The 72089-nt window shown below is 31.9% G+C and overlaps 5 protein-coding genes and 1 long non-coding RNA gene across 13 annotated transcripts in view; 2 read left to right on the plus strand and 4 right to left on the minus strand.

The window, feature by feature from the left end:
• The window catches only part of LOC111676607 (malate dehydrogenase, cytoplasmic), a 3743-nt gene extending 3449 nt beyond the window's left edge, over positions 1–294 (minus strand). The window contains exon 1 of the mRNA XM_023437568.2: positions 140–294. Within this exon, the coding sequence (XP_023293336.2) occupies positions 140–142 (3 nt within the window). The 5' untranslated portion in view covers positions 143–294. The remainder of the gene's footprint in view (positions 1–139) is intronic.
• Positions 295–7594: 7300 nt separating this feature from the next.
• LOC111675156 (E3 ubiquitin-protein ligase Ufd4) lies at positions 7595–32335 on the minus strand. Of its 4 annotated transcripts, XM_046945015.1 has the most exons (11): positions 31942–32335; positions 24982–25054; positions 21596–21735; positions 19804–21538; positions 19471–19596; positions 18178–18448; positions 16049–16267; positions 15317–15352; positions 10010–14742; positions 8943–9943; positions 7595–8532 (listed from the first exon to the last, which is right to left on the minus strand). In XM_046945015.1, exons 3-11 carry the CDS (start codon positions 21733–21735, stop codon positions 8250–8252), a joined length of 8544 nt encoding a protein of 2847 aa, XP_046800971.1. In that variant the 5' UTR covers positions 24982–25054; positions 31942–32335; the 3' UTR covers positions 7595–8249. The 4 variants fall into 4 exon arrangements, with proteins under 4 accessions (XP_046800971.1, XP_046800973.1, XP_046800972.1 ...); XM_046945017.1 differs by lacking the exon at positions 19471–19596; XM_046945016.1 differs by lacking the exon at positions 15317–15352.
• Positions 32336–35281: 2946 nt separating this feature from the next.
• Positions 35282–37922, plus strand: LOC111675146. Its single transcript, XM_023435890.2, has one exon. It carries the CDS (start codon positions 35687–35689, stop codon positions 36737–36739), a length of 1053 nt encoding a protein of 350 aa, XP_023291658.2. The 5' UTR covers positions 35282–35686; the 3' UTR covers positions 36740–37922.
• An 8840-nt stretch (positions 37923–46762) lies between these two features.
• LOC111675135 (mitogen-activated protein kinase ERK-A) lies at positions 46763–53710 on the minus strand. Of its 2 annotated transcripts, none has more exons than XM_023435869.2 (8): positions 53574–53710; positions 51211–52497; positions 48549–48675; positions 48367–48477; positions 48152–48286; positions 47801–48085; positions 47539–47727; positions 46763–47467 (listed from the first exon to the last, which is right to left on the minus strand). In XM_023435869.2, exons 2-8 carry the CDS (start codon positions 51414–51416, stop codon positions 47339–47341), a joined length of 1182 nt encoding a protein of 393 aa, XP_023291637.1. In that variant the 5' UTR covers positions 51417–52497; positions 53574–53710; the 3' UTR covers positions 46763–47338. The 2 variants fall into 2 exon arrangements, with proteins under 2 accessions (XP_023291637.1, XP_046806388.1); XM_046950432.1 differs by lacking the exon at positions 53574–53710 and adding an exon at positions 52648–53215.
• A 5794-nt stretch (positions 53711–59504) lies between these two features.
• On the plus strand, positions 59505–67360 carry LOC111675145 (ubiquitin carboxyl-terminal hydrolase CYLD). Of its 4 annotated transcripts, none has more exons than XM_046950827.1 (10): positions 59505–60023; positions 60583–61480; positions 63411–63783; positions 63847–64061; positions 65691–65845; positions 65926–66144; positions 66202–66436; positions 66497–66638; positions 66704–66909; positions 66970–67360. In XM_046950827.1, exons 1-10 carry the CDS (start codon positions 59505–59507, stop codon positions 67161–67163), a joined length of 3156 nt encoding a protein of 1051 aa, XP_046806783.1. In that variant the 3' UTR covers positions 67164–67360. The 4 variants fall into 4 exon arrangements, with proteins under 4 accessions (XP_046806783.1, XP_046806786.1, XP_046806789.1 ...); XM_046950830.1 differs by having other exon boundaries at positions 63513–63783; XM_046950833.1 differs by having other exon boundaries at positions 60583–61345.
• LOC124419892 lies at positions 59897–62355 on the minus strand. The gene is made up of 3 exons (XR_006940883.1): positions 62016–62355; positions 60605–60819; positions 59897–60034 (listed from the first exon to the last, which is right to left on the minus strand). It is a non-coding gene; the product is annotated as an uncharacterized LOC124419892 (long non-coding RNA).
• Positions 67361–72089: the final 4729 nt, after the last annotated feature.

Raw genomic sequence — 72089 nt, forward strand, 5'->3', positions numbered from 1 at the left:
AATGAAAGTTATTTCTCCAGAGGAATTTTTTATAAATAATATTATACAATAATTCCATTATCGTTATTGAATTATTAATATACAGCAAAACGAAATAAAAACACTTTATAATTAATATCAAGTTTGTTCTTGTACTCACCATTGTTTTCTTATTTAGTTGAAATTCCCGTTAAACAGATTTTAGAAAATAATCAAAATTTTATGTTGCACTGCCTCAGCGGTTAAAGATGTGATGATGATGATCCAAACACTTTTTATAAAATTATTAACTTTTTGGAGCCGGCCAATGTTAATAACTTAGCGATTTTCAGTAAATTTTCGGCGTGAAAAAATATTTGGGGAAAATATAGCGATATTTAAGTGTTGCATAGGGATCTATAGTTGAAACGAAAAGTCGACTTTTTGCATTTAGTTAAATGTCAACTTTTTGTATTTTATGAAAAGTCGATTTTTCGACTTTTTTCATTTAATTAAAAGTCGACCTTTAAACTTTTTGACTTTCAAGTATTTTATAAATAGTAGACTTTTTTAGACTATTTTTGTCTTTTTTGAGTTTTTCCGACTATTTTAGAGATTTTTACTTTTTGTTCACATTTTTAAAATTTTCGACTATTTTTGACTTTATTTTACTATTTCCGAGTTTTCGAATTTTTACGACAACATTTTGACTTTTTCCGACTTTTTCAACTTTTTTTAGACTTTCCTAATTTTCGACTTTTAATTACAAAGTCGACTTTTCGACTTTTTTAACAGACGATATTCGAGTTATCGACATTTTTGGAACAATATAGTCGACTGCGATTTATAGAACCCTATATTTAAGTGTTGCATTCAAAGTTGTAGTCATTTTTTGCCTTTTTCGAGTTTTTCCGACTATTTTAGTTTTTTTACATTTTGTCAACATTTTTAAAATTTTCGACTATTTTTGACTTTATTTTACTATTTGCGAGTTTTCGACTTTTTTCGACTTTCCCAATTTTCGACTTTTATTTACAAAGTTGACTTTTCGATTTTTTTCACATACGATATTCGAGTTATCGACTTTATGGGAACAAAGTAGTCTACTTCGACTGTTTTCGACATAAAGTCGATTGTTCGATTATTCGTAATTCGATTTATAGAACCCTATATTTAAGTGTTGCATTCAACGTTGCCAGATTGTACTTATAAAGTGAAGATTTTTGAAGTGAATTTATTTTTGCCGTTATATTTGAAACTAAACAATCCGTAGTAACCATTAAAAAAATTTAATTATAAGTATCAGTAAAAATGACTTACCGGTTACTGAAAAAAATGTCAATATTCATGTACGCAATTTTAACAAAGTTAGTTACCGTTGGTGTCAAAATATTTCGTAATGAAGATGTTTTTCATAATAGATATTTATTTGTTAAAATTACGACAATGAATACTGAAAAATTTTTTCAGTAACCAGTAAAAATTATTTGAACTAAAAATTTTCTGTAACCTACTGCAAAATGCCCATTTATGAAAGGCACAAACATATTTTTTACAAGTTTTCAGAAGAGCATTTTCAAACTTTAATTAAACCCGAATACTAGAGCGTTTATACGACAATTGGATCTACGCTGTGGAACGACTTAATTCTTAATCGCCCAAAGATTGTCAACTTGGTCACAGCTGTATCAAACGCAAGTATTTTCTCCAAAGGTGAGCAAAATACTCTCGCACGAAATTCTATTAATGAAAGCCGGCATTGAACAAAATCCAAGCCTAATGTCAGGATTTGCTCAGTGTGTCGTAGCCGCATCGCTGTGGTTGGTTTAAGGATTGATATATTATATAAATTATAGGTTGGATAATTCTCTCTTCGAACAGGTCTGTGTACAAAGCAGCTTATGCTGGATTCCTGAACCCGATGCTAAGGAATTGTCAGATTAGTATTCAATGTTTGCCTGTTATCAAGGAACTGCCGGTCCACACTAGGAAACTTTTTTAGAAAACTTTTGATTTTGCGTGAAAGAGAAAGAATATCATTCATCTCTCTCGCGGTACGGAGTTTCTCGTATTCGGAAACTTGTTTTGTTATTCTTCTCATTCGTACAACAACAAATCAATGCAATTAATAGGTAGTTTCTGAAACAAAAGTTTCTATGTGTGGACATTAAGGAAACTTCAAAAGAGAATTAAGAAAAAGTTTCTCAACAAAAGTTTCCTTATTAAATCATTATCGACTGTAAAAAGTGGTTTACAACCTAAAGTGTCTATAAATTTCTTCAAGAGTTTTGTCAGATCCAAAATTGAGTATTCGAGAACTACAACGGCTCATTCGCCTACTTCGATTAATCGGAAAATAATTACCTTTCAAAATTCCGTTTTGCGTAGATGTTTGGGGTTGACGAGATCCACTCCAGTTCATACAATATATACTTTACCTGGTGATCTTCCTGTAAAATTTAGAGCGAAATTTCTCACTGCAAGGGAAATCATTAATCAGAAATTTTTTAATTATTCCACATATTGTAATTTGAACACTGATGTTCCGGTGAAATCGAGCTATGGTTATATTTTCAATCAATATGCTTACATTTTTGATCGCATAAACGTTAACTGCTCTTTTGTTAGAAGCGGTCAACTACGGATTCTTACTAACATCTTACCTGATAAGAAATGTAATCTTTCGAGGGAACAAATAATGTCGACTTACATGGAGAAAATATATAATTATAAGCTGAATGTTTTAATATTTATGCTACTGATGCCTCTCTGGCTGAAAATGCTGCTGGCTGTGCTATTATTGATGTCTCCAATGATGCTGAATATTTGTTTAGAATTGCTCATAGAACTTCTAGTATGTTTTCGGAACTGTGTGCTATTAGTAGGGCTATCGATTCTGCTATCTCTGCTGGTGTTGAAAAGTTGGTAATTTTCACAGATAGCCTTTTGTCGTGTCAAGTCTTGAATGTATCCACTACGAAGAACTATTGTGTTGCTTCTATTCACAACAAAATTAGAAACTCTCAAATTAGAGAATTTCATTTGCTTTGGACGCCCAGTCATATGGGTATTGATATCAATGAAAGGGCTGATGCTGCTGCTAAAAATGCTACTTCTATTGGTGCTGAGTTGGTAGTTGACCTCACTGCTGATGAGGCTATTCGTTGTATACGTGATTGTCTATATGAGGATTGGAACTCTGAGCTTTCTTGTGAGAAGGGAAGGTTTTTTGCTAATATATATCCTAATGTACCGAGAAAACCCTGGTTCTATGGAAATCATGGACTGGACATACTTTTGGTAAAATGTATTTGAACAAAATTGGTGTAATTGACTCTTATCTTTGTGATGTGTGCAATGTGAACCAGAGTTCTGATCATATTATTTTCAAATGTACTAAATTTGACAACTTGAGGCGCAAATATGGCTTTTTCGACAAGTACTATGATGTTTCTTCTGTTCTGAAATCGGGTGACTTTAATTTTTTCAAGTTACTTTTTGAATTTCTGAGAGATGCCAAAATAGACCTGTAGTCTGATTATGATGATTCAATGATGTAAGTAACTTTTCTATTTTTGTGGGATAACCTGGCAGTTTGTGAGTTTAATACTCCGCCAACACACCTCAAAGTTAAAAAAAAGTTTCCTAGTGTGGACTAGGTCTAGAGTGATCTTTATGATCATGAGAATGAAAGAAATGGTTGATATTGTTTTCTCTTTCTCTCACACACAAAAAATGAAAAGTTTCCCAAAAAAGTTTCCTAGTGTGAACCAGGTCTCTTTTGTTATATGTTCGTATTTTTGGCAGTTGCTTTATTTTTATTCTGCACTCAAAGCGTGTGCGATCACTCGAATGCATGATTCAGTGTTTCCACTTGCAATATTTTGAATTTTTTATTTACATTACATTTATTCCAAAAATAATAAATATTTGCTAGTTAAATTTATTTTTTATTTTATTATACCCTACACCACTATAGTGGGGAGGGTATTATACGTTTGTGCTGATGTTTGTAACATACAAAAATATTGGTCCAATACCCACCTTAAAGTATACCGATCGATTCAGAATCATTTTTTGAGTCGATTAAAACATGTCCGTCCGTCTGTCCGGCTGGCTGGATGTCCATGTAAACCTTGTGCGCAAGGTACAGGCCGCAATTTTCAAGATAATTTGATGAAATTTGGACCAAGCATGTTTTTTGGCACAAGGACGAAGCCTATTGAAAATGGTTGAAATCGGTCCATTATTTCACCTAGCCCCCATACAACCGTACCTCCCGATTTGAACTTTTTATGCTATAATTACGTCAAATATTCTGCTATCTCTCTAAAAATTGGCACAAAGTTTTATATAAGTATAAATGATACTGCAGATTTTCGTAAGGATCGGCCTATATTTGACCCTAGCCCCCATACAAACCCCCCTTCAAAAAATGACTTAAACGTCTAAAATTGACTTGTAACCATTTGTATCGCAATGAAACTCAACGAAACTGTTATTTAGAAATATATCCTTTTCCCAAATTTACCGAGGATCGGCCCATATTTGACCTATATAAAGCCTCATTTAGAAATTTTAGTTTTTTATCAATAAATGGCTTAAATATTTTGGAATTATGGTAATATTCAACATAAAAGTTTCTTTACAAAAAATAAAAATTTTATAAAAGTAAAAATTGTAAAAATATACTCATGGTGTAGGGTATCATATGGTCGGCCATGCCCGACTATACTTTCCTACTTGTTTTTTTATTTATTCATTTATTTTGTAATATTAAGCCTTCGCGGCCAAAAACAAATAACTATAAAAATAACAATATTTCTTAGCTAAACTCATATTTTAATAATCAATTGGTCGTTATTTCACCAAATTTGTCTAAAAATATTTATACCCTACACAACTTTAGTGGGGAGGGTATATTGGGTTTGTGCTGATGTTTGTAGCATACAAAAATATTCGTCCCAACTTAAAGTATACCCATTTGCTTAGAATCGTTTTCTGAGTCAATTTAGCTATGTCCGTCCGCCTGGCCGGCCGGCTGGCTGTCAATGTAAACCTTGTGCGCAAGGTACAGGTCGCAATTTTTAAGATAATTGGACGAAGCCTATTGAAAATGAATAAAATCGGTCCATTATTTTCGACTCAGTCTTTTTTCAGCAATGCAACAGAAAAAAGCTCTTGATCTTCCGAATGCGTGAAATATAACTACAAAATAAATTTATAATAACTCATATTTCGAAGACCTGGAAGACCTTTTTGTGATTGCTGTACATTTTGTTATAGTTTTTAAAATTAATCAGATTTAAATATTAAGTGGAATTACTTAGACTTAGTTTACGGATTAGTCACCTAACTTTCTTCCGTAGATCATTAAGCATATAAAATTAAAAAAAAAATATTATAATTAAACTTTATAAATATCTCACAAATTCAAATACTTATACAGTTAATTTTATAAACGAAATCAAATTTATATCAACTTATTTTAAGCCACACAAGATTTATTGAAAATTCTTCAAAAAGAGTCATTCCTGAGCCCTTTTTTAATCATTTTCTACTCAGGTTTGAATAGTTTTTGAGTCATATTTATATAAGAAACAATTTTAGATCTTTTAGATCGATTATATAACTTCTTTGTTTTATTCGAACAGTATACCGTAGGAATGTCGTTCTAAGAGGTCGCCCATAGCAGATCCGGAAGAAAACCTGCCGCAGAAAACAAGAGTGGGTTTGGCACGATTAAGATCGGGATGGAGCTCAATGCCTACTTTTCACCCCTGTAGAACCCCCTATTAGATTATTCACCTGTATCCTGCATTCTGATTACGTTTACGCATTCAGTTACGCAATGATCGAAAAAAGGTATTTCAACAAAAAACTGAATGGTAAGAAAAATCCATTTCGTTTCAATGCTTTACGATGTGTGTATTCTATCATGTCTATTATAAATGCAAAACTTCCACTTGGGTCTCCAGCCAAATATGTTGAGCGGATTAATACATCGGCGATCACATTGACCTTTAAAAAAAAAAACTCAGCTATTTCTGAATTGACAATCCTTGTGCAAGTAAGACTCGGATCACTACCAGCCCAGATGTGATGGTTTTATTTGTTGGTTTCAGTAGAAATATTATAATAAATATCATTGATATTCTGCATTTCAATTCTTATCGGAATTTTCTCCATTTGGGAAACTTTGATATTCTGCATTCCTATGTAACGTTTTGCCACTCGAAAAGGTAGCTACGAATGGTCATGCAGAATGCACACAATCTTAAAACATTGAAAAAAAGTTTCTCCTTTTCTTTGAATACCTTTTCGATCGTCGAATCCAGATGAATCATATGTCAGTGTCCGAATACCAAATATATCCCATTTAATAAAAAAAGTATAATTCTAGAGATTTTAATAAGATTTATTTATACGATTCATGTTCATGTAACTCTTAAAAAATACACTTATCAACTAAAATTATTTAAATACGATAACATGGTGAATAATTAAGACAAAAAGCAAAGCTTCATTTATTTGCAAAAATTTAATTTTAAAACTAAATTGAGTTTCCAAAAAATAAACAGTTAAATCGAAGAATTTATTTCAAAATAGGAGTGGATAATTTTAAACGCATATTGTCTAAAACAGGCGATTATAGATTATCAGCAAAATTAAAATGGGAGGAGGGGATGACAGAAAATGTCTGTCCAACCGAAGTTATTATAAAATGGTGGTATGATATTTTTTGTTTAAGGTTTAGTTACACATGATGCTTGCTAAATAAATAAATGTACTATGTTTATGGGGAGTGATAGATAGATAGAGAAAGCTAAAGTGAAGTTTGATTGAAACATATTTTATTTATGAAGTTATGTGTATAAAATGTTTAAAAGGCAATTAACTATTTAATGTAATCAACCTCTACACTCTTTTTCTCTAAGGTCTAAAGAGTTTCAATTAGATTTATATATATTTTTTGTGGTAGTGGTGATTTAGCAAATTCATTCATCATCGTATAATAAAATATAGTTTAAATTTTTAATTTTAATATGATTGCAAAACTATGACTAAAGGTGTAAATGAAATTGTTGTAAATTAACTATATATTGTTTTCATTTCTTTAATTTCTTTTCAATTTGTTTCAAATAAAATAGGGCGGGCGTTTTATTAAAAACTTTATATAATTTAATGTTTTTTTTTTTTTTTTTTTTTAAACTTTTGTGTGTGTATTTTAATCTTTAATATGTTGTATGTATATAAATATAAGCTTGAGATATAAGAATAAATTAAATTTATTTCAAATATTTACATAAAAGTTTGCTTTCTTGTTTTTGTTTTTTTAGTTTGTTTAAAATATATATTATTAAGAAACACTTAAACATTTGTTTTTCTTGCCCTCAAAATTTAATAATATTATTCTATAGTAGTTAGGGATAGTAATAATAATATGTAATAGTAAATAGTATAGTAAATGGTTGTTTGTTTGTGGTTGTATTCTGATATAGTTAACAATATTTTGGTATAATTGTTTTAATTAATAATAGTAATTAGTACTAATTATTTAAAAAAAAATTGTTTATTTTCAGATCGAGCCAAAACAATTCCAGTCTACCCACTAAGTACTTGTTTATTTTTTTGCAAGGGAGTAGCAATAGAAAATAATAGCTTTACAGGAATAATAACTAGTTTCCTTTTCTTACAGCAGTTTGTAAAACTCAGAATAATAGCTATTTTGTTTATAATTTTACACAAAATTAACAATAATATAAAAATAAAAATAAACAAACATCAACCAAATTATTTGGACCTATAGCAAAATAGAAATTATTAGGAAATGTAAATCAATCAAAGAAATTGTTTTAAATTTACAATAACGTTAAAGCAAATATTAGTGGTATTAGAGTGTGTGTTGTGTATGTGTATCTTAGTATTAATCAAAACAATGAAAAGCAACATGTTCCCAATTTCGCAGTAATAGTAGTAGAAGAAGTAGCATTAACTTAAATAACAAATCTTAATTTATTAGTTGTTGTTGTGTAGTTTGTTTTCCTGCTTCTTCAATGTGTCAAAAAATGCCTCATCTCTTTCATTCATATGTTTAATGTTATCTCTATCAAACATCTAATATTTTTCTTATTAATATCATAATAATCAGAATCGCAGGACAAACATAAGACAAACATCATCTTCATTATTACCTCATTATAAGATTAATTAACCAAAAAAAAAAACAAAAAATAATAATAATAAATATTTAAGTGAGAATCAAAAGTAATCGTTTGATTATTCACATTTTAATTTAAATGGAATCCTTTCTCTTTTGTCGCTGTTAGTAAACGTTCTTTCATTATCTCTTCGGTTTGATAATCGGGCAATTTCAAATAGTGTACACAAGTATTGACTGAAGGATAGCTACCGTCACCAGCATCTACTTTGCGTACCACTGTTAGGCGTGGATGTAAGTTAGCCAAACCACCAGGCGGTAAACTGCTGCATCCAGTTGTAAATTGTAGGAATGCTTTACGCTCCGGACCCGTCATACTCATTAAAACATTAACAAAACGTAGAAAACCGGGACTGAAAAATGAAATATATTTTTATTGTTTTTAAAATTTATAAATATTGTAAGATGTTTTCCTATTATGGAAAATAAATTTCTAATTTTTCGTTAAAATGTCTTAGATCTAAAGTTCTGTGTGCTCCTAAAGTTTAAAAAAATTTCACTTTCGACACCATCTATCGACAAATTTGATACTCCTGAAACATATGTTTCATAAGATGCTCTATTTCTGCGTTATATATTACAAACAAATATTACTCTTTTATTTATATAGATTTTAAAACTAACATTATTTGCCCCATAATTTGGAAAAAAATGGCAACCTCAAAACATACTTGTTCTTTAACTTCTAATAAAAACAATTTTTTTAATAAACCTTTCCAAACATTCCAAAATTCAAATTATAAAAGGATAATCTTTAACTTACCTATCTTTAGAATAACCCAATTTAGGTTCAGTATAATTGATGAGATCTTCTCGGGTCCATTGTGGATGCTGTTCACCGCATATCATCATACGTGCTTCGGCTGGACTAAATGCTGCCAATTTTTGTAGAGGGAAAACTTCACAGAAACCACGATGGAATGCATCCAGTTGTTTGGCAATACCATCTTGTAGACAAAAACTTATCAGGGACTCACAATACTCTTCCAAATTATTAATAGTAACATCGATGTCAACACCGTTGGGCACTAATTCGGCATATTCATAGCCATAAACAGATGAACTTGGTAAATAGGTAAAGGTCAAAGCTAAATCTTCTAGATTAACTTCGGCGCCATTTTTACTATGTAGTTTGAGATTAGCAATTGCTGTCTGACGTTGTTCGGTTGTAAGGCTTAGATCTGCTTCAATGGATTGTTTGCGAGCCAAAAGCTCCTGTAGTTCTTTGATGAATTCATAGCGTATGGGATCGATTTCGGCAAGATTTTCATATGATAATATTCCGTCGTACCATCTCGTATCGGAACGGTAATCGGTACCGAGTAATTTTGAACATGTGTCTGCTAATTCGGAATCTTCGGACATTACTGAGGTGGCCATTAAATCTTCCGAAGCAGTATTAGAACTTTTATGCGGAGTAGAACTAGATAAGATTTTGTTATGACATAACAACTGAAGGAAAGAATCAGATAGAGGTAAATCCACCAATCGCATGTCTTGCAAAACTTTTGCTATGAAAACACCCAAAAACCAAAAGTGTTTGGATGCCTTTTCGCACACTTCCGAGTCTTGGGGCAGAGGAGCTGGGAAAAGACCAGTTTCTCGTCGATTTACGTAGTAACCAATAGGTTTATTGGCTTCTTTAAGGTTTCCTGCTGATTTTTCTTTCTCCTGTTCAAATTTCTCTATTAATTCGCTTCTTTGTGATGGATCATCATCACACAACCACATACACAAGTCGGATCTTTGCAATTCAGAAGCCACCTAGAAATTAAAGCATTTTATATTATTATTCTGCTAAATTGGAAAAACTCAAAACATTTAACTTACAAGCGCGAAAAATTCTAAGGTCGGTCCTAGGCCAGTACCTTCTTCGCCCATAAAACCAACTTCCAGAACAGATTTGCGATTACAATGTACTTTCATAACCTGCATGGCCCATTCCAATAAGTTTTCATCACGAGGAACTTTGACTCTTTCATGTTTAAGTCTTCCCACACGGAATTCATGTTGGTCATCTCGACGTGGACTTAAACCTGGCATTCGTTGTCTCTCGAGCGTAGCGTCCCTTTGAGATTGCAGACAAACAATACTTCGAGAAGCACCAAATGCAGTGCAATTGAAGTATAATTGTCGTGTTTCAAATGGAAACAGGAACGGGCATGACTGGTTTAGGTCTTCGCACCAAATTGGCAAAGAATTACTCGATAATACCAAGGGATCTTGAATTTGTTGCTGTAGTTTATTAGTGATTTTCTTACTCATGAAAATCTCCACTGGTAAGATTGTAGTGTTGCTATTTGAAGTGCTTTCGTTCAAATCATTCGCTTCCTTAATGGCTTGATTTAGTGTGTTCAATTGACTCAATAGTTGCAGTACATCTTCTACGGTGCAGTTAACATTTTCCGAAGTGATAAATTCACCCCGTACTGGAGAGTTGGGCGACAATGTGGATGCACCACTTTTTGAGGATACCACGGGTGTGTTGTTTCCTTCATCTGCATCAGCGGCATCTTGGTTGAGGGTGGGTTGCAATTCGCGGTATACAATGGTGTATGTTGGTTCCCAAGTTTTACGGAACTTATCTGCTTTGCTGAGTTGAGAAGCTTGCAGCAGTTCTTGAACAGCACGGAAAATGGTCCAATCATTGTTGGTCAGTTCAATTTCAACATCAGGAACGCCTCCTATGCCTGGTCCACGTAGAGACAAAGCCAATATTGGTTGTTGAATAGGTTCCTGTTCGCTTGTGCGTGCTGCTTCGGCACTAGTTCCGGGAGTAGGAATTTCCAATTCTGATGTCTGATTGACATTTGTACGACCTGGTCTGGGATCAAAAGCTGGTATTAAAGCCGAAAATTGGCGTTTCAAAACAAATTCGTCATCCCATGATTTACGTTTAGTAACACCTGCCAAACGATTTTCAAATGTTTCATCATCCATGAAGGTCAATAGATTTCGCGACACCATTACTTGTAATAAGGTGTTTCCAACCTCTTCATATTCATCCTCATTTTCTTCATCATCGTTATCCTCATCCATATCATCATCATCGTCCATGTCTCCCAACAAAGCAGGAGCACGACAAGTTTCAAGAAAATCTTCCAACGAAACCTGTTCGCTATCACTAGAAGTTGAAGTGAGGCTCATAGTGAGGGCTGGATTTATTGAAGCTTGTCCCTGTTGGCCAGAAGAGGTATTTCCTGTGCCAGAATTAGCATTCGATCCTGCCGTATTAGCTGCATTATTAGAAGACAAACTTGGATAACTCTGAGCAGTACTGAGAAGGCCCGAATGGAAATTTGAAGAAAGCGCTAGTTTTACTAAACTTGTTACTGAATTTGGACCTCTAGGGAAAAACGAATTCGAACCTCCGCCAGAATTCTGGTTATTTCGCTCATTTGAATTTGCATTTGTAGAATTCATAATTTGATTGTTTTGTAAATTGGTTCCTTGTGAAGTACGGCGACGAGCCATAGCAGCAAATGTTTCCAATAAACCAGTGTGAGTAGACGTTTCCGATTGTGATTGAGTTTCTGAGGCCGAAGTGGTAGTCAAATTTGGTACACTGACACTCATTTGATTCGAAACTGATACCGAAACTTCGCTCTCATTATTTTCACTATTCTGTACAGATGCCTGCGAATCATTGCCAGCATCAGTACCACCGACTGATTGTTCATTGTAAACACCGCTTTCAACGTGTGTATCATTACCACAGCTCTTTTCTACAACATCTGTAGTATCATTGTTACCGCTTACGTTTGCCGAACCGGGACAATCGACACTTAAATTACTCATGTTGTCACTTATATCGCCTGTTCTGGGATTATTTGATTTCACGCAAGTAGCAGCAAGTAAATTTGTTCCTGGCAATGACAAAATATCTGATGCCAGTATATTATTAGTGTTGTTTCGTAACATATCAACGCCATCGCGCATTTTATCAATCATTTCGAGAGCCTCGGATGAAAATTGAGAGACACGTTGACTAGCAGACGTACCAGAACGTAAATTAACTAAAAGGCCTTTACCAATACTTCCACTTGCAGCAGAGTTGTTGGCATTCATCTTATTGTTGGCTTCACAAGAGGATGATGATGTTGAGGCTGCAGCTGAACCAGATCCCGACGAACTAACATTACCAAATATAGCAGCCAAAGCATTCTTACTATTTGCATTGGAAGTACCAAAGCCAGTAGCAGCACTGGTAATGGTAGCCAACCCACTGGGTGGAGGATTATCACTCAAAGCCAAATTTTCTGTTATTGTAGCAAGATCAGATGCGACATTGGCATTTATTGCCTGCATTGAATTATTTATAGTTGATAAATCTGTAATGTTGTCGCGTTCTCTAAGCAAAGTTGAAGTATTACCAACGGACACTCCGGCCGCGCCCGATGATGCGCTTTTGCCTTGACTTCCTTGATTTTCGTCGCCTACTACTCCAGCTCCTGAACCACCAGCTAACATTTGAGATTTGGCCGAAGAAAATACGTCTTCAGTTATAGCTTCTACTGTTTGTTTCCAAGCTAAGTTGTCTGCAGAAGCAGCTTGATCTGGTGGACCTTCGGAATTACGATTAATTTCTGTTGCTTCGGGCAGAGAAGGGGTTGAACTTGATTTTCTTGAATTTAAGGAGATTCCTTTCTTACTACTGTTACTAGTTGCACTGGGAGCGATTGCCGATCCACCTTCAAACATGGAAATATTTTCACTATTGGCCAGTTTTAAATCGTACTTTCCTTCGGCACCCATACGGTATGAGTTTCGAACACCATGATCCCATTTTACATCTATCCATCCGTTATGAATTTCACCAGTTACAGTGCCTTCGCAACCACCATCCTGATCATCCCAGCGCCAGTCGACACCTCGTACAACACGCGCTCCAGTGGTTATATGTTTCAATTGAGCACGAATTTGCCGACGTTCCCGACGTATCTTGGCCTCTGCTTCCTTTGAACCTTTGCCGATGTCATCGCATACACTTACAATACGTCCATAAATTTCAAAGCCACTTAAACTCAGATAATGTGTTTGGCCAGAAGCGTTACGACCATTTTGTTGGATGCGTATGTGACGGAAACCTTGGTTCTCGTCAGGTGCACATACTATTGGCCAGGTTGATGTACTACCGGGTTCTACGAGACTTTTGTCGTCAGCATGTGTAACTAATGTGGTCCAGTTAACGCCATCCTTAGATCCTTGCAACATCCAATTACGCAAAGCCGAACGGCCATAACCGCGAGCATGGCGTAGTGTATAAGCATTCGGTATTACGTAAACACCTAAATCAATGGCGAACCAGGCTTTCTTATTATCCTTTGTATGACAGTTTACAGAGATACTATCACGAGAAAGAATATCTTCCAGCTTTCCATATGGCAGAGTTTTACCTTCAGAACTTGTGACCTGAACGAGACCATACTGAGCTGGATTTACCCATTCGCATGTCTTGCCATTCGAACCGATGTAGTATATAAGACCTTCTTCATCAAAATCATAGTGATGCTTAAACACCATGCCTTGTTTATGTTCACGCAATTTTTTCAAATATAAAAATGTGCTACGATCCATATCATACCATTGTTTAGCAACCATTTTAAGCAAGTATTTTGACAGCTGACCAACTGTGGCCAAAGGTTCCATTTTTAGAGTTCTGCCAGTACGATCGAAAAGAGTAGTCTCACAGGCCGCTCGTTCTAAGCGGAAACGTAAACGTTTGGTAAGTATTTGTAAGCCATAACCGGGACCAGGGGCATCGTATAAAAAGACAGGAAGTTTCTCGGTGCTTTCTAAGACAGCAACCAATTTTTGGACTAAAATAGAGGCGGTATTATTAGTCTTAGTATTTAATTCGTTGCGTTCCAGTATACACTGTTTAAATATAGCAACACGTTGTTTTTGTAATTTATTCATTTTGGTACGAGATAAACCATTGTCCCAGTAGTTTTTAGAGAGCACTGCCACCAGAGCTTGTACCAAACCAGATGAGTGCATTTCATAAGCACTAACAACTCCATCTTCTTGCAGAAGTTGCGACAACTCATTCAAAGCTTCACGTAGTTTATCTTGCCAAACGGTCTGACCAGGCAAACGTTGCTCTTCCAGGGCAATTTCAATTCTCTTCACTATACTAGTTAATTTGGCTACAGCTCCACGTGGAACTGCCTGTGCAGCCTTAAAATATTTGTTGTAAATATCACGAGCCATATTTTTAACCTGAGTCTTTTGAACTTCAGTTTTAGTTTTAATCTTCTTTTTCTTATTAGTTGACCAGCCCGTAGCGAAATCTGGTCCCAATGTAGTTTCTGCTGTGAATGTATGCTTTGTGCCACGATTACTTTCAAATATAAAACCGGGCAAATCATCTTGCAATATAGTAACCTGATGACCTTCGGTATTGTGTATTTGTAACTGGCCTTGTTTTTGCGATTGCAAAACCCAATTGCCAACAACTATACGTAATACGCTAACTGTTGGTAGGATGGGTTGCGATGGTGTGCCCGGACGTACTGCAGAACGGGCACGTAATAGTTTTTCCAAAAATTCACCACGATTTTCTAAAATTATTATATGTAGATTTTTCAGTTAAGACGTTCCTAATTTTGATATTTAACTCGTTTTTTATAATAGATCAACATCTTGAAATTAAAGATTTTTTATGATAAGTAATTTTAAAGGTTTATTGAATTAACATTCTTTCCATGAAATATGGGACAAAATAGCATCTGGTCTAAATTCTCAGTTTGGTGAAACAAAGCAAACCCAACAAACCTTAATTCGATCTATTATAAAAAACGTTTATAGGAATATTATGTGGGCTAGCTTCTTTTCGAAAAAAAAGATAATTTAGGTAATGTTAATGAAATAATTTTAACGGTGTTATGTGGCACAAGTTTTCTAAATATTATTATTTTATCAATGCAATGCGAATTTAATAAATTTTGATCTTATATCTATTAGCAATAAACTACATTTAGTGTGTTAATTTAAGCAATTTGATTATTTATAATTATTTTCAAACATAATTGTTACAACATTAAAAACATAAGTCAAATTTGTTAAAAAAATAAAAAAAAAACATAAGATGAAACGATAGGAAAGAAACCAATTTAAACCAAATAAAGATCTCACCTTCACTATTGGAAGAATCCATGCCACGTCCCCTGCCTAAGATATAATAATAAAGATAGGTATTGCACAGTATAAGGTAAAATTAATCATAAAAAAATAATTAGAAAGGAAATTTAATTTAAATAAGTAAAACAAAAACTAAACCAACCAAACCAAATAAATTAAATATAAATAAGTAAAACACTCAGCAGTTTCGTTATGCTTTACACTATATTTGTACGCACAAATTGCAACAAAACTATTCTTATTGTTTTTTATTAATGTTGAAATAAATTGTTATATATTTAATAATTTCAACAAATTGCAGAATATAACGAAACATTGCCGGTATAAAATAAAAATATATACATTGATTTAAGAACACACACACTAATATTTCTTTAAAAAAAACATTATTATGACTTGGAACATTAAAAAAATACAATACACAATCAAAATGTGATTATATACCAATTGATAGTTATATGAATTTGAAGCTAGACTTAAGTTTTGCAAAGGGACAGTAATTGTTTTTTCATAACATTAAATTATGAACAGTTTATAAATAAATTTAATAAAACCATTAAATATAAATTCGCAATATAGTTTAGATATAAAAGTAACATTCTGATTTCACCAGGTATGTTCAAATCCAAACTATATGCTAATAATGTTTCCAAATTTCCAATTTTTTAAAATAATTTATTTACTTGTCCATAATTTATGCGCAAAACATGCATTTATACAACATACCTGAACTGTCATTGCCATTTTCGGGACTTCCGCTTGAATACATAGTGGCCAATTTACCATCGAGTATGAAACGGAACCAGCCATTTGAACCATTCGATAGTTCCAAGGCAGCTGAATCAGACCACACATATAAACAATCACGACCGCGACAAATACTCCACTCGTGCCAATGATATGCTTTACATTGTAGTATTTCCTTTGCATCTTCCATAGCATCATCTGTAATAAGTTTTAATGGAATATTGGTATTTTATTGGTTTTTAGGATTAAAAAGATAATTTAAATGAACGTAGTTTTCCCCGATATCTGGTCTAGGTTCGCTTTTAACGTTATAGATGTAGTTTTAAGAACAGTTTGGGAACAGTGTCGACAAACTAATCGTCAGGACTATTAATAAAATAAGGGACAAGTATTGACATACATAATGGTCACTGTTAAAACTAAGGTCACATGGAAAATGGAGAAAAAGGCGTTGCTCTTTGACAAAGAGATTCCAAAGCATGTCTCCACAGGGGAATCCACATGGAGAGAGAAGTATGTCTCTACAGGGGAATCCAAGGAGGTACCAAGAGAGAAAAAGAGAAGCATGGCTCCACGGCTTTTTCGGCATGTAGCCGTAGATGAAATGCAAATGGCCCTTTCATTAGAATGAAATAAGGGAAGATAAGGAATGAGACGTTCAGTTACTAAATTTTATAAATGATGATGTATATTACATTAAATCCGAAAAAGTACACCTATGTCTCTATCGCGCCTGCTGTGATGAATCTGGCCTTTTAGTCAAACTGACAAAGACATATTCGTAAACGTTTTAGTCAACGGCAGCTTCTTATTTACTCAAAAAAGTAATGGTTCAGCGACAACACCAACCTGTAGTTCTCGTTCCCACCACAATTGAATTTTCGCTCCGAAACAATAGCTGTATCAATCGGAAGTTTTTTCCCCAGGGAAGAACATCTAGTTACAGCCAACCTGTCCAGAACTACAACAACCTGTAGTCCTGGACAGGTTGCTGAGGGTGTTGTCTAACGATTCTATCAATAATGGAAAAGGTTCCGTTAGTAATCATAAACCGATGACTATGAAGGTCACATAGTCTTCCTAAAGGTCTCTTTAAGGAGATAATTAAGAGATTTAAATCTGGGGATGATCAGCATTCTTCATCAATCAGAGTACGCATTTATGATTGTGGCCAGGTATCTGTCAACAATCAGAAAGATCCTTGATGAAATTGCCCTCTTTATTAGCAATACTAGGTAGAGAGCGTGAAGATAGTCAGTTGCAGAAACTACTTGTAGGAATTCATAACATCAGCCATTGGCAACTGATTCAGAATTGCCACAAATGTTAATAAATGACTCCTTACCGAAGCGTTGATATCGTCTCCGATATCCAAAATTTTACAAAATCAAAGATGTAGATGCAGACCCTTTGTTTAACAGCTTTAAGATGCTAACATCTCTGAATGTGGAGTTTTCTGTGAAGGAAATCAGTACCACTCAGGAGTCTCTCCTTAATATGTTATTAAAAAACAGGACGAACGAAGAGGCAGAAGACGAGAAACGGGAGGGAGAAATCTCTTCCCTATATGGATAATGCAGTGACACAAACATTAGGGACAATGCATTAGATTATGGATATTAATGCCCACTCTTTGAGCAAGAAGTCCAGATACTAAAAACTCTGCATTTCGATGGTTTGAAACCGCTACTAAGTGCCCAGAGTTAAATGGTCAAATAAATAACACACCGACAGATTGTAGCAAATTCGAATGTATTGTTTCACAATCTTTTTCTGGAGGGTCTGGAGTGGCTTCAACGTACAAAGCACACAATTCAACAAGGCAATGAGCTATTGGCGTCGAAAGGGCATCCCCAAAATCCACAATAATAAATTCTATGCTAATCAAATTAAACTAAATCTTAGATACAATGGCTGAAGAATTAGATTAATAATATTGACAACATTTGTAATATTCTTTCTCCTTGACTAAAATTTAAGAGCATGGAAAGCCATCTCTAATGGGAAGATCAGTATTGATCTGTTACTTGTTTTTTATAAGCTATCAATATTGAACTATTCGATTATTCGAATCGAATCAAGAGTTTGTGAAAAATATACGAACATACCTGTGGTTAAACTTTGCTGTTGACCAGCTGCTCCACCGCTAGTACTACTACCACCACCTGCTGTCGTCACCGTATCATCAGATGTGACAGTCGTTGAAACAGAAGTTATTGTTGTTGCTTTGACTGTTTCGCTTTCATTTTCTGGCTCAATAAGAGCTTGTACTTTGGAAAATACTCCCAAACGTGCAAAATGATCCAAGAACTCATCTTGAGTTTTACTCATAAGTTCTTCAATTATTGTAAGTACAACTAGGTGTCCATCGTCGTCGTCCTGTGAAGCAGACACAATAATATACAAAAATTTAAGGAATATATTAAAATATTATTCTTTTTACAAAGGAAAATCAAAAATTAATATAATATTAATTAATTTATTTTCTTTTACATTAAACACGAAAGGAGGAGAAAAAAGCAAATCAAGCAGAAAAAAACTATAAAAAAAACATATTTCAAAAAAATCACATTCATACAAGAGAAAATAAAAATAAAGAAACTCAAAAGATTATTAAAATTATGATGACGTTAATTAAAATATGCTTGTTGCATATTAAATAATTTGTATTCAAATGGTACGATCACATTGCACAAACTCTTTGTTGGAAGACCTTTTAATTTTAACTACAGATTTATAATCTCATAATTTCATTAAATATGTTCATCAATGTGAATGCACCCTTTTCTTTGTAAAAAAAATAACAAATATAATGATATAGCGCTACGTGTAAATTTTTTTAGGAGTCATAATTTTTTAACGAAAATACTTCCATAACGTATGATATAAAAGTGTCTGTACTTACGTTGAACAATTAATTAGTGAAATTTATTTCCATAAATATTTAATTAGCTTCTAAAGTAGTTATATTGCAAAGATTTTCAATTGGAAATTCTAGTTTTAAATTTACAGAATACATTTAAGATGATCAATTTTTATTCTTAAATCAGTGTTAGGATACGGAGAAATAATACGAGTACATATACAAATGTATGTTTGTATGTAGTAGATTGTAGTATGTATAGGAGGTATCGAGAAAGACAGGCATAATACAAGCAAAATTTTATTTTTAATTGGCCATTAAAACAACAAGTGAATCTATTAATGCAATGCATTTTTTGTTATTAAAACTTTCATTGCAAATTACTTTTCAACAATAGTTCATCAAATGAATTTTCAACAACAACAAAGATGTCTTTGGGTAAAGTATTAATTAATAGTAAATGCAACCATGATTGTTTTTTTTTTTTTTTTTTGGTTTTGGTTTTTGTAACCCTAAACACACAGAAATCGTTCGTTACCCTATAATCAGTTTTTGGTTCCAAGGGCACAATAAAGCGTGGATCCGCTGGCCCTGTTGTAGTACGAGCTGGTTTTAACATGCCGTTGCATAAAGACGGTCTTTGCGTTGGCCAACTGTAGCTTATCTATATATTAAGTAGTATAGTAATATAATTATGTTTGATTTTTATATAAATTGTATAAAATAAAATAAAACTAAAAAGAATCTATATGAAATGAATGAGAGCATGTGTGTATAGTTTTTGATTTTCCTTTTCTTTAATCGTTTTCTTTTTATCATTAAGTAAATGAACCGAATATTAAATAGTGTGTTTTGGACTCATTTCACTTACCTCATTATCTAAAACACTGGCTACAACTTCCACCAATAGGGTACCTAAATTACCGCTACTGCTAATAGAGACCACAACTGGTAATTCAGCATTACTAGAATCCTGTTGAGTTTCGCAGAGTCCTTTAAGGACATTTGGTTGTGCATATTGAACCATTTTTTTGATAAGACCCAAACTGGCGCGACGAACACTGCTAAGCATGGTGCCTTGAAATGTGCGACAAAACATGGGCAAAAATAATTTTAAATATACTGGTGCCATTTCGGGGTCACCACGTGGCTCAATAGTTGAATTATCCTCACTGCCATCCTTGTTGACAAGACTATGTCCAGCTGCCATCCATTCGCCAGGCGATTGTAGTATAGCAGCTACCTCACGATGACCATCGTCATTGCGTTCGCGGGCCTTATCCAATGGAGTTTTGCCATCTTCATCGCGCAAGTCGGGATAAGCTCCATATTTAAGGAGAACCTTTGCTATGCCAGGTCTTCCAAAACAAGCAGCATAGTGAAGAGATGAGCTGCGCTGTCCCTTATTGACATCTGCACCTTTTTCGCAAAGGTATTCAACCATTTCTAGGGTGCCAAATGCAGAGGCCCAATTTAAAAGTGTTTGACCCACATCATCCATGCAGTTGACGTCGATTCCACCAGATTCGATGGCTTCTTGTAGGGCTTCAGTATCTTTAGAGCGTATACAATCAATAAGTTGACGATGTGTTCTTTCTACAGTGGAATCATTGCGACGGGCGCGTGAGGCCAATTGACCTTGACCACCGGCCGCCCCCACTCTATTCAAGGCCTGACGACCTTCAAAAAGCAGTAAAAGCAGCAGATCTGCTAATCTCATACAATCTAGTACGCAACGCTCATCACCTTTAAGAGCCCTCTCAATGGCATCTGGTAGCTGAGAACGTAATAAGTCATGTGTTATTGAAGATGAACCACGGCAGAGGGTGGACAATAGTGAAATTGTAGTAGATATCGATTGAGATGAACGACTGGAATCAGTAGTTTGAGCTTTTTGAATGGGAGCAGGCACAGGGGCAGCCAAAGTTTCACCCTGAGTACTGGATGATGAAGGAGCACCGGCTGTTGGAGTTGTTCCACCGGTAGCTGTTAGTGCAGAACTTCCAACAGGTCCTGCAGCATTACTTAAACGTTTAAGCAATTCATTTACTAGGCCATATTCCGCAAGGGGAGCTGGGTCAACCCATTTACGTGTAAAACGATCAGCAACAGAGGCAAAACATTTCAAAGCTCCATCAGACACCATAGGATCTTCATGTTGTAGCAAAGTACTAAGACTCTCGACACAATTCTGTATACAGGGAGTATTTGGTTCAACTTTAGTGCAGAGACGTGACACCACCGCCATAGCAGAATGCAAAGTATCCTTGTGCACCTGTGAACCACAATCTCGTATAAAGGAGAGTACACAGTTAAGGCCGCCACCATCGAATACAGCACCAGCCTCACGGGTACAAATCAATTCCAATACTTTAATGCATTGTTCAGCTAAATCGCGTGATGTACGTGATGATAAATCTGCCACTACTAAACGATTGCAAATTGCTTTAATGGCGCCATCAATGGCAACAATACGACGAGTACACTCAGCAGATACATCCAAATAATATGTAATGGCACGAGCAGTAACTTCTAGTACATTTTCTGGTGCCAATTCATCAAGAAAGATTTTGCAGAGTGCTGGTAGAAAAGTACGTGGTGGACAACTACAAAAAAATTAATTAATTTAATTTTGAATACATTAATTCTTTTGCTCAGCTTACCTTTCAAAACACCTGTCCACATTATCTGACATTAACAGAAGCATACAAAGCTGCTCGAGAGCAATCAATTGCATGTCACGCTCATCCCCCTGGCCCATTGAGAGCCATTCCAAAAGTGTTTCTGGATCAACATCTCCCATCTGCAATTGATAACCAAGACAATATATTAGTTGAAAATAACAAATATAACACAATAAGTAAAATATATTAACAATTTTGTTGATTTTTTTAAATTTTTAATTGTCAATAAGAGTAACAAGAATATTGTGTAAAAAATTAGGGGAAACACTGAAAAATTATAAAATGATCTAAACAATTTTTTTAGAATAAACAACAAATTTTATGTGGCCTAATTAGTTGAATTTGTGTGATTTTTATAAAGCCAATTTTCTGTCAAGGAAATTTTTTGTTTTATGATCTTCTACGGAAGATAGTTTTTTCATTTGGACCAGCACTCAGGATGACTCCTACTTATGCGAAGCATTGTGTTGGAACTAGGAAAATAGGTTGTGAGAAGGAGGAAAAAGTGAGTAGTGTTTGTGGACATTTGATTTAAATCTTCTTATATCCAAAGTGGCAGGGAATACCTCTGCAGAAAGTTTATTCCCTGTAATGTGTTGTGCGGTCTACTGGCCAAACTAGCACAAATGGGTGTGTTCTTGAGAAAAGACGTGTGTTACGCAAGAATATACGGGTATCAGGAACAAGTGCCCTAATTTCAAAGTAACACATTCCATTGTAGTATCGATTGAACAGTGAAATACACCCCACGTTGCAACGGTACTCCAGTGAATAATAGAGTTGGATACCCTACTGTCGCCGATAAGTACCTTCGCCCTCTCCTGTACGCGGTCGAGTAGCTCCAAAATAGACATTGAAGCTCCGGCCCATACGTGAGAGTTGGATTCCATTTTCGGTCGGATATAAGTGATGTAAATAGTAACAAGATCAGATGGAGTTTCTTACACCGTTTCAAAAAAGCGAGACACTTGAATGCTTCGCTCTTGAAAAATGTAAACATCGCACTGAATTTTCATGCCTAAACATCAAGAGTTTCTGATTCCTTAATATTTACTCCACCCAAATATATAGATGGAACAATAGTATCTATCAAGCGTTTATGTGTTAAAAAAAACAACATTGAGTCTTACGGGCGTTAAAATCGATTCTGTTAACACGACCCCATTCGGAGATTATTATCAAGTCGTGATTAAGCGATTCATTCATATTGCACCTCATTGAATCTCTAGAGGGCTTGGACTATGATTGAATGAATAAGAATGGCAGATACTGCTGTCATCCGCAAAAGGAAGATAAAGTTGGAAGTTTGACATAGAAGGTCATTTATACAGATAAGAAATAGGATAGGGAAAAGAACGTAGCCTTGCGGTACCCCTGAATTAATCCTGAACTCATTTGAAGGGATAGTTGGGGGTCTAATCGCTAAACTAAGTATAAATAATGCCAATTAATGTTTAAATCTGATTTATTAAAAAAAAAACAATAACAAAATGTACAGCAATCACAAATAGGTCTTCCAAGTGTTCGAAATATGATATATGTATGTAAATGATTATAATATGATTCGAAAATATCTAATTACAAAACGGCCAGTAATACGGCTCATAAATGACTCAAAAAGGATTTAAGAACTCCTTAAAGACTCGTTTAGAACTGTGTCGGCTAGGACACCATTTTCTCCGGACGAATGTATCATTTATCATCAGAAAATGAGCGCATATATGATCATTAGGGTGTCCCTTGGAACACTTTTTAGGAGAAATGCATATAAAACGATGCGACACGAGAAAATTAAAAAACATAATTATTTTAATCGTGCAGAAGAGTCATAAATAACTCGAATGTTATCAAAAATTTCATAAAATGCTATCTGGGAAGTTTAATTAACATTAACTACACTGTCATTGTTGTTTTTCAGTGGTGGTATTTTGTATTTTGAATCATATTCATCATCGTTCATAATGAAATAGTATTCTTGGTTTTATAGCTGTAATTTTTTTATAATTTGCTTTTATGTTGTTTTCTCAATTTAAACGCATTACACATTTCTTTAACACTTTGAAGAATTTATATAAATATAAACTTGGCTTTGGGTAGAACTACGAAAATCCTATGGGGTTACCCCGATGAGAGCAAAACGAAAAATCTTCTCAAAATGAGCAAGTCTTAAGTTATTATGATAGTACGTATCCTGGGCGGTCACACAAAATTACATTCATACAAATAATTAAGTAATTAACACGTTTCAGAAGAATTTAAGAATTTTGGCATCGATTTCTTAGAGCATATTTCTTGTAGCATTGTTAAGGCATATTTTTGAGTTTTTAGAGCATATTGTACTCTTTTATTGCATATTTCGATGTTTTTCGTTCTTGTTTTTCATATTTGTATATTTAAAAGGTTGAGAGTGTAGCGGCTAGGAACATTTTCAGACTGTTTGAATCAGCTCTAGTAAGACCAAAGCGGGTAGGCCACACTAGAATACTATACGAGGTAGGTCTAACAGGAATTGAGGGAAGTACAGAGGGTATTTCTGATCATTTGGTTACGACCCTAGACATTAGAGTAATACCCTCAATAGTAATTCCTAATAGGGATGAGTGGGAAGGATCTAAAATACTGTTTGAGGGGTGTACAGTTTTCACTGACGGATCCAAGATGGAGACTGGCACAGGTGCGGGGTTTATTTGGTAGATGAATTGGCCCGACAGGGCTCGGATTTGGAGCTCGATAGAAGGGTCGGTTCGGAAAAACCCCTCATTTTTCATTACTATAGACGAATATTTCAGAAACTCCACCAACCAATACTGGTACAGTAGGCTGGATTGTAGGGTTTCTAGGACACTATAGCCGAAGTTAAATATTTGAAAGTATTCGCGACATCAATAACCAGTCCTGGTATAGTAAATCGGATTACAAAATATCAAAGGCCCTGTGGCCAAAACTTGAACGTCAGGCAGAAATGGCTAGGCAATAGGTTCCATCGCAGTCTACTAGGTTTTTTCTAGGGAATTAGTAGCTTCTTTGAGTGGGTTTTGTAGAGGAATATGGATTTCCTTTCTTATATATAAAGGAATTATATATTATACATAATTATCTGAATTTTCATTTCTGTGCTGTGGTAGTGTTTTGGATTCTCTGTTTTTTTTTTTTTTTTTTGAATCTACACTTTATTGAAGGGAATCACAACGAACAATCCGAACGGACATAAATTGTTTTCTACGGTGTATAACCCTTCTTAAACTAACCTAAATATTTGTAATAAAAATTTAGGTTTTGTTTCACTTAACGATTAGGGGAAGCACCCAGTGTATGCTAGTATACAATAGAGAAATATAAACTTTATTTAATAAAAAAATACTTACTGTGTTTTTTGTGTTTATGCCGGTATGCAGTAAGCCTGTTGACTTTCAAATCGATTCGAGTTTTACAGTTGACCTGGAAAAATAAATAATTAATAAAATATAAAGTTTTTTAAACATATGTAATGAATAATTCTAAAAATTCAATAAATATTAATATTCAATAAGAAAATGTGAAAATAATTGATGACCTTTATTAGGTATTATTTAAGCTTTGGTAAATTGAAATATACAAAGAGGTTCTCATCGAGGTTCTAATTAAGTGACCAAAAGTAGCCGTTAGTACGGTGTAGTATTTATTTTTAAACTTAAAATCTACTAAAATTAAAGAGCGCCTTTAATCTCTCTTCCAATTTTAGTACCCAAACTCGTAGAATATTCTGTTAAAAATCCATGCAAAATTGGTTGTAAATAGTTGTAGAAAATCGATTTACCGCGGAAGGTTTTTGCACCAAAATGAACCAAGAAATTGGTGTTTGTTATTAAAACACTACAGACTGGCTATAGAGGGCCGTCATATGTGTCAAGTTTGTAGGCAAAGGGATTTGTTGTTGTAGCAGCGACACGTGTAATGTCGCTGTGGCTGGGTTGACAATCCTTGGTCGTTGGTTGTTGAACTCCGAGTCGTTGCGGTGCGAAGAACCGATTGTCGTGGGAACGGGCAAAGGGAGTGAAAAATTTTGTTTTTTAAAAGTAAATAAAGAAGAAGACATGACGTGATCATTTGTTCTATCGTCTTTTTTCTGATATGATGTTAAAGATCTGATGGAGCTAAAATATTGTATAAATGAATCTTATTTAAAGATGGGATTCTAACTGCATTTAAAAATCCATAAATCTTTTACTCATATCCATAGGTCTGTCTTCCCAAGCATCTGAATCTAAAGCCATAGTTGTGTACAAAAGAATGTCGATTCATATAATGTCAAGAAATGTATGCGATCGAAAAGTTTGTACAAAATCAAATGTTTTAAGAAAATAGATAAATTCAGGAATTTTGTATAATCCCAAGAATTATGGAGACACCACATAAATGATAGGATCAACAAGCACATCAGTGCTGGGCAACTACAGGCAAGAAATGGGGTATTAGTCCTACTAAGACAAAACGACTTTGTAAACATGTCATTAGACTAATTGAAGCCTTTGCATCATTAATCTGGTGATCTTTTTTATGAAAAAGAGCGCAAAACAGGCCCTTCATTGGCCTTGGTGTATTTCTTCGGATTTGATTATCGTCCTATCAACCTAACTTATACTAAGTTTTGAAAAGAAATTTGAAAGTGTACATTTTCTTTTGTATTATCCTAAGTTCTTATTGTAATAATAAAATTTACCTAATTTATTCCACATAGAGGGTAAAATGACTTTTTAAATTTATCACAAAATCAGATGAACAAACTCATTTCAAACATTTACTTGCATATATGTATGTATGTTGGAATGACTTTAAATATAATTGTCGTTTACATTTACGAGAAAACTATCTTTGAGTTTCACATTTACTTAAACACTAATTATGTTAACTACTGCACCGATTTCACTAGGTTTTTACAAAAAGTTATTATTGTTTTTTTTAGACTAGTTTAGACAAATTAAAATTAATTTTTTTTATGAAATATGTATGTTTAATGAAAATGGTGCAAACAAATTGGTGTGAATATTTGTGTACTACATTTGGAGACATACATACAGACATAAATGTTTTTAAAAACGTCTAACAACATTAAAAATAACAACACTCAAAATCCCAATTATTGACTTTCGAATCAACAAACGTCCGTATATTAAAACATATATATTTATAAGTACATACATAGTATATACCTAAACAAAAAATCATAACGACAATATACTTACATATATACTTATACAGTGAATAGAAAAACATTATTCACATAAGACAATTGTACATCTAAAAATGTTTAAACCCACAAACATTTGTCTTAAAACACACGATAACATATGTTTGGCATTCTTTTTCAAATAATATAGTATACATATGAGAATATACATATCAAATCGAAAAAATGTATCTGACATATACATCAAATCTGAGGAAATACACCTAGGTCTTTACCGGGCCTTGTTGTGAGCTCCATAAAGAGTGACTGAGATGGAAATTGAACCCAAAATCTCCAGTTAACTATACCCGAATTCTAATCACAAACCTAGTTAATGGTAGGTACTCTCAAATCTCTAACAACCTCAACTAGCAGCGATGGTGTCAACACACAATTGTTAAGGCTGTTGACTTATGTAAAGCTTTTAATACGGACGATCTCCTTAATTACGGTTCCCCATTATGTACCCCTTATCTCAGTGACACATAATGGCGAGTATTGCAAACATTCCAAAATAATGCATTACGAATCACAACCGCATGTGTCAAGATGACAAAATATCGTATGCGCCATCATAAGCACACGCACTATTATTCTTTTGTTTTTTAACAGGTTGGCTGTAACTAGATGTTCTTCCCTGGGGAAAAAAACTTCCGTTTGATACAGCTGTTGCTGAGTAGACAATATTTGGCCGATTGAGAATCGGGTCGTTTCAGAGCAGTGATCCAATTGCTATCTGTCAAACAACATAATGTGTTGCTGGCTAGACAATTCCTGGTAACATGTCATCAGCCATTCCATACCATCAAACTTTGATGGAAATAATATATATCTTTAGTCCCGTATTCATTTTATTTTATTCGTTTATTAAATTACAGAAAAAATAGTCTATAAAAAATCATCAATAACTATACTAAGCGTTCGTGAATACGGGATTATATTCCCAAAAAAAAAAAACTTAAGATTTTGTTCTCCACTGTAAATGAAAATATAAAAACATATAAAAATTTAGCGTTGACGTGTACGCAGTAATTAACGAAAATCATGATGCGAACAATTTTGAAGAGAAAAAATATACAAATAAAAAAAATACACTATATACTGTGGGTATGTACAGGTTTTACACAATAACGACAAAAGAAACAAACAAAAACAAAGTTTTAAATACAGTAACAAAAACGAAGAAGCATCATAACCAAAACTCATTCATTGACAGAAGAAAAATATCACCCATAGTAAAGTAAAACTTAGTTTATCATTTTGCATTAGAAATTAATAAATTAGATATTCATAATTCTTTATAGATGCACTGAACTGTTTTCTTATTTAAAATTTAAATTGCGCAATGATTGCATTCATCTGCATGTACATAACACCCTACAGTTAGCACAGTGTATTGATATTTTTATTTAACTATCGGTCAGCCAGTCATAAATAAAAACAAATAGACAATCAGTCATTTTATATTTGACAACCATACATACATTTATATGTATATACATATGTAAGATGTACATACATATGTATGTATACCCAACCCTAATTCCGTTCAATACTCCGTGAAAACAAGTGCAGAATAACACATGACTCGTCTAATTGCCAATGTTGTTATTATGATTTATTTGTATTGAAAACATGTTAGAAAATTATCCTTTATCTGTTGATTTCTTAAGATTATTTTGAATTTGTAGTTTTGTTGACAAACAAAATAAAAGAAATAAAAGATTTAAAAGAACCTTATCATAATAGCGAAAAACATAATAATAAAAAAATAAAAGGGGAACACATACAATATGAACACACAACTTAAATAGTGGATTATTTTGTTTGATCGAACAACATAAGTTTCGTTAATACGAAGAACTAAATGGGGAATTTAATACACTTGACACCCACTAATTCTTGTAAAAATAATATTTTCAAAAATATTGTTGTCATCAAAAATATGGAGTAATAATACTCCCGCATCGGATTTTTGCCTGTAGTGCTCACTCTGGTTTATTATTTAGTGAATTTATGTCAAACCAAGATTTTAGTAATTTTAGAAATTGATATATTTTTTAAAATATTACTATACTGCTTCGTTGTTGTTGTCATAGCAGCAACACGTGTAAAGTCAGTGTGGCTGAGTTGACAATCCTTGGTCGTTGTTCGTTTAACTCCGAGTCGTTCTTGTGCGATGAACCGAGAAGGTCTACCACGCGCCCCTGAAACATTTTATAAAGAACTCAGGTAACAATTTTTACACATCCCGTTGCGGAATGACATGCAGTATAGGCTCAAGCCCAATACACACCCCGACAAGGAAAAAGCAATCAATGGTTCAAAGTCAATAAAGGTGAAATCATGATGCCATAAAAATTGCATTATTTAAAATGCAATCCCCATCATCTAATAACCCATTCCAGTGCATTCCTTAACCTCTTTAAACCCGCGCAACCACAATACTGAGATGTCCCTGTAGTTTCGGCAACAGCACATAGACCCATATTTGGTATTCCAAAATACCCAACAAAATTAATCAAAGGATGTAGGAATTTTCAAAATCAACTGAACCCAATAAGTTGACTTTGGAAAGTAGCCAAAAATGACAGGTAACCATTGAACGTTAACCTGACAATCCCCAGCATATACCGGCGTCCCACTATAATATCAGTGGGATTTCCACTTACAATCGGAATGGTTTTCTGCGACAGCTCGCAATCACTAAACTAAATATTATAATGACAATTATGTACCAAAACCTTACAATCCTAAAGTTGTTGCGTATGTGGCTTCAAATTTTGTGACAAGTTTAGTGGTGAATATCACAGTTGTTTTTCACTCTAGGCAAAAATATTATACAGCTAACTGCATAATTAAACAGGATTGTTTTCAGACTATATATATGACTAATGATTATCACTGGTCACTGTAAATTTGGTAACCATGCTGGACGCATTGGTCTCCCGTTCAAAATGAGGATGAAGAAGAGACTATTATTATTGTCCTGCTCTGGCGGAGGCCTGATTTCGTACGCTTGGATCGGCCTATTTTGGCGATCTATCCGAATTGTCAAATATTCAACTAGAACGTCTTCTGGCGTTCATAAATTTGTTAGAATGGGTGTGAACTTGTTACTGACTATTTATCCATGTCAGTTAATCTGGTCTTCTCTTTCTCAGCAATTTTCCTCTCATCCTGTTCATCTCTTTGCTACGTCTATGTTTTTATACTCTTTCCTATCTCTAAAATATTTATTTTAAACATGTCTAAAGGAGCTATAAAAAGATGATCCATTAATCAAAATCTTGAAAATAATAGAAGACACATGAAGAAGAAGTAGGAATGGAATATCTAAAGAGATAAAACTCGAATTATTATTGAGCCTTCTTAAATTGAAATCAGGAAGAGCTATTCGCCATATTTCTTCACATATCGGAAAGGCTACAGGGAAGCGGTTAGCTCGGGATTTATCTTTAGTATTTGACATGATTTATTACAGCATGTTGATTAATTAAACACACGGATGTTTACTTCACGAATCATATTCAATATTTATCTTGCAGTTTCCAGCAAAAAGATCTTTAACGTAATTTTCGGTATACATACTACTTCAAATGTTTTTCATCATTGCAGGTTATGCGAAGATGAAGTGAAAGTAGATACGATCGAGCATAAAAAATTGCCGCTGTCTTAGGAAACATAATCTCAGACAGAAATAGCCAGGAAATAGATTCCAAGGCGAACTGGTGAAATTGCCGCACTTAACCCTCGCAGTCTTCTAAATTTTGTTAAGGAAATTTGTCAATTCTTTGACATCAATTTTCTCCCTCACCTATATCGCTATTTCTTTATTAGCGAGGAAACCCTAAACAAACCAAATTATACTTTTATAAAGGATTATGCTTTGATGAATCCCAATTTCGCCATCAAATTTCGAGATATTGTGTCCTTAGTATTGAATGCAATTTTTTGCCATCTTTGATACGTTCTATATCTTTATATGGGTTTGAATTGTTTAAATATCTTTTGTCATTGCCTAGATATCACCAGCTAAAATTCTTGTCATAATTCAAATTAAAAATTTTTTGTATTTATAGTTGTTTGAAACTCTGATTGAAGACACTGAAGAAGGGAGAATATCTATGACAGATATTAAAGCTTTATTTTTAAAGTCGACATTTATAAAGTCGAATTTTATTAACATGGGCAAAATGTTTTAGCTATGGTTAAAAATATGGGACGATAACAGTCTATGATTGCCATGATAGCAGGTGTTGATATATCATGCACTTATCTTCAGGCATCAGTCTCACTTGATACGACTTTTCTCAGTTATATATATATGGTCGTGCGGCATTTGTCGGTCATTATCGGATACGACCAGTCTGACTAAGGTACTTACTAAAGCAGAGTCTTTTTGTATTAATATACCTTAAGTATGTAGGTATTAACCCATATACCGTATTCAAAAAGTGGAAGTAGCCATCATTGCAGGATTTTTTATTAATTTTTAAGAAAACTAATAAACATCTTATAGGTATTTTTATTTTCTCGATGTCATCTTGGTGCATGTTACGTTATACTTCGAATATATTGTATGTACTTATTTATGTACACACATATATACATGTCTCTGCATATATTTACGTTGCATGGGTGGAAAGTTAAATAAATTTAGATATTCAAACATTTCAACAAAGGTTCAAGTTGCTGTAGTCAAGTTGAAAAACCAATAACAGGAGAAAATAAGTTTCTAATTTAACTTCATTAAGTACATTTTATAAGGCACGAAATATTATTCTATATGAAAAAATAAAAACAATTTAGCGTGTTTATTTGAATTAAATATAAATATACAATTATCGATAAAACAAACAGTAGTGTTTACAAATAAAATGCATTTGCTTTTAAGGGATCAAGTCTCTTAATACTCCCTAAAAGTGAAAAAAATAACTGAGACTTATTATTTTTTCTGCCACATAGCAAAGGGGTACAGGGGTGTAAAACTGTGGCAGCAGTGAAAAAAAAGAAATAATTAAGGTCTCATATTATTTATCTAGCTCAAATTTTTTTATGAACATTTAAAATATTTAACTTATTTTCTGAACAATTTGTCACCTTTAATATTACTCACCAATTTTTATTGTTTTCCTAACATTTTCTTTGTTAATTTTTCGATTTCTTTCGAATTTTTTATATGTGTTACAAATTGAACGCAGAAAGAAAATGTATAATAGGGTTTCTTTTCTTTTTCGATTTTTTTTATTTTACTTTTCCTTATGTGGACTTTTATCAGACCATTGATTTGGGAGCTTTTTAGAGAAAATCTTTTTTCCTACGTTGCAATTAAATTGCGTATTTAATTTTTATTTAACAATGATTATTGATTTTTCTGGAATTCGCATATATAACACACGTTTTTAAATACTTTTTTTACAAAGCACGATTTCACAAAATTTTTTTCGAATTGGAAAATTTTCACACAAAAAATTCTTTATTCACTGACGGTGTTGCCAAAACTTTATTGTCACATGAAACCAGATTGAGCATAAAAAAACGCTAGAAATTGCTTAACTTAAAACCCGCTAAAATTTTCTTTGTTTGAAAAACGTTTAAAATAAAAAAAAACTATTTTGCAACAAAAATAGCTTTTAACAATAGCTGATATTTAAAAGTTGTGTTATTTATTGAAATTTTGTGTATAGCCTCGTTTTTAAACTTAAATTATAATATTTTTTTAATTTTTGAATTAAATACAAATATTTTAGATTGATAATATCAATACTTATACGTGTTTTATTGCATTTAACAATTAAGAACAAATTAAAATCATTTAGGAGATTTTTTTACATTTTATAAAGTATCCCTGTTTGCTAATGTTTCTAATTATTTGAATGAATATATTACGGGGTTCTAATTAATTTTTAATGGAATGTTAATGGAAAACGCAACAACTCAACATAACTTATGTTAAAATCTGAAATGACCATCTCTGTATGATTATTATTTAAATCTCAATAAAAATTTACATTGGAAACTTCAATGTCTTTTTATACAGAAAAAAATGTGAATCTCACTATATAAGCACTAAATAAGCACTTAAATGTTAACGCTTTAAACGACTAAAGATCTCCAGAAATTATATAAAACCGATGTCTTTGCAACACTCTTACTGACGCGTGTTGTAAAATTAAGTAGTAGAAATGAAATCTTTCATTAGTATCAAATAGTTGTTTTGCTCCACTCCACTAGTTGGCGCCACGAGGATTTCGAAAGTGTGAAAATAGTGTTTTCGAAAACAAACACAGATGTGACCAGTGTCGCCAGATGTGGAAATTTGTTCCCAAATTATGTTCATGTTTTATTTGGAAGCAAATTTTCGTGCCGATTTTTAATTTTTCCGCTTATTTTATTTTTTTAGCTTTTATTTATATTATAGTTTTTGTATATATGTGTAGTTTTTAAATATTATGAACATAAATAAATATAATGATAACCCGCATTTTAGATGATTTGAACATTAATCTTTTTTTCTTATCAGTTCACATCAGTGTACTAGATAAATATGAACTATGAAAATTTATTTCCAGATTAACTCATGAATGAATAGATTTAATTTCCCAAAATTATATAAGAAAATCTGATGTAAAATCGGCATTTGGTAGCATTGTAAATCAGCAAATCTGGCAGTTTGAGAGACTATTGTATTCTTTAATAATTTTTAAACAGTGCCCTCTTTGCATCGAAAAAGCAATTAATTTTAATTTATTAACACTAGATGTCTCTTAATTTCTTCACTAAGGAAAATACGATATTACCTAATAAATAAGTGACATCTATTGCTCAGTAGTTTATCAATGTACTAAATCGATATACAAATCTGTATCTGCCTAACAACAATTAGGGTCTATAAATCGACTTTCGAATAATCGAACAATCCACTTTTTGTCGAAAAAGTCGAAGAGCAGAAGTCGACTATTTTGTTCCATAGACTATCGTCTATGAAAAAGGTCGAAAAGTCGAATGTGTAAATAAAAGTCGAAAAAATTTGAAAAGTCGGAAACAGTCGAAAAGTCAGAAAAAATCGAAAACTCGGAAAAAGTCGAAAAGTTGACACACAGTGTAAAATATATGACATTTTTATATCAAAAATCAATAACTTCCTTGTTTCTCTATATATATTCTTTTAAATCTAGACATGTGCACAAATTTGTGCAGTTTCGTTCAATGGATAATGCTACTTTTGTAATGAATTTCAAACTTGCACTGTTAATACCATACACTACTGTAGCGGAGCGTTTTAACTTCCCTAATCGATTTAACGTTGTCCGTCCGTGTATCTTTAAAGAAATTTGATGGAATTTGCAAAAATGTTTCTTTGACCTGGTTCACACTGGGAAACTTTTGTTTTTGTGTGTGAGAGAAAGATATGGTTGATATTTCTTTTTCTTTCTCTCACACACAAAAATCGAAAGTTTTCCAGTGTGAATCAGGTCTAACACGTAGTTTCTGAAACAAAAGTTTCTATGTGTGGACATTAAGGAAACTTCAAACGAGAATTAAGAAAAAGTTTCTTAACAAAAGTTTCCTAGTGTGGACCAAGGTATCATGCGTGTTAAAATTTTGATTTAATATAAAATCCGACATTATATTCTAAATGTACTCATTTTTACATGTATTGTATAAAATCTTAATAAAGTTAAATTACATTTGCATTTTTCTCAAAAAAGTTTTTTTTTTTTTTTGTTAAAAAAAATTAAGTTAGGTATAAAACCATCACATTCGTGAGACGGGTATATGTAAATATTTCCAATATTCGTTTGAAATTGTGAGTCCTTAAAAGAAGTACTTAAAATTTCAGATGTGGGACCTGGTAAGTTAGTTTGACTAGAAATATGTACTTGGTCTTATTTAAAATTGGAGGTATAAGCGTGTTCAGTTGGTGTATAATGGGGATTTTAGAAAAAAGAGATTTTTTTTTAATTTAACCATTATCATCTGAACAATTTCATTTAGTTCAGTACATATCATTGAAATATAAACAGCCCCTGTGGTAAAACTTTATTCTAAATGATTTCTTTTAATAAGTCCAAGTTTTGTTTTGATATGCAATAAAAAAAGAAACAAAATCCTTACGGCCAACATAAGTCAATTTAGAGTAAATATAGAAAAAATCATTAGGATTTTCTTCAAAATGTTCTATATGGAGAATAGGGTCAAATATAGGCCAATCCTCATAAAACTTGGAGAAAGGATTTGTTTTTAATTATTAAGAATTGTTTATCCATCCCTGCATAATTTCTCTCTCACACAACATTTGTGCTTGCTCTGTGTTATTGTTAAAAACAATATATTTGCTTCCAACTCCCACTTCCTGATCTCTTTAATTCCGTTCTTATTAAAAATCATCGAAATTTTAAGTCGCCGCCGACATATTTAGCGTCTGTCGCCGGCGCCGTTAATTTATATCGGCGCAGGGCTCAGAATGAAAATAAAAAACTAAGAAAAATAGAAAAAAATAATCATTGAAGGAATACAAAAACTAAAAAAGTATTAATTGTATGTTTTTTTTAATATTTTCCATTTTAAATGTACACATATTTGGTCAAATAAAACGAAATCTCAATAAATTTTATAAATCATAAAGATTGGAGAAGTAAAAAATAGAAAAACCCACAAAGAGCATAAAATAGTTTGTAAGAAAATTCTACAGCTACTAGAATCTTTCCTGTTCACATATTTCAAGGACGCCAACTAAATTGAAACACACAAAAATCATTAACAAGATCAGAAAGAATCTGCAGAAATATAACAAAAACAAGAACAAAATATTGGGTAAACTTTTTAAAATAAGCTTTCAATAATTTGCCATATTTGTCATGGCTACCGAGGATGAGTTGCCCGAAGAGCTAGATAAACTGGAAATTACACCCATCTTGCCACAGGTTAAACTGTTGGATAGAAATTTGCCAGTTCAGCTTAATCCTTTCTTCGAGAACGATCTAAAAGATACTACAACTGATAGTAAAATCGAGCAAACTGCAGTTGTCCCAACAAATGCGCAGGCATCATCATCTACAAACATCACTAGAACATCCAATTTCAACTGTCGACGATGTCGATTTCGCCGTGCTTCGGAAAGTGTATTGGATGAATTGAAACATTCTACAACAAACACTGCTTCAGATACGGCAGATTATATACGAACCCCACCAAATGGTGTGCTTAAACAAACCCTGAAAAAATCCACCTCTTCGTCGGCAGGTGGTCCGGGAAATCGAAAAGTTTTACTGCGGGAACCAATTTTAAAAGCACTACAAACTTGTTTGCATCCTCATGGAAATGTACGAAGAAAACTATTGGCCTCTGCTAATCCAAACCAGACTGCGACTGGCAACGATGGAACTTTAGCTACCAAAGGTATGTCCGATTTTCGTGATTTGATTGACGAGTGTCGCAATCTATTATCAGAAGATGTGGACTTCAGCGGTAGGCTCAATCAAATAAGTTTGAGCAATCGAAACTCTAAGATTTTCACCACTATACAGACACCCAAAATACAAAGTAATAAATTGCGCAACAATAGACGACCAATACTCAATGCGGCTACACTATCATCACCATCGCCAGAGACAACTATTGTGAATGGTAATCATAATGATCCCTATGCCATGCCATTGTTACAGCCTCCCGTATTGGGTTCTAGTATTAGCAGCACAAGTTTACAACAGCAACGTAACATTAACAGTTTATCACCAGAGCATGCTAGCAATCATGCTCGTTGCAGCACTACCTGTTCCCAACAGGCTGGAAATTCTGCTGCTGCCGCCGCCTGTGATGATGTGACCATTGATGAATTGGCCAGCTATTTCGATACCTTCGTGCACATCCCCAAAAAGATGTCCTCAATGGCTGAAATGATGTATATATAAGAAAATAGCAAAATGTATGTGTGTGTGTTATATATATTTGGTTTTGTGTCTTTTTGTGGCAGCAAAAGATTAACATTAATCAATTTAACGTATTATCTATTGAAAATATTTTTTTATTTTGATTCCTTTAATTGCATGTGTAAACTCCAATTTTAAGCAAATAAGAAACAAACAATACCAAGAATTCACCATAAATGTGTAAATAAACATAAACAAAAGAAAGATAAGAATATTAGAGATTCATATTGGGAAAAATTTCAAAATTTAATAACTTATTAGCTACTTTGGAAATATCATTACACAGTCCAGTGCGGCAGTAAGAGATACCTTAATCCAACTAGATTTATTAAGGAAAGGTTATCATTTATATTAAGATCATTAACTTTTTATTATAACATGATATCTTCGATTTTTCGGTAGATTATACAGAGCAACAAAATTTAAAAAATCTCAGAGATCTCAGCATTCTCTTTTGGCACATGTCGTAAAACAGTTATTTTTGGAATATATTCGTAGGAGCACCTTACGAACCCAGAAAACATTTGAAAATGGTTTTAAATTGGATATTTATTAGCTGTTTGATCTAAGAATATGAATAAATATTAAAGCATATTTTACTAAATGAATATTTTTCATTAATGATTTAAAAATTATTTAAATCCGCATTCATTCCAAATAAGGAAAACCAAAATATGATTTATTTTGTTTTTACTCTCTTCAAAATAAATACATATTTATGTATACAACTAAAAAAACAGCATACATACATATGTATATATTTATTTTCAATGCATATTTGCTACTTATTTAAGATCTTGGTAAAGTTTCATAATTTTGCGTATATTTTCGTACATTAAATATGCATGACTACAATACACATACACAAATGTTCTAATGCACTTGTCTCATCTATCTTATTCTATACCTATCTTATTATTAATTTCTATAAATATTTTTTTATTAATATTATTAACTGATATTTACTATTATTATCCATTATTTTTTAGTTGTAATAATCACTTTTTACACGTATCAGTCCATAAGAATCTTAAAGCATTGAGTTTGAATTATTTATATTGAAAATGAATTACAAATTTATATTGAAAATGCTGTGTAACAAATTGATGTTTTTTAGGATGAATGGATTTTATTGTTTAATAAAATAAATGTGTTAAAAAAAATACAAAAATATACAGTAGTTTTATTAAAAAATAAGTAAGAAACATTTTAAAATTAAATTTTTTGAGTCTGCTCAATTGTAAAGGATACAACATTATATGTGAAGACGTATCAGAGGGAAAACAAGAAGCCTCTTTGGCATCAATCCCATTTTGTATAAAAAAAAAACAAAGTAAAGTTTTTTAAAATTAATTTAATGCTAGGTTTTTATAGGGTATATTGGGTTTGTGCTAATGTTTGTAACATACAAAAATATTCGTCCTATACCCACATTAAAGTATACCAATCGGCTTAGAATCATTATCTGAGTCGATTAAGCTATGTCCGTCCGTCTGGCTGGTTGTCCATGTAAACCTTGTGCGCAAGGTACAGGCCGCAATTTTAAAGATAATAGGATGAAATTTATCACACGCTCTTTTTTGGGCCCGTACCCCAAAAAAGGGCCTTTGGGCTTATAATTAATTTAAATGATCTATTATGTCAACAAAAGTCGACAAGGCATAGTTTTATAGAACTTTTTTTTGTAATGATCGGGCTTCATTTGACCCTAGCCCCCATACAAACTCCCCATCAGAAATTGACCTAAATGTCAAAATTCACTTACAAACAACAAATGACACTTTTAAATTCTACATAAATAATATTGAAGTAGACTTAACTCCACCTACTAACATTTATAAGGATAGGGTCATATTTTGACCTACCCCCCTTTGAGCCCACTTGTAAAAAATCTCTTTTTTTGCAAAAAAAAATATTCCGAAATAAAGTTAAAAAACAAATCAAATGCTTTATTTTTTAAATAATCCCCATTTTTAACATACATACTGACTGGTGTAGGGTATCATATGGTCGTCTACGCCCGACTATACATTCATACTTGTTTTATATTCAAGATAAAGTGCTCATATTGCTTGTTGTAGACAAAATCAAATATCATAAGATCGTTGAAAACGTACAAGCTTAATTTGGTGGCAATCAATATATAAGTCCCATTAACGGTTTACTAATTAGAATCTTTCGAAAAAGACGTATTCTCATGTTATAAAATATAGTATTATTTATTAAAAGCCAATGTAGCAAGGTGGACATTGATTGACTGTGATACGCGTCTTGTTCTAGAGAACTTCAACGACCAGAAGAGAGGTGCTTGAACTGTGCCATATGGAACATGACGAGAAATAGAAATTTCTCTTGTATCAGAATACTTTCCTTTTATCGTGTAATGGGGTCATACTTTCCAGCAGAAGCAGCCAGGCTCGTATACAAACTATCCCAGCAAAAAGTGTGGAATAAGATGTAGTATTTTAATCAGAACTGGTAACGCGAAGTGCTTCAAATTTGGGTGAAAAAACTATGAATTTTACATTATCGTGTCATTGGGGGGATGTTGTTCATTTTTGGCAACTCTTAACTACATCTAATCTTAGTTTTAGAAGCAGTAAAAATCCGATATTTGGATGTCAAAAATAAAACATATTAATGGTATAACAGCAAAAAAGTTAGGAAAAATAAGTAGAATTTTCACCACTTACCAGCTAAACCATGAAATATGCAGGTTGTTAAATAGGGAAATTCGAAAGACATGGTTAAATGGTTCTGAAGTAAGTAAGTTGTTATTGTAACAGGTTAGCTGTAACTGGATGTTCTTCCCTGGGGAAGTAAGAAGTTTTTCGCCAGGGAAGAACATGATGGTTCATATGTGATAACCTATTAAAAAAGTTCCAATTGTGATATATGAAATTCTACAAAAATCTTACTACAATTTTTTTAGCTCATTTCCGCATAATTGATCACAAATAATGACGCACAAAGCAATAAAGATAGATAGTTTCGAAGATATCTGTAACATTGCCTCAGATACAACTACTAAAGATTGAGACTCTGTAGAAAATTCCTAAAGAATACAATCCCAGTACAAGTGAGATAAATGAGGAAATTGAAATGCTAAGAAATGATAGGTTCAATAGGTTGAATATTGAATACTGCACACTAGCCTGTGCGGAAAAAAGCTACCCGTAACTTAAAGAAAAAACATCATTGAGGACTTGATATTGGCAATCATAATACATGGAAGACTTCAAAGTAAAATGGCGAACAATCTACGAAATAAAAAGCCAGGTTTCCGGCTTCGTAGACTATGACAACACTTTACGCATCATAATAGAATAATTACTAGAATGTCATACATACTGTTCGTTGATTTCGAAACGCTTTGTTACCATCAGACTTTTTGTCATTGTGCGAGATGACTTCATGACCAAAGACTGTTCTGAGAGACGATAAAGCATCTCTCCAACTCGATGATTCAGATTTTGCAGATGATATTTGTCGATTCTCGGACAAATAAAAATTGGAAAATCTTAAAAGATTGGTACACAGAATTGTGCTTAGGGCATTTGCAATCACAAATGTACAAACAACAGGTTTTCATCAACAAGTGCATCAGAATAATATGTAGGATATTCTACCTTAACAAAGTGATCGAGATGCATTAAGGAACCTTACTGAAAATGTACTTACAAAATAAACCACATCTTCTATTTTTGTATAGATAGACCCACGATCAGGCAAGGTTACATATATTACTCCTATTGATATTGATTCATATTAGATATGACTGGAAAGCTGCACGTCGTATTGTGCTGCACCCATTGCATTGAATAATCATGCGAATCTTCCTCACTTAGGGCGAGTTTTTCTGATAAAGATAATCTTCATTCTTTGGTTAAACCTGGTTTAATATATGTTTCGTGTTTTTCAGTTATGAGTAAAGATACTTATTATCTTAGTTTAACTGAATGTAATTGGCCAATTAAGCTCAAGTTATAAGTGAGAAACCACAATTGACAAAAACAATAAAACAATGATTTCGGAAGAACAAAAACTTAATATTTTAAGTAAATTGCAATTTACTTATTATTGTTTTAAATGTTTATTTTATATTTTTCCAAAATTTTCCATTTTAAAAAAGTATTGTTTGCAAAAAACAGCTGTTCTTTGTTTATGTTTTTGAGTGAAAAGTTGGCAATATTAACAAAGTTAACTGAGCTTAAATCAAAAACTGAAAAACACAATCATCGGTTAAAGTCCGCCTAAATTTGTTCCGAGTTTAATCTAACAGCAAGTTAAGTCTAGTTTAACTGAGTAGTAAGAAAACCGCCCTTAGTCGTAGACTGTAAAGTGATCTGCGGGAGATGATGGAAGACTGCAATATGTTTGCTAACGAGAACTAGGCATACAAGTTTCTGATCTAAACTTGACATGAGAGTAAAACAAAATCACTAACTGTCAACTGAATTATGTCATACGTGATCGAAAAAAGCTTTCTTATATAGATATTAAACTAAAAAGCAGAATTCTTGTTTGAAATCGAATGCTAAAAAGGAAAATTACGATCAATTTTACTCGATTACGTAAATACATACTTTATACTGTCACGGAATCCAGGTTGCTGGATACTTCTGAAACTTAAAATAGATAGGACTCTTATAGGGCCATTGTACAACAATATCCTGCGGGAAATTTCCAAATTATGTGAGGATGCTGAAGATGTAGATACGTTAAAGCAATGAATTTTCTTTTGCGCTGGATTATATATATCTAAAGGAATCCGAATGGACTTGAACCATTTTAAATATTAAAAAAAATTAAATAAACATTTAGTTTTCGGGTTTTTTCAAAGTTTTTTTTGTTTTATTTGTTTTTGTTTTTATAAGGTGAAATATAACATGATCGAAGAAATTTATATTAAAAATACAATAATATTAGTAGTACAATCATCATAATCTATTTAATTAATAATTATGAAAATAAAAATTATGTATAAATGTAAATACAATACATACATAAACATATATATATGTAAATTTTCAATTAATTTAATTTAATAATATTCCTACAACAGTGTTTTTGTTTTTTTTTTTTTTTTTGTATATTTATTTGTTTTTCTTTTTTTATATATAGATAATAATAATAATGACGACAACTAACGATTTAATTAAAAAAGAGTTAAATTTTCTTTTAGTATATAATACTTTAATGCAATTAAATTATAATAATAATAATAATAATAATAATAATAATAAAAATAACTAAACACTGTTTTCTCATTTTATAAAAAAAAAATACAATAAATTTGAGTTTAAAATTTAAACATCAATTGTACCACTAAAAATTACAATTAATATCTTATATTTAAAAAAAAAGAAAGATTTATTTATAATTTTTGTTTTTTCTTTCTGCTTGTTTTTTTTTATAATGTACGAATTTTGCTTAGTTTTTCTTTTTAAAGTTGAAATTTAAAAAATATTTTGAAATAAATAATTAAAAACATCACAATGGATCGTTTTTGTTTGTTTGCAAATAACAAGTCATTTATATATGAAGATGATTATTATTTATTTTTCTATTTAATATTTACATAAAATATTTTATTTCATTTTTTTTAATTTACTTTTATTAATTTTAAATTGTTTTAATGCTAATTGAATTTTAAATATTTGTGATTTTCACAATTTGTTTTAATGACATTTACGTGTGATCGAACAAATGTTTTTTTTTGTAATTATTATTAATTATGTATGTATGTAATACATACATACACACATTTGTAAGTATATCCAAAATATTTGGCATATTTTTAGGGGTTTTAAGAGTTTCATAAAAGTATGTTAAATATTTTCGATTGATAATAAGTTCATTAGTGAATCTGTTTTATTAGTTTGTTCAATTTGTATATTTTTTCTGTTTTTCTTTCGTTTTTTTTTTTTTTTTAATTTGCTATTTTTATAAAGAAATAGAGAAGAAATTTGATAAAAATTTACGTCGACATTTTAATAATAAATACATACATACTGTTTTTTAGTATACATAGTAAATATCGTTTTGTTGTTTTCTATAATTAATAACATATTTCAAATTTGAAGTCAGTACATTTATAGTGGAAAAGATTTACAAACAGCTCCTTGGGGGATAAAATTGTTTTGTAAAATTCTAAATCTAAACATGCACACGGGGGATTGTTTGAAATTAAACAAAGATGTTGTTTTTGAAAAAAATATCTTATCAAAATAACAAGCATACTTTTAGGCATTGAACAAATTATTTTCTATATAACAACAAATTTCTAAAGGACTTTTTTGTGTAGTTAAATATGTTCATTCAAAATGCTATTCCTTTTTTGTTTATCTTTGTATAAAAAATATACTTTTAATTTATTTGCAAAGATGGAAAATAACCAATCGGTAAATACTTCATAAAATGGATAATTTGGATTTGTGTTTTTTGTAATCTTTGAGTATTTTTGTTTGCTGCAATTTTAGGATTTTTAATTTAGTTAAATAGGCCATATGTATAAGTGAATATGATTTACCCTAAATCTGTACTTTGGTTACTTATTCGCATTCAATTATTGTAAAAATGTTATTCTAACAAAAAACGAATTTGTAAGAAAAAATTTTAATTCCATTTCAATACTTTACGATCGTTTGTATTCTGTATTATGATCGTAGCTACATACGTTTTGTTATTTTAGTGGCAGAATACCAAAGTTGCCATACGAAAAAATTTTCGATTTGAAAAGTGGTTATTATTTGTAATATCTGAATTACATAACGGATTCGATTAGATGTATTGTAAAAACAATTAAATGACTTTGCCAAATAATCCATTCGCCGTGGTTTTAAAATATTTGTTAAGCATAGCTTTCGAGCTTTCGAACATTGACCGAAATTCCCTTATAAGCTAACATTGTTTAAGTTCAACCCAACTGTTGAGTGCATTGTCACTGTGTCTCAAAATTCGAATGCTCAAAACATTTTATAACTGCTTTAAAAATATATTAAGTTTTAACTCGAGGTTTTTGAGATATTGTGTCTTAAAAAATAAAGAAAAATGCCAAAGTATACTTTGTTTGAAGTGTTATAAAACAGAATTTGTTTAGTAGTAGTAGTTTGTTTCAAAGGAGACCAAAGTGTACATTAGTAAAGGATGATAAATCCGTGTTATGTCTCAAAGTTTCTGAGATATTGTGTGTTAAAAATCTGAAACTGAATTTGTTTGTAGAAATTCATTTAAAACTCACATTGCTTTACTGCTTACTACTCAGTTAAACTAGGCTTAACTTGCTGTTAGAATAAACTCGGAATTAATTTTGGCGGACTTTTAACGGTGATTGTGTTTTTCAGTTATGACTGACATTGTTAGTATTGCCAACTTTTCACTCAAAAACATTAACAAAAAACAACCGTTTCTTGCAAATAATAATTTTTTAAAATGAAAAATTTAGGAAAATTGTTAAATAAACATTTAAAACAATAACAAATAAAACAAAACAAATCAGAAAATTGCAATATTAAGTTTTTGTTCTTTGTGTTTTCTCACTTATAACTTAAGTTTAATTGGCCAATAACACTCAGTTAAACTAAGATAATACGTAACGTTACAGTTTACTGAAAAACACTAAACATATAATTATCTAAAAAACCCTGTCCTTAAAGTCTCAAATATGGCCAAAAACTTGAAAAGACGATAAAATTCTAAAATACCATATTCGGATTCATAACAATTCAATCATTTAAAAATTTCACTGGAATTCAAAGTTGTTGCAATTTTCTCGGCCTGCATATCTTCAGATCACAAGGACTTTTGATCTGAAGAATAAGAAGGAATCTTTGTTTATATTTGTAAATTGTGCTTTACCCCAAAAATATTTGGTGAATTATGTAAAAACTAAACAAGCTTAGTTTTTCTCTTGAATTATTTTAAAGGATCTTTAATGTGAATGTGTTTTGAGTAAGATCCAATTGGTCTTATTTCAAAGATGAATTTTTAATTAAAGCTTGAAAACCCAGACTGGTGTCACAATGGTAAGAGATCAATTATTTTATAATAAGTTTTATTAATTGTGTTCATTTAATGATCATAGGAAGTCAAAAATTTGCAAAATTTTCAATTAGATGACAAATCTTGTCTTATAATCCTAAAGCCGGTTTATATGTTCCCTAGCTTTACGAAATAACTAACATCTTACCTGTCAAGTAGCACAAGCTGTAAGTTATCCACCAAGTCCTTGCATAAACACTGTTTTCTTGCGATCCGTTTTTTTTTCCTTTTTTTAGAGTTTTCTTCTTCTTCGAAACTCCAGTTAAGTTATTTGTATGTGTAAAAACGCCATATATAGACTATTAATATGAATATCACTGTAGATCACTGCAAAAGTCCAAGGAAAGTGGCGCCAAGTATATTATGTTTTAAAAAACTTTGTGCCTATTGATCACTTTGATAGATCTTGTAGTCTTTAACAACTGTTTAGTAATCTTTACTTTACACCGCACTAAAAAGTACGATCACACCTATCAAATATTTAACGAAATAATGTAACCCTTAATATAGGCAATTTTTGATTTTCTTAAAATCTAAATTTATCCAAACAAAATTAATATGTTTATCTTTTAAGTTATCATTTAAGAATGTCTCTATTCACACCTATTCTACATTCCAATTACGTTGCCGCATAGATTTGTAATAGATATTCCTACAAAAATAGGAATTTAAAGAATACAGAAGAATGCTTTATGATTGTGTGTATTGGGCATTACGATCGTAGAATTGTAATATTCACAACTATTCGATTACGTTTACGCATTCATTTACGCAACGATCGAAAAAAGGTATTAAAAAAAAACTGAATCGTAAGAAAAAGAAGAAGCAATTCCATTTCGTTTCAATGCTTTACGAACGTGTGTATTTTGCGTTATGGTCGTACCTGCGTTTTTGTAAGTCCTGGTTCACACTGGGAAACTTTTGATTTTGTGTGTGAGAGAAAGAGATGGTTAATATTTCCTTCTCTTTTACTCACACACAAAAATCAAAAGCTTTTCAAAAAAAGTTTCCTAGTGTGAACCAGGTCTAAATTGTTGTTTATGTGGCGGAGAGTCGAATCGATGTAGAATACCAAAGTTGCCAAGCGGAGAAAATTTCGATTCGAATTGAAATGCAGAATAGGGGCCATTAGTGAGGGAGCTTCGAATCGAAATGTAGAATACCATATGGAGAAGATTTCTATAAAAAATGGAGTTTGTACAAAGAAATAATTAGAAATTTACAATTGAAAATCCAAAAAACATGTTATTGATCTATATCCTTATGCAATGTCACTTTATAGTAAAATGTACTTTCAATTAATAATATTTTGTTTTCATTTAAACGATCTACGTGGGTATGTGTGTGTGTAGTGTGAACGAGTAGAGAAAAAGTGTAGAGATAGCTGGACAAGAGATTTAAGACAAAAAATCAAATGTTTGTAAAAGTGTGTTTGTTTGTTTTGTTTAATATTTGAAATGTATATTAATATAGTAAATTGTATAATATTTATGTTTTTTGTTTATGTTTTCAATTCATTAAAAACTTTTTCTTTTTTGCTTTTTGTTTTTATGCCATTATTTAATATTATTATATTATATATATTTTTGTTTTTTTTTATGATTTAAAATTCTAAAAATACAAATAAATCGCGTGCACTTTTCATCTTTGTAATTAATAGGTTTTTTGTTTCGATTTTCGATTTTTTGTTTTTTTTTTCTTTTTTCATGTTAAATATGAAGACAATAATTACAATTATAATAATAATTAGAATAATAATTTGTTTGTTTTCTTCTTTTTGATTTAACTACACTCACAAAATGTTTGAACATTAACCCAAAATAATATTTTTTTTTTTTAAAAAAAGAAATAAATACTTTTTATAACTTATGGTTAGTTAAAAATAAACATAATATAATAATTATAATAATAATAAAATAAAAATAATAATAATTATATAAAAAAGATATTGAAAAGAATAAGGTTTTGTGTTTTTGTTTTAAGAAGTAAGAAAATACGAACATTTGAATACAATGGAAAGGAAGAGAAAGTAAAATTAAATATATTTATTATTTATGTATGTTTTTTGTTTTGTTTTTGTTGTTTGTTTTGTTTTTGTATATGTTTAAGATCACAATGATGGTGAAGCACTAAATTTTTAAAACATTTTCAGTAGCAGCAGCATCAACAGCAATTGGAGCACTAACGCAGTGACAGTGACAACAATTCTCTTCATCTATAACGTTTTTCCCTCACTTCTCATCATCAACGTCTTTTATCATTTATTATTAGCTCTGTAACAATAATAATATTTTTTTGTTTGCTTTTGTTTTAATTTTTTAAAAATATGGAACGCGTTTGATAGAAGTGATTGTTATGATGTTGATTGAAAAAAACACCATGTAGTAAAACGAACAGAGAGTGTGTAATGTTTGTTGTATGTATAAATTAAAAATGCAGGTTACGTTGTTTTTTTGTTTGTGTTGTTGTTGCTTTTTTAAATATTTGTGTTTATTTTTTTTCTCTGGGCTCCTGATAAAAGTCTTACGTGTGAGAACTTTATACGGCTTGTTGATCTGGTTGTCGTTCTTTGAACTTGAGAGTTTCTTCGAAAATTAATGTTTTTAATGTTTCTCTTGGAAGATCGTCGAGTTCCATGCCAATTCGGAAGGGTACTTCAGCAACGGGCTATAGGCAAGAAATAAGAAAAGAATATGTTATAATGTTGATCTGCCTTATGGAATTTTACTTAATGTTACCTCATCTCCAGGATCGTAATACTGTTCCAAATAAGGATGCGCTAATGCTTCTTCAACGGGTATTCTATTATGAGGATTGAATGTCAACATTTTGCCCAGTAAATCTAAAGCCAATGGATCAGCATTGGGAAATAGCCGTGACCATGGCACTTTTGGTTTAAATGGTAATGACTCCAAATAATTGCGGGCCTAAAAGATACAAAATCAAAAACATAACTTTAGTTGTTATTTATACAAGTAATATTTAACTAAAGTTTATTACCTTTTCATTTATAATACACTCTAGATCCTCTTTAGAGGGAGATCCTAATACACCTAATATGTGATTTAATTGATCTAAATAATGTTTGCCTGGGAAAATGGGTCTATTGCTAAGCATTTCTGCTAAAATGCAACCTACTGACCAAATATCTATCGATTTGGTATAGCCCTTTGAGTTGAGCATGATTTCTGGTGCACGATACCAACGTGTGGCCACATATTCGGTTAGAAAACCAGTATGATCATGTTCGGGATCAGCTACACGTGCCAAACCAAAATCGCATATCTAAAATAAAATTATCGTTTAATTAATACAAAACAATTCAACACAAAATTAAAAAGAAAAACTTACTTTCAAATCGCACGTTGTATTTAATAATAAATTGCTTGGTTTCAAATCTCTATGCAATACATTGGCCGAGTGTATGTATTTTAAACCGCGCAATATTTGATATAGAAAATAGCAGATGTGATCATTGCTTAGCCTCTGTAAAATTTAAAATAAAAACAAATCATTAAATTAAATCATTGTAATTATTATTAATTTAAATATTTAAAAATATTAACCTGAGTTTTAAGTAATTTATAAAGATCAGTCTCCATTAAACACTGTACAATATATACATCACGCATTTGTTCTATACTATCCACACGCAGAATATCACGTATATCAATGATCTGAAATGAATATTGAACATCAGATTATGTTTTCTTTACAGTTTAAAGTTTATTGTAAATTTTCTACTTACATTTTCATGTTTAAAACGAGTTAGAATTTTGATTTCACGCAACGTACGCTGACAATAAGTTTGATGTTCAAAAGGTGATATTTTTTTAATAGCCACCTTTGTATTTGTTAGTGTATCACAGGCAGATCTAGAAAACATATAAATAAATTAAATTTTTGTAAGTTTATTGCAAAGATTAATATAATTTTAAATAAGTTAATAGAAATAAAAAGTAATTCGCGTGTATTGTTTTTAAATTCAAACTCTAATTAAATAATTTTATGAAAAAAATTAAAATGAATATATATCTCATGTTAAACCCAAATCTCTGTTGTGTCAATTTTTTTAAATAGGTTCAGAACTTTAAGATCATCGACATTTTTTAGTTTTGTATTGGAATTTAAATTTTTAAAACAATTTTTACACTTTTTCTTTATAGTCACAGAATTAGTTGCAAAACTACAACAGTTCTTGACATTAAACAATGATCTGTTGCCTACAGTAAGGAGGTTAGCCTGAGCTTTTATATCTTTCCAAATAATTCATTACTATTTGTTACAAACTTGGATTAATAAAGTCTTTAGTAACAGAGAGTGGCATCAACTGCTCTAAATCTTTCTCAAAATGGCACATAATCCAAAATAAAGTAATAAAAGTTTTCGTAAAATAGACTTTCTCATAAAACTCCAAACACTAAAACTCCTTTCTATTTAACATAATATTACAATAGAATTTCTCGGCAGTATTTATAACAAAAAAATATACATACATATACAAATTATTATAATGAATTGAGGAAATTTACACATAAAAATATCGTAGCGGTTTACAGATAAAAAAATTTTGTTTTTTTTATTGGAGTTTGAGTCACTATCATTAAATATCTTTATAATTTCTTCGTGTACTTTTTAATTATAGAATATGAGCAATGTTTGTAAATATATAATAACAAGTTTAAATCCAAAATTGATTTCTGAATATATTTCATTTTTTGGCCAAAAATCCAATATATTATAAAAAATGAAGTATGTATTACAGGTATATATTAGCAACAATCTTGTCGCGATGTAAGGGTATAGATAAAGTTTGAAGCTCTTTCTTCATGTGCCCTAAAGGTTGGTGTTTATTTCCGAAGAGAATCATTAGTTATTTATGATATCTTCTCAGTTGGATCGCAGTATACATATTGGAAGAAATAAACTTACATTATATAATGGACAAAACCTGGTTCGGTAGTTTAACGTGCTATGCCAATGCTATCATTACAAGACAATGGTAATACCAGCCGTATGAAGGATTAAAGTTTGTGGTCTTTCATTGTTCAATTCCCCTTAAAATTATCTATCAAACTACATTGTTTAGTTTTAAATTGTTTAGTACTCAACTCTGTAACAAGTAGGATATTTTTGGCTCTTCTTATGCGTTTTAATTAGAACTTAAGATGGACAAATAGAATAAGCTATTCTTGTTAGAAAAATTGTCGTATAGTAAACAGACAGGGATGCTATTCGCGAGCTATCTGGGATGTATACAATCAGGTTTTGTTGGGTTCCAGGTAATATACAGGGTAATGAGATCGCAGATGAACTGGCCAGACAAGAGTCAGATCTGGACAATGATAGTGGAGTTATGTCGGTGAAACCTCCTATCTACTACTACTATAAGTTAATCTCCGACAAATTCAGTAACTTCTCCAACCAATCCTGGCATAGTAGGATGGATTGGAGGGTATCCAAAGCCTTATGGCCGAGGTTGAATTCCAAGGCAATCAGAACACTATTAGGATTGGACAGGAGGAGTATTAGAGTTTTTGTAGGAGTGATAACCGGTCACTGCGCGATAGGAGCCTTTTTGGGTAATTGGGTGTTAAACACCCAGGAGTTTTGTAGGTTATGTGATGACGAAGAGGAGCTAGAGATAGTAGAACATATTTTGTGTGACTGTCCTGGTGCACAGAGTCTGAGGCGGAAATGGCTAGGAAAAACATTAAATGATGATTTACACACACATCATGGAATGTGTGTGTAAATCATTCTAGGTTTTATATTGGCTATTTAGGCGCCGGACCTTGTATAATTCCCTTCTAATACTATCAACAATCTTTCTCTATTAGGATAGGAATTCAGTAACTTCAAACTAATCTCTCCGGCTTTTCTATCTTCTATATATTTATTTTTCGTGTTTCTTCTTAAAGGGAATCACAATGGACCCTCTTGGCTCTCCGAGTGGATGTAAACCTTTTTTGGTATACAACCGTTTTAAACTAAACTAAACAGACAGAAAAGTTACAGATATATCCATATCGTCTTAAACGGAATAAAAATTCATTACCGATAGTTTTACGGTCAATAATAATTTACAATAAAAAAGGAAATTTTTTGTGTTACTTAAAGAGAAGTGGGATATAATTGACCATAAATCCATATGGCCATATGCCAAGAAAAAATGCGTGGTATACAGCAATATTGAAAATCCTTTTACATAGCACAATTCGAAGTTCTGTGTTGGTGGAAATGAAGAAATGCAACAATCCTTATTTCAGGCAAAGTAAAAAAAAACTGTGGTTTATTATATAAGAAAAGTCCTACTTTTTGTTAGCATTACATAGCAAACGTGATGAATGAAATAAATATCTACACATTCTCTAAATGAAAATGGAAATATATTAAAATTAAATACTTACACCACCATACCATAGGCACCTTCACCAATATAGGCCAAATGACGATAGCGTGGACCAACTTCGAAAATTTGACCACGAATAACTTCGGCATTTGGATTATCCGAATGTACTATGGGTGCAGTAGCACCATTATTATTGGGTTGTTGTTGCTGTGGCTGACTGGAACCACCTGCTGCAGTTGGTGCACTAGCTGCTGCCTCGGCCATAGCTGAACTCACTACCACAGATTTCTATGCAGACACCTCTCAATAAGATAATTTTTAATGAAATTGTTTGACAGCAATGTGTTGACGAACTGCTTGACTATTCCTGTAATGTTTCTTTGGAAACAAACAGAAAAAAGAGCAACAACCAGTGACAGCAAATCAATATAAAGATGTTTGATTCTGCTTGTCTGTTTAAAAAGTGATTTTTTCACTTCTGGCAAATTGTTTTTTTTTACTTTTTTCGTATGATGAAGAAGAAACGAAGTAGAGAAAATGTGAGAGAGAAAAAAGTCCCAAAAAGGAATATATAGAAACTTATGGGTAACGCCTAGCGTAGTACCAACAACAGGTATCTTTTGACAATTTTTCGCTTCTATTCTTAGGTTACGGTAACGAGATCTACACTACAACAATACCACGACGACGACCGCAACGGCGACGTTAGCAAAACAGCGCATACACTATACACACACGTTCAAACGCACGCATACACAATTTGTTGGTTTCCTTTATAGTTTTTAGTGGTGTTGTTGGTACAAAATTTGTACACGCATACACTCGACTTGAAAATAAATATTGTTGGTAGGTGGTTGCAGAATAGGGAATTGTTGCAACAAATTTTCTAAAACAATATTTGGATTATTGTGACTGTTTGTTTAGATTTCTCCTCCTGGAGTTGCAAACAGATTACAAATGACAAATTAATAATGTCTATAATACAGGCAACACCCTCAACTTTTTTTAGTGAAGCCTTAAAATGTTGCTGGTGTTGTTTGCAGTTTCGTTTGTTTGTTGTTGGCTAGTTTGATTCGTGGATTGCTGCTTCTTCCTTGTTTGCTTTTGCCTCTGTTCTTCCTTTCTTTTTGCTTTCTATTTTTTCTCGTAATGTTTTTTTGCTGTTTTTCTTCTTCTTTTTTATTATTATTGTTGCTGTTGTTATTCGTTTTCTTTTTAGAGTTGTTATTCCTGTTGTTCTTTTTCTTTCTTTCTTTCAACTTTCGTTCTCATTAATTTTTTTGTATTAAAATATTCAATGTTTTAACAAATTCTGACTTTTTTTGTTTAAATATGAATGTACGCACTAAAAAAGAAATTAATTATTAAAATTAACATTCACACACTCCAGTAACGTTATAATTTCGTAAATTTGTATAAGTTTTTGTCACTTTTTCGGTGTTTTTTTCAACAGACGAACTAGAATAAAATGTGCTTAAAAGCATATTTTCTATACCATCTGAGGTGACAGCTATTTAAGGCAATTTATTAAATTTATTTGTTTTAAATTGTTGATTTTATTTATTATTTTTGGCAATTAACACAATTAAAAATTTTGCAAACAATTTATAATTTCTATCTATGTGTGTGCACTTTGGTCGCAAAATTAACACAATTTTTGTCACTAGATACATTCCTGTTCTGCTGCGTCTGCTCGTGAAATTTGAATTTTACGACGAAAAATACGACAATGACTGCGACGTCGAAGTCGATGTCAACAACGACACTTGATAGCAGCGAAATTTAAAATAAACGATAATAAAGGATTCATAAAAATGGCAAATGAAAAAGAAGCGAACGATGAGTTAAAAAACCTGACACCTTTTTTATAATTACTTTCGTCTGTTGCTTTTTACAATTTAATTATTTTGTAAAAAATTTTACACTCCTCACTCGCTTCTTCAACAGATATAGGTTAGATAAAAGAAACAAATGTTTTGCTTGTCATTTTTCCCTTTATTATCATTATGTATTTTAGAAAATTGTTAGAAAGTGAGTCACAGTGCAAATATTTTTCAAGTGACAAATAAAAAACCACATCTTTTTTTTTTAATTCTTTTTTATGATCAGTATTCGGTTGTCTGTATAAATAAGATTTACCGCACAACAATAAAAAAACACTTGAAAGATACTTTGTATGTGTACAAAATGGTTAGGGAAGGGGCAGTCCCTTATATAGCAACTACGTTTGATGTTATATTTTCTGATAAAATTTATTTAACAAAGACCGTAGAATTAAAATAATTAATCTAACAACTCTTATTTAATTCCACAAGAATTAAAATATCTTGTTTATAGAATCTTGCTGTTCTTTCACTTTCACAAAACTTATTCACCACTAATATTTATTAATTTAGCACTTTTTATAATTTTTTTAAATACCTAGGAAAATGTGGAATTTCTACACTTTAATAATATTTTATTTTATAATTATTTTGTAAATAACATAATTATTCACACTTTACTAAAAATTTCTGCTGAAAACCAGAGACTTGTGCCGACATAAATGTAAACGGCGTTAGACACATTGAAAAAAGCGCCGACTTTAAATCGGCAATAAGACGGCGAAGTTTTTAAACAGTGTTATCAGAGTGATTAAAAATTGGATTTAAAAGAGGGATTTAATACAACATAATTTAAAATAAGCAATATTCTGTTAAATCAAAAAATTATATATATAATTATTTATATGGACAATTTCGTGTCAAGAGACCCAATTTACAAAATCGATTTGGATGAAATTTGCACCAAGTTTAGTACTTTTAGATGGTTTGTTGGGTTTGAAAGTTCAAATGAGTATAACTTTTCCTTTCTTTTGCTATTTCCTCAATCTTTCCAAAGAAAAATTTTTAACTTTAATTGATAAACATTAATGAAAAGTTCATTTTAAATATAATGTTATATTTTTTATTCTAAATACAACTTTAATTTTTCCATTTTATTTTTTATATCAAAGGTAATTTTTTATATCAAAGGTAAAATATATGAATATATGGAATCTTCCTATTTAGTAAGTGTAAGAGATCACTTAGTGGGATTTCAAGAAATATTAGCAAAAATGAAATCTTCCTAAATGTCAAAAATAGTAAATATAAACGGTATAGATTTATAAAGAGATTTTTAGACCTGGTCTACATAGGAAACATCCCTACAAGAAATGTATGACCGAAACTAACACATACAAAATGATTTTACTAACACACTTACAACATTTTTCTTTAAAAATTGCTAAAAAAATAGTTAATGGATAATTCCATCATTAATGACCGGTAAAATGACTGTGATGTACTCAATGTGTGATAAAGGGTTTCATTTGCATATGAAAGAGTGAAACAACTACATTTGACTGTTACTGTGTTTTCGTCGCATAAATTAATTATTTCAGTGAAAGCCAAATATCAAAAAGCAAAAAATTAAAAAATTTAAGACTAAAATTATTAAAAATAAAAAGATTTATTGTAATTTAAAAACGGTGCAGGAAGTGGAGCTGAGAATATACACTTCGGAGTTTAATCTATCTGTGGTAATATGAATACATATTTACTTTTAATTTTTATATTTCAATATTTATATGCATTTCTTTACAGACAATTTATTTCCACAAATTAAAAGGAGCATAGGAGGATTTTACATTCTGTGAGGTATGTAAAATGGTTAAGTGATAGTTAATTTATGTATATGCTTACTATGTATATTAATAAAATTAAAAATATATATCTTAAAACGTTAATAAATTGTGTTTTATTATAAATTGGCATAGCCGTCAGATTTGACGGATAAATTCATCAAGTGTGATTGGTCAACTGTGATGGATATATCCATAAAGAATGATTAGTCAATCGTGACTAACATTTTCATCACCCTTGATTGGTAAAAAGCAAAGGAGTGAGCAGCTCAAATATATGTTTTAAAATCGGTAGAATTCATAAGTGCAAGGGAGATGCAAGATCACATGTACACAAAAGTTTCCATCAAATTTTTCATATTGCCCTTAAGAACTTGATAGAAACTTTGTTCTACGCAGTGATCGATATTTCCTTCACTAGTGTCAGTCAAATGACCGGTCAAATGACTGTCACTGTTCTTGTAGGGATTTGTCGAGAAACCTATTCTTAATTATCATTTGAAGTTTCCTTAGTCCTAGTTCACACTAGGGTTCTATAAATCGACTTTCGAATAATTGAACAATTGACTTTTTGTCGAAAAAGTCGAAATCAACTATTTTGTTCCAAAAAAGTCGATAACTCAACTATCGTCTGTGAAAAAAGTCGAAAAGTCGATTTTTAACTCAATGCAAAAAGTCGAAAAGTCGACTTTTAACTGAATGCAAAAAGTCGAAAAGTCGACTTTTAACTAAATACAAAAAGTTGAAAAGTTGACTTTTCGTTTCAATTATAGAACCCTACTTTCTTCACGATCAAAAAATACTACACTAGAACACAACGCTGTTTTAGGGTTCTAAATTAAAAATTAAAAGTTGCTTTGACCTGGTCTACAATAAGAAACATTTGTTGAGAAAACTTTTCTTAATTCTCTTTTGAAGTAAAAAGTTTTACAGTGTGAACCAGGTCTTATTCACACATAGAAGCTTTTGTGTCAGAAACTACGTATTGATTGCATTGATTTGTTTTTGTAAGAATAAGAAGAATAAAACCTGGTTCACAATAGGAAAGAAACTACGTATTGATTGCATTGATTTGTTTTTGTGGGAAACTTTTGATTTTTGTGTGTGAGAGAAAGAGAAAGAAATATGAACCATCTCTTTCTCTTACATACAAAATCAAAAGTTTCTCAACAAAAGACATATTAGACCTGGTTTACACTGGGAAATTTTTGTTGAGAAACTTTTGATTTTGTGTGTGAGAGAAAGAGATGGTTGATATTTCTTTCTCTTTCTCTCACACACCAAAATCAATCAAAAGTTTCCTAGTGTGAACCAGGTCTTACAAGATAAACAAGTTTTATTCTAATTCTTTTTCTTTCTCTCTCACATAAAATCAAAAGTTTTCAAAAAAAGTTTCCTAGTGTGGACCGGTACTTACTTGAGATTAGGTTACGTTTTTAAATTGTTGGCATTTCGAATATTTTCAATATATTTTGAGTTTAGTATATATGTATGTATATAATCAGATATGGTATTTTTGACTATTAAATCACATTGGCAAAAAACCAATTCGTCATATAAATACTCTATGTAATGAATCCGCCGATCTTTATTTACAATTCATGGAAAACAAATTTAATTTAATTTATTTAATTTAATTTAGTAATTATAGTTATAGTTCATCATAGTTATTAACCATTATTATAGTTCATCATAGTTATAGATTAATACCCAAAAGTGTTTATCGAAATCTATATTTGGCATATTTGTAAGATCTAGAAGATTAAAAAATGTAAGTAATGGTGTTATTTAATTATTTATTTGTCTATAAAGAACGTCTTTCTTTTCAAGAAAGAGGAGGCATCATGATGGTCTCCTGGAAAAATGCTCACAAGAAAGAGACAGATGTTTATAACGCACAATAATATAGGTCCTATACCCACCTTAAAGTATACCAATCGGCTTATAATCATTTTCTGAGTCGATTTAGCTATGTCCGCCTGTCCGTCCATGTAAACCTTGTAATCAATCTACAGTTCGCAATTTTGCAATTCAATGAAATTTCGACTAAATGTCCACAATTTTATTTAACAATAAATGGCTTACGTATATCTGAGACAAGGTACAACTAAACTTAAATGCTTTATAGTACAAACTAAACCACATTTTTTTGTAACAGGTGTAGGGTATTATATAGTCGGTTAGGCTAAACGGTTGAAGCTGAAGAGTATCCTATAAGTATCCAATAAGATGGGATTTTTGGAAATTCCAATTTTTTGGGGGTTAAAAAAGGGTAAAAACGTAAATTCGGTAACCTCAAATCTCCTAAACTAGAAAAGTTACAAAAGCAGTTAAAGCTTATCGTCGTTCATTAAAAAAGGGAACAGGTGTCCAGTAATTTTTTCAAATGCGGACCCTTTAGGGAATAAACGGGTAAAAACTGTAATTTGGTACTTCTTTTGCACCCCATGTATCTTTTAAACCAGAGAACATTAAAAAAATATTTTTGAATCCTTCATAACACGACGAACGTTTATGTATTTTTGGTACTTTTTTATGAAACATGGTTTATTAACTTATACATATGAATACATAATAACGGGCTCCCAATACGATGTTGCAACTTTTTGGAACAGAATTTCGTTAATGGGGAGAAAAAAGTACCAAAAGGGGTAAAAACGGGAAATTTGATTTTATTCAAGAAACACTAAATATGCTAATGGGGTGTTTTTCGAAACACCGGTACCAAGTGATATTTTTTGGTACTTTTTCATTCTCCAACTGATACTTTTTGAGTTTTCTATGATATTGAAATCGAAACATGAAATTGTATATCTGGAAAACCATTGTAGTTAAAATGATCAAAATCGTTAAGTTTCTTATTTATATTGCTTTTAGGGTAGCACAGCACACTGGGTATAGCTAGTAAATAAACAATTTTATTTGTTTTGTTTTTACGTTATTGATCATTTTCTTAATGCAAAATTTTTTTAGTTAAATATCGGCTGATCCTTTTAAAACTTGGAGAAAGGATTTGTTTTTAATTTTTAAGAATTTTTTATTCATCCCTGCATAATTTCTCACACAACTTTTGAGCTTGCTCTGTTTTAAACAATATATTTGCTTCTAAAATCCCACTTTTTGATCTCTCGGTTTCCGTTTTTATTTAACTCTTTCAGGGTCAAAAATAATTTATGTCTAGAAAAAACTTGAAAACTTATATTTAAGATAATTTGAGTATGCCGAATCCGGGAAAATAATATTTTCTGAATTTGAGTTTTCCCAAGTGAGTTATAGAAGGTCAAAGTTAAATTAAGAAGTACCACCAATATTTTGCATGATTTTTTTTTGTAAAATGTCTTTTTAAACATCTTTCAATACAATACAATTTAAATCTGCATAGTCCGATCTCCTAAAATACAATTTTTTGGCCATTAAATGAAGATGTTTTTTAAACGTTGTTAAAAAGCACTTTTTAGAAAGTAGTCTTAAGTGATAATTTCTTAAAATCTGATTTTTAAATACTTTTAAAATACGGAAGATCTTTCAAAATCTCAATTATAAATATAATAAAGACTTCATTTTAATCTAAAAGAAAAAAAATTAAAACTAAAGTTAAATATTATAAACAAAAAATGCTTAAAACAGAGTCTATTGTAACGTCGAATATATTCGACAAAACCACGAAAAGGGTTAAAATCGTTAAAAAATTAAAAACTAAACGTAGTTGGAAACTTAGCCGGCTTACAGTCGATTTTAAGCCACCCCCGACATATTTAGTGTCTCGCCGCCGCTGTTAATATTTGTCGGCGCAGGATTCAGGTCGTTGCTTTAATTTTTAGTAAAAACATTGAAGAGAAATAAATAGGGGAAAAACTTGCAATTTTCCAAAAAAAAAGAAAGAACTAATCATTCAATAACAAAGTGTGAAGTTTAATATATAATATCGTTAAAGATAAGAAACTAATCAACTTGGGCAACATATTTGTTAATATTTTCTTAAGTTGTAAAACAGTGACTAATATTATTTACAGTATTGAAAATTGAAGATTATTTTAGTTAACGCTTCGCATTCTAAAGAGTGAAAAAAATGTAAGTTAAGAAAAGAAAAACGTCAGTTATTAGATTTTTTATATGTATTTTTATTATTTATTTGCATTTATCATCAGTGGCAGCAAATTGTACAATTTTCACATTTCTATGCTAAATTTTATAATAACAAAGTAATAACAACAATAAATTGTGTTTATTGTTTGTTGTGGGAAACTATTTTTAAGAAATGAATTTTAATAATTAATTATTAAAATGTGTTTATACACCGCCAACTTAAGAATATCACAAAAAAAAAAAAAAAAAAAAAAAAAATTATTAAAACCTGTATTGTTACCTTCAATTTTAACTTTCCTGCCAACAATCAGACAAAGTTGGTCGTATAAGTACAGTAATGTTTTTGTAGCTAAAATTGCACTCATCCAACCATACAACCACCCACCCACTCACCCGCTATGTATAGCTTTGCATCTGCTTAAGTCAGCAATCAATTATGGTGCTTCACTGGGCATCAACCACTTATATTAGCTTTTCTTCTATTTTAAGTATTGTGTTTTCTTTTCCGTTTTAATTTTTATTTCTTTTTAATTTCTTTTCTATTCCCCTAGTCCTCCTCCTTAATCCTTGTGGGCTTTTGGTGTTTCGATTGATCATGTAAGATGGAGGTTCCCACTATTTCCAAATATGCCGTTCTCATGCGCAACACAAAAGTGCGTCTTCACCAAAGTCCCGACATACCAATAGCAGATGATGCCAAAGAAGCTGCAAACGAAATCAATATCAATGCTGGTGCACTTATTAAAATATTTCAATCAAAAACTCCCACCAGCAGTAATCAAGGCTCGAAGAATTTAACTAGTACTATTCAAGTACTTGATCTGATCAATCATATGCCTATCTATGAAAACCTTTACGAGTGTCCCCAGGCGAATTTGCGACGTGTGGACGAAAATCTTTGGCCTTTTATTATCAGCATAGTTGATCCTGAACAGCGTTTACGAATGCTGCAAGATGTAAATCATTGCAAGTGGGTGGTGTATTTAGATAAAAATGAATTTGTCAGTGTTGCGGGCGAAATGTTTAATAAACCCGGTACAAATTTCGATTGTATTATACGTTATATAGGACCCGTTATGGAATTACATTCTGTTGGTTACTTTTTTGGCTTGGAAATATTGGTACGTTGGCTCTGAAATCATATCAAATGAATTAATAATAAACTACATAGGTCAACAAATTTTTAACCGAGAGATTAAAGAATTAATTTCTAATAGATTGAGCTGAGTTAAATCAAGATCTTGTTTAAAATTTATGGACACAAAATATCTTAAAAAGTTGATGTGATGAAGGAAATGCGATGTGGTGATAGGATTCAGTACAGTTGAGACCGTTAGTTTCTAATGTTTTTAAATATTGTTGATTTATGTTACATACATACGTTTGTGATGGACTAATTATCTGTTTATGTTTTTATTAGACTTAATTCTATAGAATTTAATAACATTTCTAATACTAATACAAGATTTATAAGCTTAGACAGTTATACATAGATCTATTAATTTAAAAATTAAATTTCAATTATTAGTAGACAACAAGCAAATAATACAGCAACCACTAGCAAATGTGATACAAATAAATAAAACTTTTTAATTAGTAAACTATTATTTTTAATATAAAAATTTTAATTAAAATGTATTTAGTTTGCAACATTCTTTACATTAATATTAATTTTTTTAGGATTTAAGCAGTGGCTATTCACCTCAAGCGGATAAAGTACAATTCGCTAATAACTACATGGAATGTGATCCCACGTTGTCTATATTCACCACAGCTAACTGGATTACGCCAATATCCAAAGACCAACAAAAGAAATTTTCCGCACGAGACTTAATAAATGGTACAATAGAAAAGTTTAAATCAGCAATTGGTCCCAGTAGTTCTCTAACGGGTATTGTAGGCAGCAACACATCATCGCTGAAAAGAGATAAGAAAGCCAAAAAACATAAACCATCAGCACAGTTTTATGATAAAGTAGAAGACACCACAGACAGTTGCGTCTATAATAATAACAACGACAATAACAACAAAATGGAACGCAGTAAAAAAGAATCATCGAATGTCATGTCGCTAAGTAGCGAAGAATTCAAACAGTCTATAGAAAATCGTGAAAAAAGTTTAGAACGCCGTGCCACCACCACCAATACGGTACAGACGCAAACACAACCACAGAGTGGTATTTTAAAAAATAAACACAAAGATCAAACGAAATCCACAGCTGCCAGTGGTCCGGAAATTGTGGTCATTGACAATGCCGACATTGATGAGTCGAAACGTCAAGAAGTTATTGTCATCGATAAGGAACGTCATGAGCAAGTCGATTTATTTGAAATACTTGGCAGTGATTGGCCAACAACTGCTGGTGATGCGGCTGCAATATTGAATAAACAAAAATTACAAAATGTCAACACCTCTGGCAGTACTGGTGGTGTCACTGCAACTGGTAATAATATCGGTACTTCTAGTAAAAGTAATCGCAATAAATCATCTAATCCATTGACACACTTAGCTGGCAATAATGCAAAAAAGACAAATGATTCCATTTCGCCAAATAATAAGAATGTCGACAATAAGAAAAGTAAGTTTTTTTTTTCAATATTTTGGTAGATTCTAGTTTAACAAGTTTTCAGTTCTAGTTAAGTTTTAGTTCATTTCTAGTTCAGTTATCGTTCAGTTCTAGTTTAGTTCTAGATCAGTTCTAGTTCAGTTCTAGTTAAGTTTTAGTTCATTTCTAGTTCAGTTCTAGTTCAGTTCTAGTTCAGTTCTAGTTCAGTTCTAGTTCAGTTCTAGTTCAGTTCTAGTTCAGTTCTAGTTCAGTTCTAGTTCAGTTCTAGTTCAGTTCTAGTTCAGTTCTAGTTCAGTTCTAGTTCAGTTCTAGTTCAGTTCTAGTTCAGTTCTAGTTCAGTTCTAGTTCAGTTCTAGTTCAGTTCTAGTTCAGTTCTAGTTCAGTCCCAGTTCAGTTCTAGCTCAGTTCTACTTCAGTTATAGTTTAGTTTAGTCACCAGAGGATACCTTTGTTATGTGATATGTACTTGATAAATTGCCTATCTTTATAATTACTTCAGTATATTAAATATATTATCTCAGGAAGAGGAACGACTTTTTTCACTTACTCTGTCATTGCCTAGTCCTGGCGGAATGTTCCGTAAATCGTATTCGAAACTTATTATTCTCAAATATTGATCTAAATTCTATTGTACAATATTAAAAAATCGTCCAGTATGTTTGTATGCATGTATTTTTCATGAAACAGAAAAATTCTAAAAATATACGATTCACAATTAACAAACCATCTTTATGAAAAAATATTGAAATGTTTAATAACTTTAAAATACTTTAAATGGTAAAATTTTTATAAAATTTATGTGAAATAAGTTATTTCACTTCACAACGTTAACACTATTCCAGACATGGCACTTGATCGACATTTAAAATTTATAGAAACATTATTCTTTGTTTAATTTACATTCAACGTTAAAAAAATCCCTTAAAATTATTTAGATTTCTTAACTTATTTATCTTTTTTTATTAAATGTTAAATCTATTTTTGCACAAATTTTTTTAAATGTTTTTAAAGCAGCCGCTAGACAAAATGTTCAAATAATTCCGGCAGACGTTAAATACATGAAACACATTCATATACAAATACTAAAAGATAATATAAAAGAGTACCCTAGGGAGCAGAGAGCAATCGATAAACTATTTTTAGATATTTTTAAATTGTAAAAAAATGAGATGTGTAAATAGTGATGTTGAAATTTTAAACAAGTTCAAAGAAATTCATAAAAATAACTACAGAATCCACATAAATACATACATATATTTATGTATGTTATAAATATTACAATTTACAATATTACAAATGCATTTTTGAAAAAAATATTATTTTATTTATTATATTATAAACCTAACGGTTTTATTTCTAAACAATTGTTATTAAACCGATTACTCAATATTTAAAATTTTGAAAATTATTTATAGAGAATATCCGTGAATCTATGAGAGATTTATGTTGAACATTTCGTATTTTCTCTATGCTCACTAAGCTGATGCAAGTTTTTATGGTGGGGTATACTTTTCCCTATTTATTTTCTTATTGTGACATTTATCGTTAGTTGTGTTTTTAAACTGCAGTCAATTTCACGTAAATTTTTAGTTTTAACATTTAAAAAAATTCAATTAAAAAAAAAGACAAAAAAAAACACAATATTATTTTTTCACAATGGAAATAGGTCGGACACCTAGTGAGGCATCATTGTACCACAATATACCATTGACAGTTTTAGAATTTTTCACCACATCACCAGTGGGAAGTCCCATTGAATATGGCTCATATATGTCAGGTTAAACACATGCCATTTATACTCTTCCTTATTATTCAATTCATACCCAATTTTTTATTTTATTTTATGTTTTTTTTTTATTTTTGCTATTCGTATTATTTGTGTATGTATATTTTTTGTTCTATCCTTGCCCCATGTCCATCCAACAAATGTTCACTACAACAGAGCCTCATAACCACAACCACCCCATACAGGAAAAATATGATCAAATTGATAAACAACAACAACCCTTGTATGCTAATACACCTTCCAATCAAATTGATACAGATTCAGCATATGATCCTGAATTTTTACCAGCTGTTTTGGATAGTAGTGACTTTATGCAAGTGACATCTTTACAAGAGGTGCCCAGCACTGATTTAGGTTTGGGTTCCATGGTCGAGGTGAATGTACCCGAGTCAAATGAACATTTATATGGTGTTATTCGTTGGATTGGCATACCGCCTGGCAATAACAACATTTTAATTGGTGTCGAATTGGAAGATGACTGCATTGACAAACAACTTATAACAACAGATGGTGGATTTAATGGTATTCCGTAAGTATAGTTAATGATGTAATATTTCATGAATTGTAAACAAGTTTATCTATTGCACTACAGTTTGTTTAAGTGTCCAGTTGGTCGTGGTATTTTTGTTAATAGTGATCAGTGTTCGATTGACAGACGATTTTTAGGAGCAGATGGTGGAGCTATTGGCAATGGCATAAGTGAGACGAACGACAATAAAACAAAAACGACTAATGGTTTTCATAATGAAGAGCAGAGTTTTGGACATATGGACTGTCCCATTGTATCGGGAGCGGTGGCACCTATAAGTAAGTTTGTAACAAAAGATGAATTACCATAAGTTATGTTAATGAGTCAGTCGACTTAAATGCATACTGTTTGGGATCCATGAACTCAATGTGTTACTCTTAAATTAATCCCAATTCGAAACACTATAGGACGTTAAATACCAATTTTCAATATGGCATCGAATCATCAACATGCACGATCTTATGAAGGTGTATCGAAAGAATAATGTAGTGTTTCTTCATTGATATAAAAAAAAACAATTATATCCCAGAAAACACGGGAAAATTTGTTCCAGTTGTTCAGTTCTTCTTCGGTTCTAGTTCAGCCCTCATTCAATTCTATTTCAGTTCATGGTTAGTTCTAGTTCAGTTCTAGTTCATTTCTTATTTTGAGTTAAGTTCTAGTTCACTTCTAGTACAGTTCTAGTTAAGTTCTAGTTGAGTTCTATTTCAGTTCTAGTTCAGTTCTAGTTTAGTTCTAGTTTAGTTCTAGTTTGGTTCTAGTTTAGTTTTATTTTAGTTCTAGTTTAGTTCTAGTTCAGTTCTTGTTCAGTTCTATTTCAGTTCTAGTTCAGTTCTAGTTTAGTTCTAGTTAAGTTCTAGTGCAGTTCTAGTTCAGTTCTAGTTCTGTTCTAGTTCTGTTCTAGTTTAGATCTAGTTTAGTTCTAGTTCAGTTCTAGTTTAGTTCTAGTTTAGTTCTAGTTTAGTTCTAGTTTAGTTCTAGTTTAGTTCAGTTCTGGTTCAGTTCAAGTTCAGTTCTAGTTTAGTTCTAGTTTAGTTCTAGTTTAGTTCTAGTTTAGTTCTAGTTTAGTACTAGTTCAGTTCTAGTTTAGTTCTAGTTTAGTTCTAGTTTAGTTCTAGTTCAGTTCTAGTTCAGTTCTAGTTCAGTTCCAGTTCAGTTCTAGTTCAGTTCTAGTTCAGTTCTAGTTCAGTTCTAGTTCAGTTCTAGTTCAGTTCTAGTTCAGTTCTAGTTCAGTTCTAGTTCAGTTCTAGTTCAGTTCTAGTTCAGTTCTAGTTCAGTTCTAGTTCAGTTCTAGTTCAGTTCTAGTTCAGTTCTAGTTCAGTTCTAGTTCAGTTCCAGTTCTAGTTCAGTTCTTGTTCAGTTCTATTTCAGTTCTAGTTCATTTTTAGTTCAGTTCTAGTTTAGTTTTAATTCAGTTATAGTTCAGTTAAGAACTTTATGAAATGTCCCAAATCGGATGCTTTAAGAAAATCGACGAACATTGCAGTCTACATGGTCTCTATATAATGTCACTAGTTCAGTCAGTGTTCAAGCTTACTGTTAAGCTTAAGTATAGATTAGATAAGAATGAAAAGTAGTCATATCAAGGAAAAATACTGTTCCAAATTTACTGAAAAAAACGAACAATACTTGAGTTCACTTTACTCTTAGGTATAGAGGAGCTTTATGGGATAAATCCTTAACACAATATCAATTTAATAAAATTTTGCAATAAGTTGAACTTAATATTACTAGGGTATCACAATAGTGATATCAGTATTAAATGAAGTCTAGTTTGTTACCCATCGAGTTACTACCCTTTAACCCTAACAGAATATAAGGCTTGGTTCTCCTAGAGTTATGAGTTCCCCTGGCCTTAAAATGTGTATTATCCGTGCTAACTTTTTTCATTTTTTAATTAATTTCAGAATGTTCCAGTCTGAATGAATTAGAAGAGCTATGCGGTAAATTTAAAGGCATACAAGGTCACCACAATTCTTGTTATTTAGATGTGACACTATTTTCCATGTTTGCTTTTACACCAGTATTCGATGCTATACTGTACCGGCCACCAGAAAAAGATGTAAGCTGAATACTCAAAAAAAAAAAAAAAAAAAAACAATTAAAAAATAGATAATTTACCAACTTAATATGTACTTCTAGGACATTTTACATTACACCGAAGTGCAAACAGTCTTACGTGAAGAGATTGTGAATCCTTTGCGAAAACATATGTTTGTTAGAGCTGATCGTGTTATGAAATTACGACAATTATTGGATAAGTTAAGTTCGGTTAGTGGTTTGACGAGCGAAGAAAAAGATCCAGAAGAATTTCTAAATTGTTTATTATCACAGATAATGAGAGCCGAACCATTTCTTAAGGTATTAAGAGTTAATTTACAAATACGAAACATATTTTATAACATAATTTCTATTTAGCTTAACTCTGGCCAGGATGCCTACTATTACCAGTTGTTTGTCGAGAAAGATGAACGTTTATCATTTCCCAGTGTTCAGCAGTTGTTCGAACAAAGTTTTTATTCATCCGATATTAAATTAAAGGAAGTGCCATCGTGTCTTATAATACAAATGCCACGATTTGGCAAAAGCTTTAAAATGTATCCGCGTATATTGCCTTCACAAGTGTTGGATGTTACCGATATTATTGACGATTGTAGGTTTTTGAAAACTAAGATCATTTAAAGTGTTAATTTCGTTTAATTTTCTTTAAAAGCACCTCGTCAATGTTCTGTTTGTGGCAAATTGGCGGAGTTTGAATGTCGTGATTGTTTTGGTGTCTTACAGAATGGCATTGGCTTAGAGAGTACATCATTTTGTCCCAAATGCCTGGAAACTGTGCATATGCATGCTAAGCGGTAAATATTTTATTAACAAATTTAAATTTCTAATATTTATTATATTTTTTGATATTTTTAAATAGCTCCAATCATAAACATCGCAAATTATCTGTGCCACAAGATTTTCGCGTTATGAGTTCAGCCACAACGTACATGAACGTACCACGTTTGTATATGGAATTATTCGCAGTGGTTTGCATTGAAACCTCACATTATGTTACATTCGTTAAGGCTGGTTCCGGTCCCGATGCACCCTGGTGTTTCTTTGATTCCATGGCAGATCGAAAAGGTAAAAATCGAACATTTTCTTTCATAATTATTTAAATAATTTAAAATTTTCCTCTTTCAGGTGAACAAAATGGTTATAATATTCCAAAAATGATAACCGTACCCGATTTACCGCAATGGCTGTCAGAGGATGGTGCACGTACAGTTAATGAAACTTCTTCCAATGATAAAATGTTACCAGAGCATGCCAAGCGTTTGTTTTGTGATGCATACATGTGTATGTATCAAAGTACAGATGTCATGATGTATCGTTAATTTATTTTCGTTTTTTTTGTTGTTTTTATACTAATCTGTTAAAAAGTTAAGTTTTCATTTATGTTTTTTAGTTTAAAAAACTGTCTTTTAATATCTTTTTGTTAAAGATGCAAATACATTTTTAGTCTGGTTAATCTTCTTATTGTATTTATAATTTAATAAAATATGCAATTAATTTTGTTTAATATAAATAACAATTTTGGTTGTTTTTGTCAAATTTCTATTCCTTCGGATTGTTTGTACTTGTGTGGTGATGATTTCACCAACACATACAACAAATTGCGTTCTCAAATCACTAAATAATGTCAACTCAGCAACTGCTGTATAAACCGGGACCCAAATTATGTTCGGCCAAAGATTGTCAGCGACAGCTGTGTTAATCAACAGTTTTTTCCCCAGTAACGAAACATGTCGGTAACTTGGCTCTAACTTCTCTTAATTATAGCTGGTTTTTTCTATATGTCGTGAACGTATACAGCGTAACACTATCTCAGTCTAAGGAACCGTTTGTAATAACTCGTGTCATCTGTAAAGGTGCTCAGGACTCACAAGCCAACGCGACTGGTCCAATAGCTTCATTGGAACATGTTAAAGTTCACAGTCTCAAAACCACGGCAATAATCCTGCCTTGTCGCCCCAGATAGACCTGCGCAAAACATCCCGCGCATGACTGTGCACACTTCCTGAATCTTCCTCAATTACAACAATCACCCCTTGCGATCTTCCCCCCGGGGTCATGTTTCCATGGTGAAATCTCCATCATGGTGTATTGCAATCCGCGGGTAAAGAGGTGCTACCAATACCACTAGTCTGCCGGGACTATAAACTGGTGATGTCAAATGTATCCTTGTCTTCGCCTCGGAATGATTTGGCATGAGGTCGAACCAGAGCACCATATAATCTGGTACTACGGGTGGCCAGTTGCCCGCAGGACTATGTCCTGGCTGGTCAGTTGGTTGAGGTTCCTTCGGGATCCACGTAGTGGTTGTGGTTTAATACCCAAAATCGCGGGGAGAGAATGTTGGTTTAAGGACTGATATATCCTATACCTAATGGGTTGGATAAATCTCTCTTAGAACAGGTCTGTGTACAAAGCAGCATATGCTGGATTCCTAAACCCGATCGGTATCTCTTACCGTGCGCGTAGTGGGACGCCAGTATATGCTGGGGAATTGTCAGTATTCAATGGTTGCCTGTCCCGTAGATCGATCTTTATGATCATGGGAATGGAATTGATGCTAAAATTGGTGAAAGGCCGGGAAAGTCTCCATATATTGGAGATTAGTACTGATTTAGTATGCCTTTTTAAGCTTCGGGAAAGTTCTTCGGTGCTGTTGCCATCTCAACAGGATATATTGATAATGCTGCGCGACTATTTGTCGGGGCAATTATTGGAATTAATTGACTTTGGAAATTCCTATTTCCTTTGTTACATTGATCGGTTCATATAAGAGGGATCCTGATCCATTTTGTCGGGTATTTCGGACTACCAAATATGTCTCTAGGTGCTGTTGCCAAAACAACAGAGCCATCTCAGTAGTGTAGTTGCGCGGGCTTAAAGAGGTTAAGGAATGCACTGGAATGGGTCATTAGATGATGGAGATTGCATTTTTAATAATGCAATTCTTTCATGACATCATTAAGGGTGGTCACATCCGCATTGTCGGAAGATTGATTTCACCTGATGTTGGGACTTGTCACCCCCTTCTACTGACTTTAGACCAGTGATTGCTTTTTCCTTGTCGGGGTACGCGGATTAATTCCAAATGCGGCCTGTCATTCCGCAACGGGGCTACTATGGCAAGAGATTAGCTCGAGTACTTCGGCAAAGTACTTGTACATGGACCGGACATCCATTTATTGATTGTAATATTGAAACAGTAGATGAAAAGAAAAATAGGAAAGCAAGCTTGTTTCAATTTAAAAAAGTGAGAGCGTATTGGCAAAGAAATAAAACTTGATCCTGTAACGTCCAAGTACAGGAAATATGTTTTTTTGAATACATTTCTAGTAAAAGTAGTAAAAAAAGAGAAAAATAAAAAATATTCTCAAAAATATATAAGAAGTAAACGAACGAAATTATTGAAAAATTTAAAACAAATTGTATGAAATATTTTTCCAAACAAATCAATACAGAATAAATTTTGTAACGTGGCACTTACAAAAACCCATACATATAATAGTTATATTGTATGAATAAATCATTTTACATTAAACATTCCATACAACAAGTACATTATACAAAGCATTACACATTAAACAATCTAAGTATAAAACAAGTAAGTTTATAATTCCTAACTTGTTTATGTTGAAATATGTATAAGTGTTCAGAGTTTTGTGACTAGAGGGAGAGCTGATATCATAGAGTATATAGAGCGGAAACTATGCTGTCAAGGACCTAAGTCTGTTGTCAAAAACCTAAGTCGATTGAATAGTAGTAGAAAAACTTATGATAGTATTAGTATATTCCCCATATTTTAAATAACCCAACAAACACATAATCAAACGTTTTAAAAATGTTATTAATTTTATTTAATATTAAACATTAACTGTTCTTTAAAAGAGAAACTACATTCGATTTAGAGTTTTAAAATTAAAAAATAGTTTGATTTACAACCTTTCTAGATTTTACATGAACACTCTGTGTTTGCTGGGTAATGACATTTTAATTTATTATTCTGACATTTTCACCACAACAATTTTTTATTTATTTTTTAAATTTTACATAACTTTGGCAAAATAAAAAGATGTAGGTGACCCAAATTCAAGAGAAAACACTCGTCATTTTTACGAGTATTTGGGTGTGGCGAGGTCCATATACCCTTGATTCATTCAGCAACCTATTCCTTTGACTCCAACTCTTCCCTGTTTGCCTGGATAATTTGATGCCATCCATCTTTGTCTTGTTCCGGTTATTGGAGTATTCCATTTTGTATGTACGTGGTGGCTGCGGTTTAAACTAGGGAAGAGAATATTGGTTAAAAGACTGGTGCACGGTAAAGTCTATATTTCGGGATAAGTTCGGTTCTATAGCTGAGATAACAGCATTGGAAATGAGTTGGTGTCAAATGTATATCATACGGGATGGATGTAAGGTTATACGGTCCTTACTTACTCAGATGTTGGTCTCAATGAGTGTGTCGGTGTGCAGAGTTGAATGGTGATGTATGTAAAGTAACTTATAAATGTGATACCAATGAATTTGACTTCCATGTCAGGGTATATTTAGGGTTTACTCTGTCCGTACCAGACCACAGTGTATCCACTGATTACGTCTGTAGGTGCTATTGCCGAATCACACATTCATTGTTGAAAACTAAAGTGATGTTTTTGCATCTCGGTAGTTAAGCAATGGTCAGAGATTAGGTAGCTCGAGTACATTAGTAAAGTTTAAGGAGCACAAAGTGGTGGTGGTGAGTTGCCTCAAAAGCTTACCCAGTGGTCTTATAAGGCCAATACGACAGGTGTTCACGTAAAGCATATTCACTTATGTATCTGTTTTTTCGGCAATAGCACCGAACTTATACAGAATAGATATAACCCGTAATTTTGTGTTTAAACCACAGCCATCCTGAAGGGACCACTGCAATAACCGGGACAAGACAAAAAAATGAAAATCCAGACGAATACGAAAACATACATTCATAATTTTGATATTTTATACAAAACTAAAAATATTTAATTTACATTTAATTTGACAAATGACTGTGGGGAAATCTAATAGGTGGTATGTTGAATACACAGTACCCATATGTGTGAACAGCCTACTTTATGTTTTCAAAAAAATTTTGACAGGTTTCCCTGTTACGAGACTCTTTCGTTATTTTGGGGTGTTTCGATGCCGCCTCGACCAGCTCCACAACCGGCGTGGGAACCCAACCCGCATCCACAACACCAAGAGACTGTACCAACAAAAAAAATATATAAAAAAAAAACTACACCAACACAGAACATCTTATCGTGGATCAGGTGTTGAATCCATGTGCGTTGCCCACCCTACCATAGTCATTCGGTTTCTTAATGACCCCTACACATTATCAATCCATCAACTCACCATATCATCACTCTCTCCTCCTTTTCGGCCCACTGTACCTGGAACTTTTAGACACAATTAGTCACACATATTCTTCAACATTTTAATATCAAGTCATATTTATTTTCTTAAACACTTAAGCTACAAAATAATTAAATTAAAACTAAAATTTATTTCTGATTGTTAATCTGTTGTTTTCTTATAGTATAGCAAAAAGGTTTCAATAACTTTTTAAATTTTTTATAAACGTTATTTTATTCTATTCACAAATCTTGTTTATTGCTACTTTTATTATATTTTCATATAAACAAAATTGTTTTTATCCTTAAAATTTAATCGAACGGTTTCTCAACAAATTTGTCAAACTTTAAATCTTTTCTATTTGATATTCGCAATGACTTTTTAAAATTTTAGATTCCTTTTTTTTCTCACTTATCTTTCAAGATAGTAAAATTCCAACACAATAAATATTTGGCTATCCAGAAACAACTATAATAATAATTTAAAATTTTTAAATTTTTAAAATTTTTCTCTTCCGTATATATAAAAACTAAGCTATTACGCAAACTATACATATTCTAAATTTATATAAACAAAAAAAAAAACATATATACTTAACTAATACAATTAACACATATTCCTATCTAAGGATCAACTAAAAAAAAAACAAAAGAGTTCCAAATCACTACTCGGATGTAGTTTGAGGTTCTATATTTTCTAATTCTTGCCTTCTTTTCCGGTAAAATACTAAATTTCTTTAGTCTGATCCCTTTACAAATTTAAGAAAACTAGTTATACATAAATTTCTTAAGAACTAATGAACTAACTTATCTTAAAAAATGTAATAACTTAGCCTACCCTATACAGAACCACCCTAATGCCTTTTCTCTATA

The sequence above is a fragment of the Lucilia cuprina genome, chromosome 2, assembly GCF_022045245.1.
Source record: "Lucilia cuprina isolate Lc7/37 chromosome 2, ASM2204524v1, whole genome shotgun sequence".
Taxonomy (NCBI): Eukaryota; Metazoa; Arthropoda; class Insecta; order Diptera; family Calliphoridae; genus Lucilia; species Lucilia cuprina.

Excerpts from the sequence above, each read along its gene's own strand:
- LOC111675156 (XM_046945015.1), bottom strand. The coding sequence starts at position 21,735 with ATGGGAGATGTTGATCCAGAAACACTTTTGGAATGGCTCTCAATGGGC. Across the intron at positions 18,449-19,470 it reads AACCAAAAACTGATTATAGG|GACGACGACGATGGACACCT; the intron begins GTAACGAACGAT and ends TCTGCTTCACAG. Across the intron at positions 9,944-10,009 it reads CCTTAGAATTTTTCGCGCTT|GTGGCTTCTGAATTGCAAAG; the intron begins GTAAGTTAAATG and ends TTTAATTTCTAG.
- LOC111675146 (XM_023435890.2), top strand. The coding sequence starts at position 35,687 with ATGGCTACCGAGGATGAGTTGCCCGAAGAGCTAGATAAACTGGAAATT.
- LOC111675135 (XM_023435869.2), bottom strand. The coding sequence starts at position 51,416 with ATGGCCGAGGCAGCAGCTAGTGCACCAACTGCAGCAGGTGGTTCCAGT. Across the intron at positions 48,287-48,366 it reads ATAAATTACTTAAAACTCAG|AGGCTAAGCAATGATCACAT; the intron begins GTTAATATTTTT and ends TAAATTTTACAG. Across the intron at positions 47,468-47,538 it reads ATTACGATCCTGGAGATGAG|CCCGTTGCTGAAGTACCCTT; the intron begins GTAACATTAAGT and ends TCTTGCCTATAG.
- LOC111675145 (XM_046950827.1), top strand. The coding sequence starts at position 59,505 with ATGGAGGTTCCCACTATTTCCAAATATGCCGTTCTCATGCGCAACACA. Across the intron at positions 66,437-66,496 it reads TACCGATATTATTGACGATT|CACCTCGTCAATGTTCTGTT; the intron begins GTAGGTTTTTGA and ends TTTCTTTAAAAG. Across the intron at positions 66,910-66,969 it reads TTCCATGGCAGATCGAAAAG|GTGAACAAAATGGTTATAAT; the intron begins GTAAAAATCGAA and ends TTCCTCTTTCAG.